Source organism: Marmota monax, unplaced genomic scaffold (genome assembly GCF_021218885.2).
Source record: "Marmota monax isolate L192 unplaced genomic scaffold, Marmota_monax_Labrador192_F-V1.1 WCK01_AAM20220418_F8-fsc00252, whole genome shotgun sequence".
NCBI classification, from domain to species: Eukaryota; Metazoa; Chordata; class Mammalia; order Rodentia; family Sciuridae; genus Marmota; species Marmota monax.
Window position 1 is genome coordinate 539,504 of NW_026692478.1, and position 72,089 is coordinate 611,592.

General features: G+C 40.4%; 2 protein-coding genes across 5 annotated transcripts; one reads left to right on the forward strand and one right to left on the reverse strand.

Moving 5' to 3' along the window:
* The first annotated feature begins 9,864 nt into the window (after positions 1–9,864).
* Positions 9,865–36,966, forward strand: Plat (plasminogen activator, tissue type). 2 transcript variants are annotated; one of them, XM_046443095.2, is made up of 14 exons: positions 9,865–10,053; positions 23,582–23,679; positions 24,576–24,654; positions 26,720–26,857; positions 27,229–27,339; positions 27,710–27,884; positions 28,516–28,607; positions 30,128–30,302; positions 30,843–30,928; positions 32,242–32,437; positions 32,545–32,681; positions 32,881–33,021; positions 34,373–34,539; positions 36,064–36,966. In XM_046443095.2, exons 2-14 carry the CDS (start codon positions 23,587–23,589, stop codon positions 36,220–36,222), a joined length of 1,749 nt encoding a protein of 582 aa, XP_046299051.1. In that variant the 5' UTR covers positions 9,865–10,053; positions 23,582–23,586; the 3' UTR covers positions 36,223–36,966. The 2 variants fall into 2 exon arrangements, with proteins under 2 accessions (XP_046299051.1, XP_046299053.1); XM_046443097.2 differs by having other exon boundaries at positions 9,866–10,053; positions 24,576–24,618.
* A 3,797-nt stretch (positions 36,967–40,763) lies between these two features.
* On the reverse strand, positions 40,764–60,526 carry Ap3m2 (adaptor related protein complex 3 subunit mu 2). 3 transcript variants are annotated; one of them, XM_046443098.1, is made up of 9 exons: positions 60,436–60,526; positions 57,991–58,335; positions 52,393–52,564; positions 49,704–49,841; positions 46,708–46,793; positions 46,294–46,427; positions 44,588–44,795; positions 44,142–44,286; positions 40,764–43,074 (listed from the first exon to the last, which is right to left on the reverse strand). In XM_046443098.1, exons 2-9 carry the CDS (start codon positions 58,261–58,263, stop codon positions 42,974–42,976), a joined length of 1,257 nt encoding a protein of 418 aa, XP_046299054.1. In that variant the 5' UTR covers positions 58,264–58,335; positions 60,436–60,526; the 3' UTR covers positions 40,764–42,973. The 3 variants fall into 3 exon arrangements, with proteins under 3 accessions (XP_046299054.1, XP_058434886.1, XP_058434885.1); XM_058578903.1 differs by lacking the exon at positions 60,436–60,526 and adding an exon at positions 60,293–60,349; XM_058578902.1 differs by lacking the exon at positions 60,436–60,526 and adding an exon at positions 59,852–59,980.
* Between the last annotated feature and the right edge of the window lie 11,563 nt (positions 60,527–72,089).

Sequence of the window (72,089 nt, forward strand, 5' to 3'; positions counted from 1 at the left end):
TGTTTTAATTATATCTATCTATCTATCTATCTATCTATCTATCTATTTGTTTATTTTACATGGCTAGGGTTTGAACCCAGGGCCTTGTGCATGCTAGGCAAAGGCCACATGCCCAACTAGGGAATAATAATTTGATGTATGCTTACATACCCATGTTATACAAATTATCATTTGATTCCTCAAAACCCCTCTGAAAATAGATTACATTCTCATTTTACAGATGAAGCTCTGAGAAGTTAGGTGGCTTGTTCAGTGGCCCTCAGCAAATGACCTCAGGAATGGTCTGACTTCTGGATCGTGTCTCTATTAATAGAGGAAGTCAGAACCTTTGGGAAGATGTGTCACAGAAGTGGGCCTGCTCCTCTTGCCGGCCTCCTCCTGCCTCTCTCAGCTGCAAAGCAGCTTCCTGCACCTGGCCCTGTAGCAGAAGGCAGGGCGGTTCTCCCAATGGAGCACAACTTCCTCCTTCTCTGACATCCTGACAGCTATATGCCAGCCAGCAGGACAGGCCACCACCACTGCAGGGCTCCAGGTACCTGCAGGGACAATTTTAAAGATTCTGATCACGGATGGCTTTTTGGCGTCTCTGGGGATAAAAAGAGTGATCTATCCCAGGCCCAAAAGGGTAGAGCCTTCCTAAAGGCTCTAACTTCCTCTGTTAATAGAGACATGATCCAGAAGTCAGACCATGCCTGAGTTCATTTGCTGAGGGCCACTGAGGTAAAGTGCCACTGCAGCTGCAGCTTCCCGTCGTCAGTGCCCTCTCCACAATAGGAGGCTGTGGCCACTGAGGCCAATGGACCCTGTGGCTAGATGGGGGTTCCTGATTGGGGTGGGTGTGGGAGCAGAGAGATAGGGGCAGGAGGAGGACTCAAGGAAGGAGCCTTCTATTCCATCAGTGAGTGAAGTAAGCAAGAGGAAATACTATTCAAAGTCTCAGGAACATTCTGCAGAGACAAGAACCCACTTGCCTGCTCTGCCTCAAGCATGTGAAGCTGTGGACAGCACAGAGGTGGCGTGAGCTCCAGGAAGCCACTTGGCCTGCAAATCTACCACAACAGAATCCCTTTAGGCCAACACACCATCAGTAGTTCTAATGTGGTGTGGGCCCTGTGGGAGCAAGACAGACAAAACCATAACAAACTCAATTATTGGAGTTGTCTCCTAGGAGAGGCCGATATTGGTCTTTCTATGTGCTCACTGATGGGAGACCAGCAGAAGTGGAGCTCCTTTGCAATATGGTGTCCCAGAAGGAGCCCAGATCTGATTTAGGTTGATCTTTTGGGTTTCCTTTATATCCTGACAAGTCTTAAGTACTTGGCCATTAACAAGTTAGCTGACCTCTCCAAGGCTCTGTTTCCTGTTCTGTAGATTGAGTATGACACTGTTAAAGCTTGGATGCTGAATGCCCCCAGAGATGCATGTGTTAAAGGTCTGATCCCCTGGATTGTGCTATTGGGATTCCTGTGGACCTATAGGAGGTGAGACCGAGTGGAAAGTTCTTAGGTCATTGAGGTCATACCCTTGGGGAAGGGGATTGTGGGACCTCAACACATCTTCTTTGCTCTTTGCTTCTTTGATCATGAGGTCAGTGGTTTGCTCTGTCACGTATTCCTGCTATAATATGCTACTTTATCAGCAGCCCAAAGCCATGGAGCCACTCAGTCTTGGACTGGAATCTCCAAAACTGAGAGCTACAATAAACCTTTTTTTTTAATTGTTGATGGACCTTTATTTTATTTATTAATTTATTTATATGTGGTGCTGAGAATCAAACCCAGTGCCTCATACTTGTTAAGCAAGCGCTCTACCACTAAGCCACAACCCCAGTCCTAAACCTTTTTTCTTTATAAGTTAGTTACCTTAGGTGCTTTGATATAGTTACAGAAAGTTGACTGATACAGACATGTTCTCTGTACCTCTCCCAGCATATGAGATGTGAAGAACAGATGTGATAGTGTATATGAAAGAGCCTTCTGAAAAACAAAGCACTATAGAGTTTGTCATTAGCAACAACTACATGGAGTCTGTAAAGCATTCAATGTGGGAAGGTTTTTGCTTCTCCTTGTTAGAAGTCTCCTTCTTGTCTCTTTCTTCTCTCCAAATAGTAATTAAAACCAAGCCTTTATGGATGGGTCACAATCATATACTGAGCATTTAATAAAGGAAGACCTTACAATATCTTTTACAGCTCAGAAGCCTCTCTCAAGGGCCTGAGAGCTATTCTCAAGAGTGTAATCATCAAAAGAAAAGGAAACCTGTCTCCAAGACTTCCTGGGAGGGTAGAAAGCTCACTTTGATAATTACCAGCCCACAAACACAGCTGGCCCAGTCTCATTCCCACTAGCCAGTCCTTTGTACTTTTCACTTCTCTGACTTTGAGCCTTTGTGCTCCCCCTTAGTTATTTGCTTTTAGTTGACTTTAAACATCTCTAATTCTGGAAGTCACACAGCTTGAGCTATATATTATTACTCTTCCACTAGCTTTAATGTAGGTAAAACCGCTGATGTGTGGGGTTATGATGATTACTGTTGCCTTGTTACCTTTCATGGACTTGAAGGCTATTTTTGTTAAATGTACTGACTCTTCATTTGGACCTGTGCAGGTGTCTGATGGGTGGCCTTTTGACATCAGGAGACTGAAAACTCCACTCTCAGCTCAGGCTGATGCTGCCATTTTCTGAATACACATCCCAAGAAGATCCATAAACATTAATGACCCGTGTACAGATAGATCACTGATTACTTCACCTCCAATCACCTTTCCCCATTCCTTAAATTGTCCACCTTCCTTACCCCATAGGTATCCTCAAACCCTATCCTTAGGGAGGTGGATTTGAGACTAGGGTCTTCCACCTCTAGGCTTGGCCACATTGCAAATATAGTCTCTCTTTTGCAAAACTCAACATTTCAGTAATCAGCATACCATAGTCCAGCAAAATTGGCTTGATTCAGTAATATCACCATCCTCTGGGTGTCATAGGGTGGTATAGTGACTTATAGGCCCACGTCATCAAGAATTAGGAAAGATTTTCATCTTCCTTGATAAACCCAGATACCTTTCACTTCCCCTCAGTTGCATCCTTTTCCATCTTCATGGTACCCAGCAGCCTTCCAAGTTCTCCTCTTCCTGTTTCTTGAATCTCCACTGATCTTCAAAGTACCTCCCACCTAATCCCTGTCATGAAGTCCTCTGTCCTCTGCCAACATTGACCCTTTACCACAGTGGCCATAAACATGCTAGAAACCTTGCCTTCCTAGTCTAACTCTAAGGCCCTATTGACACACTCCACTCAGGGCACTCACCTGCTCCCTTAGGTTCATATACTAATTCAGAGCAATCACCTTTCAAATCTTCAGCCATAGCTTCTATGTTGTTAACTTTTCAAGGTAGTATGAATTTTGTCGGGTTTTTGTTCTCGCGACTAAAAGGCTCAGAGGTCATTCCAGGTAAACTGGGCTGCGCAAAATAACCACACAAGAGACACAAATACCTTTTTCTTTGGGGTAGCTGTTACGGCTCCTCTGACCTTAAGGGTCCACAGAAAGAGAGAGAGCGTGCGCGCGCGCACACACATACACACCCACACACACATACACACACAAGTGCGCTGACCTCTTTTATTGAGGAGAAGCTATTCAAATGAGGCAAGGGGTCAGGTTTCAGGGGGCTGAGTCTATCTTCATGATGTCCACTCTCAGCAGGTTGACTGACATCTGAGTAGGCCACACCCAAGGGCACAGTAAGAGAAGGAGACACACACAAGGCACTTCCATGGAAGATTCTATCCTAAACAGGGCAAGGGGTTATATTACAAAGGAACAGGTGAGCAAAGCTTCACCCATGGGGCTGTAGCAAGACACACCCATGCACGAGACACCGTCCCTCCAACCCAGGAAGGGTGGGAAAAGCTCTTCCACATTTCTGTGACTGAGCACCTCAGCACCCAGCGGAGGAGTGTGACTCAGTCACGTGCAAGGCTGGTCTCCCACACATTTTTTAAGGATTGGCATGAAAGTGTTTTATAACTGACTTATCTTTTCACATTGCAAATGAGTTTCTATATCAGCCCCTGTTGCAGTTTGGATCTGGAATGTCTCCTAAAGCCTCATGTGTTGAAGGTTTGGCCCCCAGCTAGTAGACTATGGGCAGGTGGTGGAAACTTCAGGAGGTAGGCCCTACTAGGAAGAGGTGGGTCATGGGGGACATGCCCCAGAAGGGTATGTTGTCCCTAGACACTTTCTCTCTTGCTGTACTTCTGGGCTGCCATGAACTCAGCAACTCTGTTCTAATATGCCCCTCTGCCCTGATGTTCTTCCTCACCTCAGGCCCAAAGCAATGAAGTCAACCAACCATGGACTGAAACCTCTGAAACTGAACCAAAATAAATCTTTCCTCCTTCATGTTACTTTTCTCAGGTATTTTGTCACAATGATGAAAAGCTGATTAATACAGTCCCGATACTTAAGTGTGAGTGGGTTTTGTGATGGTCATGCCAGGTAAATGCTGACAAAACATCTTTTCTACATTATAGTTTAGGTAAGATTATTCAGATCCACAAGAGTTCATTCAGTGCTCTGAGCTCTAGTGGCTCCTTAATAATAATAATAATAATTATTATTATTATTGTTATTATTCTCCTCCTCCTCCTCCTTGTTCGTGCTAGGGATTAAACCCAGTGCATCACACATGTTAGGCAAGCACTCTACAACTGAGCTATATCCCCAGCCTACTTTCCCTAATTCCTAATAAAAGCTGTGAACTGGCCACTCCTACATACGTAGTGAGATAGATTAAAGAACATTTGACATGTCATCAATCCAGTCTGGACTAAGATCAGACAGGAAGTCCTGTGGCCCACAGATAAAAGAAGACTGGAAGGAAAAATGAGCTCAGGTTTTTTTGGATTAGTGCAAATCCTTCATAGGGGAAAAAGTATAATTTAGCTAGAATGAGGTTAAAAAAAAAAAAAAGCATCTCTACAAATCATGCATCACTTCCATGGGGTGGAGGAGAGGGAGGCTATGGAAAGGACACAAGCTGTATTCACAGGGCAAAAATGCTTGACTCAGGAAGAAGGGCAGAGCAGGGAGTTCTGTGATGCTGCACAGGGAAGGTGGATCCAGTGTAAACAGTAATGTTCCTGTCACCCTGAACATGTGCAGTCCCCAGGCTGGTGACCAGAACTGATGCAAGAGCCACCCCTGCATAAGTCACCACGGTCACTAGGACTCTGCCTTCCTCTGGAATGAGTTGGGGATGATCTCATGGCTGAGGTGAGAAGGGCTTCGGTAGTTCTCTCCATAGTGCCTGTCCCAGACACAGCAGCCACATGACACTTTGGGGTCACCATGGAGTCATGTGTTTGGGTTATCTGTGTCCACTTTGGTTTTGGTCGTTGCTATTGTCAATATTTAAAAGGAAGAAAGAGAAAAAAGAGAGAGGGAGGGAGGGAAAGAAAAAAGAAAAGAAGAAGCAAACCAGGAAGGAAACAAAGTACTCCACATCTCCACATTAGACTACAAGTTCTGGCGGCACTAAGCATAGGGCCTAGGTAAGCAGAGGAAACCAGCATCTGACAGTGACTCAAGGTGATCACTTCTCAGTTTCCTCAAATTTAAAATCAAGGATTAGGGCTGGGGGGGTAGCTTGGTAAAGCTCAGTGGTAGAGTGCTTGTCTACCATGCAAGAGGGCCTAGGCTACATACATACCCAGCACCAAAACAAAAACAAAAATAACTTGGTTAGAATACTTGATTTTCCTAAACTTATTGACCACAAACACCTTTAAAGTTATGAGGTAATGATAGAAAACCTATAAATATTCATTAGATACAATATGCTTGGAAATAAGTAGATGGTAGTAAATGGTCCCATTGACCAATTAATCTCAGCAAAATAATTAAATTCTACATATAATCTGTATACATAAATATGACCCTATAGGTACAAATTTATAATATCAGAAATGGTCATAGTTTGCATTTTCAAGTAAATTTTTTTAATTAATAGACATTTTTTAATAGAGCAGTTTTAGGCTTACAAAAAAAACCCTTGAGGGACTGGGGCTATAGCTCCATGGCAGCATGCTTTGTCCAGCATGTATTCAATATTTACCACCACATACAAATTAAAAAAAATAAGTTAAATGCATTCTGTTCATCTACAGCTACAAAAAAATTTTTTTAAAACCTGAGAAGGAAGTAGAGTTCTCATGTACCCTGCTCTTTCCCTCCACCCTCATACCTTGCATTGAGTGAGGTAATATTGCTTTTTGCATTTTTAAAAAATATTTTTTTAGTTATTGATAGACACGATAACTTTATTTATTTATTTTTTTATGTGGCACTGAGGATGGAATCCAGTGCCTCATACATACTAGGCAAGTGCTCTAGGGATTGGGGCTGTAATATATATTTTTTTAATATTATGAGTCCTGAATTTTTGTTCATGTGTGACACTAATAATGCTTAAAAGACAGTAGGAAGTAATTTGAGAGGCAGAAGCTCTTTAAATTCTCTTTCAGCATCTTTGAGAAATGAGTAAGGGGCTTTCCCTTGCAAAGGGCTTTCCACCTGAAGATAGATATAGGAAAGGGACAAAGGTGAAAAAAATTTCTTTCTTTCTTCCTTCCTTCCTCCCTCCCACTCTCCCACCCGCCCTCTCTCTCAGCACTGGGGATAGAACTCAGAGTCTCATGAATTCTAGGCAAACACTCACTACTGAGCTACACCTCCAGCCTCCCAAAAATGTTTATAAGACAATTTATTAAATAGGTGAAAGCATACATTTGTCTCAAAGCATTTTCTTTCCCATGGTATCCTATTGAGTCAAATAACAATCCTATGAGTGTATTGCTCTGATCTGAAACACAAGGAAGTGAAAGTTAAGCACAAGGCAAGCAGACTTTCCCATAGTCATGCAATTAATGACTGAGAAAAAAAGAGCAAACTTCCTGATATGCAGCTCCAATCTCTCTGGACCTCACAGCTTCACATGGGGGTTGTGTCCAGGTAGAAGAGTGCTTCTTTACTGAGTCTTAGAAGATAGAAACCAGCTCAAATGAGACTTAGGACTAGGGAAAGGAAGTTCTGTTCTAGAGATTCAAGAAAACAACCTAAGAAACTTAATTCCATCCACCAAGGAATTGATGGAAGAAGAGATATATTCAAGAAGAGTTTGATTAAATTTGTGGATAATTCCATAATAAATGATTAAGGAAAATTCCTATCGTGGCAAGCTCTCATAGCCAACTGTGCCATTTTAGTGCTTTGTGGGGGAAGACCACTGGGCTGGACCCACCAGGACTTGCCTAGACCCAGAATGGAGTCCAAAAGTCTCTTTATCAATAAAGCAATGGAAAAGTATCACTGAAGGAATTGAAAAAATTCACCAATAATTACAGCAGTCCAACACTTAATTTTATCTTTAAATTTTTATCTATACATCCATATAGGTCTTCCATTGTTTATATTACAGTTTGTATACAAATTTGTTTTTTACTTCTTGTGGGCAAAATAATTTTACATTGATTTTATCTGTCTATATAATTATGTTATTAATCATCATAATGGCTACACAGTATTGCACTATACTGACGTGTCGTTTTGTACTATTCCTCTGTTTTTGGACATTGAAATTATTTTTGGTTTTCAGATCATCAAAACAATGTTTTGGACATATCATTACCTTGTATTCCCATACAAGATAATTTTAAAAATTTTTATTTAATGGAGCTAAATAGTCAAAGGAATTATAGCTCTAAAAGGATAACCCAATTTTCAATAGTTTAGAATAATTTTTTCAAATTGTTGGGATAATTTCAAACTTACCAGAGAGTTACAAGAATAGTGCAAAGACCTTCCCTACAGCCTGGTGAACAATGTTTTGGGAGTGTGCTTGGGATTGAACCCAGGGTCTCTCACTTGCTAGGCCAGCCCTCTACTACTACCGAGCCACATTCCCAGCCCCATGGTGAGCACTTCTTAACAGGAATAACAATTCCTAAGTGCTCCTCTTATGCCTTCAGCTTGTCCTATTTGAAATTTCTCAGTATGTGTGTGGAATTCACACAACCGTTCTAGCGGCGTGTGTCTGGTTTAGATGAAGGCTACAACAACACTGATTTCAAATCCACTGTCACATTTATCCCATTCCTGAAAAACTAGATCACTTCCAAAATAAAAAACTCTTAGTTTAAGCAGAATTTCCATCTTTAGGTTCAGAACTACATTGTCATAAGCTCCCTGTCCACTTCTCTTTTCTCTGGGTTTCCGCAGACGTCACATCATTTCTTAATCAGCTTTTTTGGGGTCTCAATATGGTCTTTGTTCTGGTGCCCCATCCTGCCACCCACTGCTGTGATAAGGGGTCCAAGAAGCCCCTGTTCTCGGCCCCCGCAGGTGACGCACACATTCTGTGGGGGTGGTGCCCCACTGCACAAAGTAGTGCCTGCCTGGGAAAGGCTCTGGGGAATTCTTCCTTCAGTTTCTCTGTGCCACTTTGTCTTGGTGTTATCTGGGCCTAGATTTTATTTCTTTTTCTTGAAAGCAAAGGGCTTTGATGCAAGTTTCCCAGGATGTGATGTCACCAAGATTTATTTTCATTTTTCTCCCCCCCTACTCCCTGCAGCGATTTCTTGATTAAAATCAAAGTCCCCATTGTCACCATATCAGCCTCCCCACACCCACCTCCTCGAATTCTCAGGCTTCCCTGGAGCCTGCCAGAAGGAAAACAATCTCATTTATAGTGTGAACACAAAAGCCCCAGTTTTTAGATCTGCAGGTATTAGCTGGTCTGAATCATTGGGGTGTATTTCAGCAAAGCACAGGGGTCACTCTGCCCCACAAACTCTCAGCTACACATCAATCAAGAATAATAGACGCCAACGCTTGAACCCCTCTCATGTACTTAATACGCATGTTGTCCCCTTCTAAGCCTCACATGACCTACTGATGAAAAGTTCCAGTGCAGCACAGTTAAAAAGCCTGACTGAGATCATATCCCTAATGACTGGTGCAGTCATGTTCAAAACTAAGACTTTCTCCTGTACTAGGCTACATCTCTTTGTTAGTCATCTGAAAAGGCATCAACCCATCAAACAGGTTGTCTTTCTCCAGGAGAATTTCCATTTGCTTGCAAATTCTAGAACACTGAAAGTCTTCTTTCAGCTGCCCAAGGGATGGACGGCTCCTGATGAAACTTCAGACTTGGTTGCAAAGGAGGTTTTAGGTAGAGCACCTGCTCAAAGCCCTGCCTTTATTCCACAGCCCTGCTCAGGGACTGCTGGAGCTGAAAACACTTCGGAGACCACCTAGTCCTGATCCTTCACTTTACAAAGAAGTGAAATAATTTTCCAGAAAATTCTAGAGCTGGGGAGTGGTAGGGCAGAAACTCAAACCCAGGGACCTAAGGAAGCCAGATTCCAGGCTGGGGCACTTTCCACTGCAGGTAAGTGGGAGGGGATTGCCCTGCTCTTTCACTTTTATTGCTGAGTTTCCCGCCCTGGTGCTTCCTATGCCTTGAGACAGCTGGTCCATCTGTCCTTGAAACAGCAGATATTGTTTATATTCCAGAAGACACCCCCACTCTCAGCCCCCTGCTGATGTGTTTGTTTAGAATTGTAAATACTTCTTGTTGGGACACAGGAGCTGAGAGCCTGATCTTGAGGGTTTCTTTTAGGCCTTTGAGACCAAGATTCTAAAGGAAGATGATTCTTAAGGTCCTGTCCAACTCCCAAATTCCTGTGATTTGATGACATCAAGACTGTGAATAATCAGGCAGGCACCGAGCCAGGACTGACTGCTGCTTCCACAGCGAACTTCCTCCCCTGCCTTATAAACACAGTCCCGCCCGGTTTGGCTCCCGCACAGCCCTGTCCACTGGGCATCCTCCACCACGGAGAAATCCACCCACCCAGTCCACTGACCCCACCCACTACCCTGAACCTTAAAGGAGGCTGGAGCTGTTCATCGAGATTGGAGCTGAGATCCTGCAAGAGCCCAGAGCCAAAAAAGAAGGCCCGTGAAGGAGAAAAGTCGCAAGAAGTGGCGGTAAGTTGAACTGCTGTGCCCAGCTCCTCCTCTTCTGTCTCTCTGAAGTCTTTCAGGCAAACTGAGCCAGTGAAGGCATGCTTCATTGAAGGGGCTGACTTCTAATTCAGGCATAAAGAGAATCACTCCAAAGGGAAATCTTCTTTCTGCATCTGCAATTGCTCGAGAAAGGCTGGAGTGATTTGGAGGGAGGTGGGGGGTCACAGGAAGGGAGAGAATAGGCAAGATACATTTCTTGCAGAAATGTCTGCTTGCACAGTAAAGGAGAAAATGGAAAGAATTACATAGATATTCTTAGAATAGACAATGAGCCGACCACATGAGTAATGGGCAGTAAAAGTAAAATCAGCTGCACTCAGGACACGTGGCTGAGAGAGCCGGGAGGGCTGGGGAATGTCCAGAAGTTTGTCTGTCTGGCTGCCTCCCTCCCTCAAGGAGCCCATGAAGACACTGAGGTTGGGTTGCAGCAGACTCCTGAGCATGATTATTAGGTGAGAAGTGCTGGGAAAGAGAAGCAGGTGACTTCTAGGGATCTCTGACGTTTTCACTTGGGAGTTAGGGTAGAAAAAATGCCTTTGATCTCCTCTCTCCCATCACCCCGCTATAATCTCCACCAATTTTGTCCCCCGGCTTTTTTCCAAGTAAGCATTAATCAAATGTGCAGTCCTCTTAAAGGACCTTTCAATTACAGAGGGGGAAAATAACATCAATATTTTTTATTCCTAACACTCTCTTCAGGAAGCATAGTAAGTCTCTTTAGGTTCTTGCTGTTATTATCTTTATTTTCTTAACCTCAAAGCTGAGGGAGGGAGGGTGGGAAGGAGGGAAGTGGGAAGATATGCCGAGCTTCCAAGTAACTAAAGGCAAACTCAAGCACAAAGAAGTGCCGTAGCAATGACTTATTTGGTGGCCAACATGGAATAATATAAAGATCTCCTGCAGCTGATTGATGACAGGAGCCAGTGGGGTGGTGGGATATGTGTGTGCAATCCTGTGAAGAAATCCTGCAAATACGACTCTAAGTGGAATTTCCTGAAAGGTGACTTCTTAGCAATTCTGTGGGGGGGGCAGGAAGGCTCAAACTGGGATCTAAACCCTGGCTTATCCAGAATCAATATATGCTGACAGGCAGGAGTGCGGGGTACGTTCCTCCTGCCAGGATGAAGGAGTCAGACTGCGGGCACCAGCGGGGGCGCCGTAAATATTGAAACATAAATAGCTCCATCCTACCCATCAATTTATTCTGCCTAAAATGTTCTCAGAGATGCCAGCCTTGAGACTCTGAGTCTTGTCAGGATCGATGAGAGCTGTGCCTTTCCCCAAAGGGCTCAGTCTCTGCCCAGACTTCCCAGAACCATCTCAGTTTATTTTGTGATGCCACCTATCATATTCTCCCAGTGTCTGCACTGTTCTCTGCTGTTTCATCAAGGGCCCAGGAGAGTTCACCAGCCAGGGAGGAGCTTAGGAATAGCAATGACCCTGCGGTTCATCTGAAAGCTTATTAAGACAGGGCTTTGGCCTTTGTTTTCCCAGGGCCTAAAGAGTTGACAAGCAGAGCTGGAAAACCAGTGAATTTCCCACTCTTAGACTAGGCAACCCAGGCACACTTTTATACTTTAATTTGAAGTGACCATAGCCATCTATCAATTTTGGGGGTGAGTGAGTAGGAGGATCACAGCACAACTGGGAAAGTTTCCTGTTCAGAGGAGGCCTGTTATTCATCTGCCAACAGGAATTTTTTCAGTCATGGGGTTTTATAGCAGCTTACAGAGGTCTTGGCTGGATTCATCAATTTGGAAGGACTAATTCTAGTTTTAGGACTTCTAAAGCTTCTAGAGTGTGTGTAGATTATTTTCATTTTGACAGCTGAGGTAACAACCTGGGTCATAGGCAAGGGTAGCAGACTTAACTCCATTCAAAATACAAAATCAGCATGCTTTTCTGGAATACTGAGTATCTGGTAGTGAGGAAGATTTTTGAGTCTTTTGTGAAATTATTCAGTTGTCATTTGATTATTTGGCACTGCACATCTTCAGTCTTAGAATAAAATTTTTCTGGGGGTGATTTTCAGCTCTGTTTTGATAAGATGATTAAGATAGGCAATGAGGTACTGTAATATTCTGTTCATTCCATCTTTGGGACATTTGTTTTGTATATTCAGGAGAAAAGTTCTGTCCACAGTTTCAGACTATAAGCCTCAGCCTAATCAAGCAGCTCACAAAATTCATGTAGCAGGTCTCAAACAAAACCTGGTGTTTTAGTCAGCTTTTTGCTTCTGTGACTAAAAGACCTGACAAAAAACAATTTTAAGCAGGAAAAGTTTATCTGAGAGCTAATGGTTTCATGGCTCTCAATCCATAGACAGCCAGCTCCATCCCTCTGGGCTCAGGTGAGGCTGAACACCATGGCAGAAGAGTGTAGTGGAGGGAAGAGGCTCACTTGATGATCATAAAGCAGAGTGAGAGACTAAGCTCAGCTCACCAAATATATACCCCAAATATATACCTAATGACCCACCTCTTCCAGCCACATCCTACCCTTCAGTTACTACTCAGTTAATCCCTGATAGGGATTAATTCAATGATGGGGTTAAGGCTCTCATAATCCAATCATTTCACCTCTGAATGTTCTTATATTGTTTGACATATGAGCTTTTGGGGTATATCTCACATCCAAACCATATCACTCCACCCATGGCCCCCCAAAACTCATGACCAACTCACCATGCAAAATACACTTATTCCATTTCCAAGAGTCCTCCTAGTCTCAACAGTTCAAGATTGCCCAGAATTTCAAGTCCAAAGTCTCCTCTGAGACTCAGGGCAAGCTCACATTGTAAGCTCTTGTAAAAATCAAAAGCGATTTCCAAGTATTCAATATATAGAGGTACAGAGTAAACATTTCAATTCAGAAAAATAGGGACCAAAGCAAAACTGAAATCCAGCTAGGCAAACAAGTCCTGAAGCTCTATGTCCAGCATCTGGAGCACATGGCATGATGTTCTCTTCAAAGGGCCTGTGTAGCTCTGCCTCTCCGGCCTTGTTGGTGGCAGCGCAAGTGGCCTTTCTGTTAACTTGTCTCAGCTTTCCTGCAGCTTTCCTCGGCAGACCATGGTACTGGCATTTCTTAATCTTGGGGTTTTCCACTGCAGCTTCAGCTTCCCCCTCACATATATATTTATTGCCCTCTTAGGGGCTGCCCACAGGGATCCTTCCCGAGGGCACTTTGCCTGGCCTCCCAGACCTTCCTTTGAAATCTTGGTGGAAGCCTTCATGACTTTATTACTCCAGCATCCTGCAATCCTGCAAAATCAGCACCATGTGGTTGATGCCAAGATCTATCACCATCTTGAGCAGTAACCAAGTCTCCAGGGACCCTGGCTGCAGGAGCCTCTGAGTGCCTGGGTAGCTAGGGCCCCTTGTGCAAGAAGTATGCCCACTGGTCTCTTCTCAGAGAAAGTTTTATTTTCACTCCCTTGATCCTGAAATGGGTATGGTCTTGTCAACTCCTTGAGATGCATTCAAGCCATCTTTCTTTTTGTCTCTGGGCAAAGTCTTTAGCATTTCTTTTGTGGCAATTGAATCTTCCTTAGCCCTCATTTTACTCCCACCCTTCAAGTCCAAGTTTTTCAGATCTTTCTGCTCTGCTTTCTGTGCCTAATTATAACAATAAAATTGTCTAAAAGCCACCAGCAATATCCAGGCCACTGCCTGAATGCCATATTGCTAGAAATTTCTTCTACCAGATTAAGATCCCTGTGGGCACACTTAAGAGAGGGCAATGAGTATATATGTGAGGGGGAAGCTGAAGCTACAGTGGAAAACCCCAAGATTAAGAAATGCCAGTACCATGGAACATCTGCCATTGCTTTTAAAATTAGCCTCACAGAAGGTCTCAGGACGTGGGCAAAATGCAGACAATTTCGCAGCCAGACCATAACACAAATGGCCTCTAGTCCAATTTCTAATAAAATCCTCCTTCTCTGAACTCTCTTGAACCCTGACTTCATTGTCCATTGTCCTGTTGACATTCTGGACTTCTGAGCTCCCATCAGAATTACCCATTAATCTCCATTTACAACAATCTAAAGTTTGTACTACTAAGTATCTCAAAATTCCTCCCACCAATTCTAAAATGTTTCAAAGCTTATGAACCACATGGGCAGGTTAGTCACAGCAATGAACCCCCTTCTTGGTAACAATTTCTGTTTTAGTTAGCCTTTTCACTGCTGTAACTAAAAGACCTGATAAAGACAATTTTAAGCAGGAAAAGTTTATCTGAGGGTTAATGGTTTCAGAGGTCTCAGTCCATAGACAGCCAGCTCCATCCCTCTGGGCTCAGGTGAGGCTGAACACCATGGCAGAAGAGTGTGGTAGAGGGAAGAGGCTCACAAAATGATCAGAAAGCAGAGAAACTAAGCTCAGATCACCAAATATATACCCCAAAGGCACACCTTCAATGACCTACCTCTTCCAGCCACACTCTACCCACCTTCAGTTACTACTCAGTTAATTCCTGATAGGGATTAATCACTGATTGGGTTAAGGCTCTCGTAACCCAATCATTTCACCTCTGAATATTCTTGCATTGTTTCACACATGAGCTTTGGGGGACACCTCTCAGCCAAACCTGGTAAGAGTGAGGAGGACTTAGATTTATAGAAAATCAGCTCTAGGGGGATTTTAAGATAATCCACCCTGATCCAACCCCAATCAAGCCACATGGTCTTCTGATACCAGTTCCTACCTGAGAAACAGACTTCAGTAGAAGGATACAGAAGGAAAAATAAACTCAATTTTTGATTACCCAAAATAGCTCCAGGGTCCGAAGGGAAAATGAAACCAGTGCTGGGCACACAGCATGAATTTCACAAACATATCTGAAGGGACAGCTCAGGAGAACTCTGGTTCTGATCATGATTGCCCAGGGAATGCTAGCCTGCTGCACACCTCCTGCATGGTTGGAGCTCTATAGACATTTGATAGTGAATATATATTGTGAGTAAATCATCACCTGTGAATGCCAGGAAAGTGGAATCTTATCTGAGCTAGGGCTTGAGGTCTCAGTGTATGGTGAGGGGTCCCATAGGCACTGGGTAGATGGGACCCTGGGAGGTTCTTAGGCCCCTTTGTTCCAGCTCTTTAATAAGCAGTTTGATGTCAGCTGGGTTTCATGAAGGCTGAGGACAGAGGGCTGAGTGAGGAAGCTGAGTCCAATAACCCAGTGCACATAATCTAAAAGAAAGTCTACCCAGTCAACTCCATCTCCTCTGGCTATTCACATTGTATTATGCTCACAGCAAAGAGAAAATTGTTTTATTCTGCCCAGTTGTAGCAAGAGCCAGTCTATACCACAAGGGCTGTAAAGAGAAAGAAGGGAGTGTGTGTGTGTGTGTGTGTGTGTGTGCGTGTGTGTGTGTGTGTGTGTTTCTGGGAAGCTCCAGTGTCCTTATTTTTCCTCATAAAATACACCTGGCTTTCAGACATCCATACCCTCTACATCAGGCAGGAATTATCAATAGAGACACCTGATATCCCATATATCTCAGTTGCTAATTCTGACTTCCTTCAAAATTCCACAGAGTCCCTGGCATGTGTGATATAAATGGGCTTGGGAAAGACAAATAAAAAAAAAACAGATTAAAAATAGGATGTAAGACACCACCCTGTCTGTATTCAGGAAATAATGGTTCCCATTCAAACCTTTCTGTGACCATAAAAACAAAGCATGAAATTTTTTTTCAATTATAGAGAATTCAATCACAGATTATCAAGAGGTGTCCAGATGAGCTAGGAAACAGGATTTGTTATTAACACTTGAATACATTGAGGACCCCTAGAGCTTGGTATCTCTTCTACGTCTCTAGTTTCAAGCAGTTGTTCCAGGAAGACCCTGTTGATATTGGTGCTCCTATTGCTGAAGGGAGTATAGCTCATGATATTAAATACAGCTAACACCTGTGCATAAGGCATTGTGCAGGGCCTTCACCTGCTACTTCTCTAGTTATCAGAATAATTAAGCAAAATGAAAAATGAGGAGCCTATTGGAAAGACCCAGGAAACAGGCTCAGAGGACCTGTAAGTGGTAGTTGGGCTTCCTGGTTGAAAGTCTAGAGTCCTTCTCCATACCTGATGACATGCTGCTCTAATATCAACTTTGAACTCGTTAAGAATGTCACAAGATGGCAGTATAACTTAGCAGGAGAGCATTTACCTAGCATGATCAAGATCCTGTGTTCAAATCCCTAGCACCACCAAAAATAAAAAAGGAAGAAAAAAAATTTACAAGTGAGGGTGGGAGGAGTGTGGCTCAGTGGTAAAGCACATGGTTAGCATCCAAAAAACCCTGAGTTTGAATCCTAGCACCAAAAAGAAAGACTGTCACAAGTGAGTATCATGGAGACAAGTGAAAAGTGTCAGGTGTGGGCTAGAGAAACTCAGTATCCTGGGTTTGAAAGTCGATGCCACCTCTTACAAGGCTTGTCATCTTAGGGTAAATCCCTTATGCTTTCTTTGAAGTTCAGTTATCTTATTGGTAGAAATAAGTTAAAATTGCCTTAAGTGGTTTAGTAGATATAAAGGAGTTTTGTAAACTCAAATACCTGCTAAGCATTAATCCACACATATTTCTCAAACACTATAATGTTAGTTTCACAAAATGCCAGTAAAATTTGGATAAATTGATATAATGATACAATGAAAGCTTCTGGTCATTATTTTCTGATTCAAGTCTGATAAAATACGGAGATAGATGGAAGAACCACATTACTGCATCTCTAATTACTGTGTAGTGCCGTTTGCTTTAAGAAACAGAAGGAACATGAGAAAGCACCTTCATCGCTTACTTAACAACACCTTCTTTTTGCTTATCATTGAATTTCAGGGTTTGTTTAGATTCAGATTTGGGGGTTAATATTTTATTGCACTAATTGAGTTAGCCTTTGCCAGTTGAACCATGTCTTTATTACTTTTTTTTTTTTTTAATATGTGTGGTGCTGGGGATTGAACCCAGGCCCTTGTGCATGCAGGGCAAGCACTCTATAAGCTGAGCTATATCCCCGGCCCACAAGAAAGTATTGCTTTTGCTTTTATCATGGGAAGAGGCAAGGAGAGACATCTCTTTTCCTAGACCCACAACTTATACTTTCTTAGCTCCTGCAAATAACCATACTACTTGGCTGAGGGTAAAGGTAGAGGAGATGACACTCAAAGTAATGGTATAGATTTTTCTGAGGTTAATTTCATGTAGCTTAGGCATAGAACATACCTATATTTTGAAGATGCTTTGGAGAGAATTCTTCCCTGATGGGTTGGGGTGGGAGATGCCAGGAGAGAATTCTGCTCTACTCATCCCATTACAATTTATCAAATTATATTAAAAAGCAGACTCCTCTTCTCCCTTCTTGTAAAAGACTTCTTGTTCAAGAAGAGAGAAAAATGAATATTTGGCCTACGGAAAATTACCTATTTGAAAAGTTAAGAATCAATTATATGATGGTAGTTTCTAAAAATAGTTTATGTTCTGAGAGCATGGCCTCTAAAGTGAACAGGACTTGTAGAGGTAGAATTAGAACTGCCAGGCTAAAGGCCCCTGTCCTTTAGATAAGCTGTTGTGGGAAACTTCTACCATTTCTGAGGCCTAATTCTTCCTCCCAGCCTCTCACCACACCTCTCGTCTTTTGCTATTCCAACGAGTTCTGACCATTTCTTTTCTAATTTGTTGGCACCTGTTCTGGGCTGTAGCGGTTGGAGTGGGTAAAGAGTGTGTGTTGTTTTAAAACTAGGAATCATTTTAGGGCATTGGTATTCTTGAAGACTGACTCCCTCTCTCTCACTCAGATTTCCAGAGAAAACTTTTGCAAGGCAATAATAACATAAGGCCCTCCTTTACCAACGAAAAAATAGACCAAATATTGTACATGTTGCAAAACTTGATAGCAGTATCCACTCATTTTTATGTTCCCTAGCTATTTCCATCCTCCTTTAGCTTGCTCACATTTCTGCCTTCTCTTGATGGCAAGAGTACAAACTAGAAATCCTCCAGTTCAATATCATCTCAGGAAATTGCAATGTTTCTACCTAGACTTTGACTGACTGGTTGACTGCTGTTGTATAGTTCCTTTATTGCAAATCATTTTCCTATATAATTGCAGATAGCAGGTTGAGTGTTTAAATAAAAGTACTTATACCCATTTATAAGAGTTTCATTATTTACACAGCATGTGAACACTCACTTTCGATACAATGTAGAAACCACAGCTCTGGAGGAAGACTTAGAGCCTCCAGCTTGCTTGGTTTTATATTGCTAGGAGCACATTTTATGTTTCAAATTATAAAAGCTTCTTGGAGGGGCAGGACATTGATTTTAGTTAATGTTCAGTAATGTCCAGTAATTTCTAACTTGTGTGAGTGAGTCCATCAGTTCCTGAAATATTTTTATGAAGGAAGATGAAGAAGTAGGAGGAAAATAGAGGGGAGACAGGCAATGCAAAGTCACTGAGGACAACACTTGGCTTACTTCTTCTCAGGTCCCTCTGTTATCTAACTGCCATTTGGCGGTGGGTAAGCTATGCCATTAACATAGACCAAACATGTGTGTGCCTTTCCATAATGTCAGAATTTATTGAATAAAAATAAATTTGAGGATACACCACTTTCATCAATGGCAGTTCTTCAAATACTTGTGGATCACCTGATAGTCATAGGCTGAGCAAATATAAGTTCTTTTATTCCAATCTTAATTTCTAATATCTACAACACTCATGTCACATATCACACTTGACACAAAAATGTGTGTGTGTGTGTGTTATAGAAAGGTTAAGAAAGGGTTAAGGCAGCCACAGGAGTTCACCAGTTAATAATTGATTGATTCTGGATTGGCCAAAGTAATTGAAATATATGGAGAGGACATCATACCCTGATCAAGTTACTCCATAAACCTGAATTACTCTATTTTGTAACAGTAGTTTCTTAATTTCTAGTATCTACAACACTCCTGTCACATAACACACTTGACACAAAAATATGTGTGTGTGTGTGTGTGTGTGTTATAGAAAGGTTAAGAAAAGATTCAGGCAGCCACAGGAGTTCACCGTGTGCTTCTGATTAATTTGATAAGTCCACAGAAGTGATTTTTATTAGTATAAAAGAGAGCAAAGACAGAGAGCAGATAGAAAGCGGAGTCACTACAGGTGGTCAGATAAGATCAAGAACCAGTTGAAGGGAACAGAGCTGTCAAAGGCCAGGAACTTATTCTAGGCCAAAGTCCAGACAGTCAGTAGTTTCAGAGTGTCATCTTGGAGTGAGCCATGGGTACACGATCATCAAGGGCAGGAGAAACTGTACTCTGCTGAAGCCTGAGGCCAGAAATTCTAAAGTTTGTCACTGTGGTGATTTTCCTGGGCAAGCCTGGTGATAAGGAGTGACAAGGACGGGGTCAGGGTGCCACTGTGTCCAGTCTCAGGTGTTCTTTCTTTTATGAGTCTTGAATGAGGGGTAGCTTCATTTGGTGGTCTGGTATGTTCCATAAGCTCATGGGCCTGGTTTTCCCAATGAGTTTGATAACACCAATGCATCCATGTACTTCTGATCAATTGGATAAGTCCACAGAAGTGATTTTTATTAGTATGATTAATTGATTTCTCAATTTGTGCTTTATAGTTGTGCCTGGCAGATAGTGGCTGTTTACTTGTACAAAGAAGGTGTACAGTCATTCCACCTCAGCACTTAAACTCAAAATGGAGTAACTTACTACTGTTACAAAATACTGTTACAAAATAGAGTAACTCAGGTTTATGGAGTAACTCTGATCAGGGCAAATGTCCTCTCCATATATTTCAATGACTTTGGCCAATCCAGAATTAATCAATTATTAACTAGTGCCCATTAATCATTATTCTGCCATGTTACTACTGCACAAATGAATATGTTTCTGGCATTTCTCAAAATGGTACCCATCTTTGGACCTGGGAAACAGTACCTCTCCGAGGAGAATTAGCTTCTAGCCAGCTTTCCTGTCCCTGGTTACCAGACCATCATTCCCTTTCCCCTAGAGTGGTCATCATTTGCAAGTTACTCCAAGGGTCAAGTGAACAGTCACTGTTGCTGCAGCCAAGAGGATGGCATACAGCTTCCAGGCAGGAAGGTCAGAGTTGCTCTGGAGACACACATGCATGTGGGAAGCAGACAAGGCCAGTTGAATGCAGATGTGCCTGCTCACACATCAGTGAAATCTAGGCTGTGGTCTATTTGCTGCACCATGTGGCCCGCGTTTTCTAATTTACAGAGTGTTAACTTGCTTAACTCCTCCCACTAGAGAGGATGCCTCTTGCAAATGTGTAAAAATCAACTTTGTGTGTAGGTTAGGCCTGTTGGGTCTGGGGCTTTGCAGCCTTGGAGACCACAGGCCTTACAGCCATTCTACCACTTTTCTCATGCAGTACTCAAGGATTCCAGATTGACTAAAGTCAGGCGTCCTCCTGGTTGACCAGTCTGCCTTCCTCCTTCCCTCTCTTTTTCTCCTTTCCTCCTTTCCTGCAGTCCTTCTTCCTGTTACCTGCTTGCTTGCTTTTTTTCCTTTTAAGTTCATTAATAATACTGGGAAACTCTTAAATACAGCAAAAGGAAAAGAACCAGAAAAAAATAACAATTTTCTTTGAATTTGTAAAACGAGTTTCTGAAAGACTTCTTAGACTTCTTCATCTTGCACCCTGGCCTCCCTAGCACTACTTGTGACTCTCCCTTTGGTGGGAGCAGAGCCATAGTCTGGCCTGGCCTAACCTATTCCCATGGGTGCTGAGTAAGTCCACATTTCTGGTGTTCACTTTGTTCTTTGTTCAGGCACTGCGCCTCAGATCTCTACACCCACATCTGCACCAAAGGAGAAATAAGGACACATTTTTCTTCCCTCTCTCCTTTCTTCCTAGTCTTCAGACTGCACTTTTTTTCTGATGGCAGGATGACTAATTCCTTTGTCATCTTCTTATTCCATACAGCCCATCCAGCTGCTCTGATTGCCTCTGTGTAGTGTGAGGGAGCTGCTGTGTTGCTAATATGAGACATCTACACTGGGCCTGAGGCCAAGAAAGGCCAAAAGCAGCCAAAGAAGATAAGAAACAAGACTAATTTTCCCAAGAGCACAAGACACAAACATTCTCCTGTCCCCTTATGTTGATTCTCTAGTTGTTAAAGGGTTTAACATGATGCAGCTGTTGGAGTCTTCACAGCCAGTCAGGAGATGCTTTTCCCCCCTACTTGGTATTCCCACCCACCCCCACTTGTCCAAGAAGAGAGCAGATCCCTTAAGGAAGGGCAGGGAGTGCAAATATGTTGTTACTCCACTTTTGGTTTTGTAAGTGTTCAACATCTAGAATTGGGTTCCATTTAGAAGGATCTTAAATTCTTGAAATAAAACAGTACCTTGGTTGGCAGGGAAAATAAATAAATAGATAGATAGATAGATAGATAGATAGTCAGCCAATCTCCAAGGCTTAGTTGAATGAGTGAATTGAAATGGCTGGTTAGTTTATCTGCAAGATATAGAAAAGAGGTTTCTTCTGTTGGTGGTTCATTTACTCAGTCATCTAATTCTGGACTTCATTTAGGATTCTTTAAAAAGTTTTGAGTGTGTAGAGCTCTCCCTATCCTCTAGGCTAGTGTAGCATCATAAAAGATAGGACAACCCATAGAGGACCATCAGGAAGAAAGAAGGGGAATCAGTTTAGGAAGATCTGTTTTCCAAAGCCTATAAGTAATGGGATAAAAATTAAGAAACAAAATTTAAGTGAAATTTTGGGAAAAGATTGAGAAAGTGGAAATTCAAGGAAAAGAAAAGCTGAGAAAGATAATCTTGAAAAATTCAAGATTTCACCCTGCACTCCGTTTAGGATGGCCTCAACTGCATGGTTCCTTTCTTCTGGAACTGTCTGAAACCAATGAATTAGTAGCTCAGCTGAGCCCTCTGAATAAGAAAAGGGCCTCCAGAGTGCTCAGTCTACCTTGCCTAGAAGGAGGCTTTGGGTGTGCCAAAGGAGAACAAAGGCCCAGAGAGAGCCCTTCTGTTCCCTTACATTGGGGAATGGGCAGAGGAGGGGAAGCCAGAGACAAGATTCCTTGGGAACCTACATTTTCTCCTTGGAACCACTGTTGCTCGGCTCCTCCTGCCGGGCTTTCTCACCCTCTCCAGCAGCTCTGTGCTCCCTCCTCTGCCTGTTCCCAGCAGCCCAGGGAGAATCAGTCAGGCATGAAGAGACTCCCACCTTACCCTCCCTTTCTATTTTCATCCTGACCCTGTAGGGAACTTGTGGCCATGTGAGGAGGCTGGATGGCACTTTCAGAGAGGAGTTCTTTTCAAAGAAAGAAAGAGCCAGAGCCACAGCCAGGCAAAATGTAAATCCCAGAAGGCTCTGAATTAATAGACCTTGGGGCACTGAGGAAGGGGGGAAGGGTGGGAAGAAAAGTTGTTGTGACTGAAGGGAAATGAGTCAGGGGAACAAAGGTCGGTTTTAATTCTTGTGCATAAAGGAGAGGGCTTGCCAGACCACAAAATAACACCCCGACCAACTAACCTACTTTCAGTCACTAAGGGAAAGAAAGATCAGTGGGGAAAAACCTGGGAATTGGGGGTTCAGGAAGATCTGAGTCTAATGACCATAAACCAGATGCCTCTTCTATTTTTGCAAATCTGCATTTTGCCAGATCTGTCATAGTCTATAAAAAAGGAGACAGACATTCCAATGGAGCAGTGCGGCATAGAGGGGGCCTTCTTTTTGGTGAGCTAGACCATGGAACATGGAAGCAGCTCTGTCCATTTTAAGTGTAAGAGCAGAGGCAATCTGAGATGGGTAGACTGGCTCTGAGATGTGTCAGCAATAAAATCCCTACATATTCCTCTGGAAAAATCAGAGAGGAGGGCTGGGGATATAGCTGAATTGTTAGTGCTTTCCCAGCATTGTTTAAGACCCTGAGAGACCCTGAGTTTAATCCCTAGCACCAAAACAAAACAAAACAAAACAAAACAAAAACCCAGAGAGGACATTACTGTGGCTTCATTTAGTCAACCCCAGTCAGGAATTCCCCTCCAGGAAACCAAGTAGGGCACTATAGTCTCCTGGAGTCCACTGGCTACCAAGAAGTGCCAGAGATAGTTTTGCCCTTCAACCCTTGGAAATCTCTGGGCAAGATCATCTTCCAGCCACTGAAGTGTCTATCAAAGATGAATGGATAAATGAAATATAGTATATCCAACAATGGAACATCATTTGGCCTTAAAAAGAGAGAAAATTCTGACAGATGCTACAATATGGATAAACCTTTGTGATGTGTGCAAAGTAGTCAGATTCAGAGAGAGAGAGAGAGAGAGAGAGAGAGAGAGAGAGAGTGTGTGTGTGTGTATGTAATCATCTTCCAGACACTTGTCCATGGGAGCTGTAGCTCGAGGAAGAATCCAGCTATAATACTCAGGTTCTTGAACTTTACTGTACTTTGCCCTCCTGTATCACATGCTTAAGATCTTTTTCTTCTTCTTTTAGAATTTATGAGACACTCTGAAGAAATGATGAATACAATGAAAAAAGGGCTTCTGTGTGTACTGCTGCTTTGTGAAGTAGTCTTCACTTTGCCCCGCCAGGTGAGTGTCCAATCCATCTCGGCATGCCCCTCCTGGAGGCTGCTATACTTGCAGATGCTCCTCAGTACAATCAGGAGTCTGCATCCTCCCAAGGATCCCAGGAGTGAGAAAAATGCCCAAGAATAGGAAGGCTAAGGGACAAAATGTCAGTAAAGCCACAGACATGCATGTGCCCTTTCTTTCTGGATCAGATACTTGGGATTTAAGTCTCTGAAGTGGAACCTAGGCATTTATTCCAACTTGAGCCAAAAGTTCTTAATTTTGCTCCTGGCCTCCGCCTGCCTTCTTTGGAGTTACATTAAGGAATGTGTTTGAATTAATCCACAAAGTATTTATAGAAGACAACACAAGTTCTTTGAGCCATAGAATCAGGTAAATTGCCCTTATGCTGCTCATTACCTGATCAGGATGGAAACTAAACACATACTCTTTGAAAATGATTGGCAACAAAGAATAATAGTAATACTCTGCAGCAGGATCTCAAAGTACAGAGTGCCCCAGACAGCTACTTGGAGGACACAGGGAGCTATGACTCCACTGTTCAGTATTGTAACCACTAACTACATGGAGCAATTTATATTTAAAATTAAAATTAAATGAGATTGAAAATTCAGTTTATGAATCATGCTAGCCATATTTCAAGCTCTCCGTGGCTACAAGGGATCAGTGGCTACCATTTTGGACCACATAAATAGGAAACATTTCCATTGTACATAAAGTTCTTTTGGCTAGTATAAAAGGAGAGGAAGAATTAGACAAGGCAGCCAGAAATGGATATTCCACCTGGGCCAGTTACCCGAGGGAGACCTTCTGAGTAGATGCTTCTAATTGGCAGACTCATGTGTGGTCATCTCCCAACTTGTGCTGATCTTTACCTACTCATGGTCTCTTTGCAGGAAATCTATACCCGATTCAGAAGAGGAGCCAGATCCTACAGAGGTGAGAAGGAGCTGAGATGGAAGAGGGTCAGTGGAGGTAGGAGGCAGGGTCAGGGCTTAGGGTAGTAGGATATTAGGGTACCTTAGACTTGCTGGGAGATTCACTTCTACCCATGACCTGCTTACTATGTTAGGTGAATTTTTCAGGGGGATTCTAAAAGATGCTGCTAATTCACCCTTCACCCAATCTGCTGATGCCAGCCAGACAGATTCTGAGAGGAACAGAGTCAGGATATCAGGGGATCACAAAGCTAGTGAGAGCCTACCAGTTCAAATTCCTTGTTATACAGATGAGAGAACAGAGCCCTGGAGAGACTGAGTTTCTTGCCTAAGGACACCCAAATGCTAACAGCAGAACAAGGACAAGCCATTGCTGTCCAGGTCCTCTGGGGTCTTTCCTGGGCTGTGAACCTTCCAGAGTCCACTCAGCACCTTTGTTAGCATCTCTGTGTTTCCGTTTCTTCCTGTTAATCAGATCAGAATAATAACCTGGGCTATTTCACAGAGGTAGTGAGGAAAGAATTTTTTTTCATAAGTCCATGTCTAGAGTTGACTAGAAAGCAGAGAAACACTTCCATCAGGATTTCAAAAAAGAATAAAAAATGCTAACAGCCTCGTGTCTTTGATTTGAAGAACTCTAGGCCCGACTTCAGGTTGAGAACTACCAACCTAGAGCCCTCATCTTTCCTCCTTCATGACTTGGTTTTTTTCAATACTCCATTTTAAAGTGGAAGTCTCCTCAGACCAAATCACACTTAACTCTTAATAATTTTGTTGTTGGATAGCAAAGCATTTCCTACAAGGATATTCTAGCCTTGACAGAATTTTGAAAGAAGCAAGAACATTATCTTCAGTGAGCATAAGTTACTTCTTTAATTAACTAAAAATACAATAGGGATTTTGTTGCTTTTTTGTTTTTGTGGTGCTGGGGATGAAACTCGGTGCCTTGCACATGCTAGGCACATGCTCAGCTAAACTGAGCTGTAGCCTCAGCCCCATGTTTTCTTTTTTTATTTTTTAAAGTTGGCATTCTGGTTTGAAAACAGAAAAAGATGAAAAGAAAACATTAGTGGGAGTACTTCAACTATTTTAATTATATCAAAAATACTAATGGATCCAGGTGTGATGGAGTACACACATAATCCCAGCTACTCAGGAGGCTGATGCAGGAGGATCGCAAGTTTGAACGAGCCTAGGAAACTTAGTGAGACCCTGTCTTAAAATAAAATAAAAAGGGTTGGGAGTGTAGCTCATTGTTAGAGCTGCTTGTCTAGCCTAGCATGCTTGAGGCCCTTGGTTCAATCCCCAGAACCACACAGAAAGGAAGGTAGGGAGGGAGGGAAAAATTCATGGAAACAGCACTTTCCTGCGCCGCCTAAAATGCCAATTTTCTTTGTATTGGTCCAAAAGTGCATCATTTTCTGTATGGTAGTACTCATATAGATCAAAAACGGTAGGCAATTATACAATATATTTTTTTGGTGAATTAAAATGAAAAATTGAATATTACTTAATAAGTGTATTTTGATAGATAAATTATTTCAAAAAAAGAGGACTCATCAGAGGAAAAACAATAACAGGAATGTTATCTTTAGTGACAAAATATTAGGTATTTGTATTTGTTTTTCACTTGTATGCCTAAGGAATTTACAATAGATTATAGTCATCCCTCTGAGGGGCATTGATTTGTTCAAGTACCTCTCACAAGATACCAAAATCTACACATGCTCAAATACCTTATATAAAAATGACATATTTGTATAGAACCTATGAATGTCTTTAATATATACTTAAATAATCTCAGGATTCCCTATTATATGTAATAAAGCATTAATTATATATTCCATAACATTAATGTAAATACTTGTTATACAGTATTATTTAGGAAATAACAAGAAAGATCTGTACACGTTCAATACAGATACAAGCTTTGTAGGCCTAACTGTATTTTCAACCCTCAGTGAGTGAATCAGTGGATGTAGAACCAGCAGTTATAGTGGGATGATATTTCTCAGTAGGTCCACAGGTGATAAATCTTTTGTTGTTGTTGTTTTGTTTTACTTGAATCTTATTCTAAGAAGCCAGCCTGTCTTTTCTTATAGTGACGTGCAGGGATGAAAAAACACAGATGATTTACCAGCAACACGAGTCATGGCTGCGCCCCATGCTCAGAAGCAACCGAGTGGAATACTGCTGGTGCAATAGCGGCAGCCCACAGTGCCACTCGGTGCCCATCAAAAGTAAGTATGGACTTCATGTTGAGGCTTCAATTCAGAGGTTCAATTTCATGGGCCCAAACCCTGCCTTTAATGGTTCCCAGCATGTTCAAATCTTCAAAAGGAGATTTTAGGCATGTTCTGTGTTAGGAAAAGTAAAGATACACAACAAAAAGGAGCTACACTATGTAGCAAATGCCTTCACTTACTGATCCTTACTTTCCTCATATGTAAATTGGGAGAATACCAATATATACTTACTTTATGGTTGTGGGGTTTAGATTTTGCGAACCATGTAGAACAGCAGCTGGCATATAGGAACACTCTTGAATTTTTAATTCATGTTATTCTTGAAGCTGAAGGTAATTAGGGGTTTCCTTGTTTATGCTTGACAGGTTGCAGTGAGCCGAGGTGCTTCAATGGGGGTACATGTTGGCAGGCTATATATTTCTCAGATTTTGTCTGCCAGTGCCCTGAAGGATTTGCTGGGAAACGCTGTGAAATAGGTGAGTGTGTGTGTGTGTGTGTGTGTGTGTGTGTGTGTAAAAGAGAGAGGCACAAAAATCCAAGTTCCCAAATCAACCAGGAAAGGCAGGAAAGGAAAGGAAAAGTGTGGTGGAAGGATGAAGGTAGAATCCACTATCAGCTGAGGGTGGCTGAGGAAACCAAAGTGTTGGGTCCAATGGGCAGAGCCTTGAGTGTGAATCTGAGTCCAGCTCAGCCATCATCTGCTGGGTTACCTAGCTCCCAGCTTACTCTGGCAATTCCAGCAGTAGCCTGCCCCAGTGATGAAGGTGACTGCAGAAACCCATGTGAGAGTCCTTTGAACAAAGGGAGATTCACATGTGAAGGGTCACATATCCTGCTCTCAATCAGATTCCAGTGCCACATGCTACAAGGATCAGGGCATCACCTACAGGGGCACGTGGAGCACTGTGGAAAGCGGAGCTGAATGTGTCAACTGGAACAGCAGTGTGTTGGCCCTGAAGTCCTACAATGGGCGGAGACCAGATGCCATCAAGCTGGGCCTTGGGAATCACAACTACTGCAGGTGAGGCGGCCATCTTCCTCAGTAGGTTCTTCTCTGGTGAAAAGCACTACGGTTGGGGAAAAGAACCTACTAGGCCCTGGTACTATCTATACAGAAATAGAAATAAATTGATTTTAGGGAATTGGCTCACAGCTCTGGGGGCTAGTGAGTCTGAAATCTATAGGCAACTCATCAGGCTGGAACCTTAAGAGTTGATGTTGTAGTCTTCTCATATTTTGTTCTTGAGGCCTTCAACGGATTGGATGAGGCCCACCCACAACATCTAGGATAAGGTACTTAAGATCAAGTGATTGCAAGTGCTAATGACATACCTTTGCAGCAATGCCCGGATTAATATTTGATTAAATACCTGGGGACTTTAACCTAGCCATGTTGACACATTAAGACTAACAATTATTGCCCATCCCTTGTCAACTCGGCAACCATATGCATTTCCTTAAACTATACTTAATTTCCAAATAAAAACAATATTATTAAGTCATGTTTCTGCCTAACATAATACAACTATCCAGTATTCAACTATGCAAAAAATGCACTCACCCTTTCCCCAGAAGAGTATGCCAAGTCCTTGGGTATGAGAGGAAAGTTTTCACTTTTAACCTTCCCTGGTCCTCCCTGGATGATTTTTCAGGAACCCCGACCGAGACTCAAAGCCTTGGTGCTATGTCTTTAAGGCAGGGAAGTACACCTCAGAGTTCTGCAGCATACCAGTCTGCTCCAAGGGTAAGTGACAGTCACCATACCTTCTGAGTGTCACTAGGGGAGAAACATCTGAAAGAATAGGGCTGATAGTCCCACAACTGAGGAGAGAAAAGAGTGGGTTGGGAGTTAGTCATGGCCACAGAGGGAAGAATCCTGCCCAGACATTGCCTCCAGCTGTTTGACTATAAGTGGACTCCTTCTCCCCTCTGACCATCAGTCTCCCCATCTACAGAGGAAAGAATGGGGATGAATCAGTAGTTTCTAGTCCTTTTTGAGTGAATAGAAATTCTCCCTTTTTGAATTCATGGTCTCTCTTTCTCAAAACTTTTAATATAAAATAACTCCCCAGAGAGGAAAAAAAACTGTTACAAAAAGGCACTATGAATTCAGTGGTGTTTTCAAAAATAATTATATTAGTAACCACAATAGTATGAAAGATACTTTTAAAGTTCTAAATATATACATGGAAAAACAATGAGCATTTTGTTCACAGGTCTACAGGTAATGCTGGTTTACCTGTGAAAGTGAAAACTCCTTTTACAATAATTCTGAAGTTATCCTCTCTATCCCAAGGATTTTGTCTAAATTAATATTCACAAATATAAATGATCTTACAGATGCCTTCTAATTACAGTATTTATGTGAAGAAGTATACTTCATAAGTTTCAAATGGGGAGAAAAGAGGGTAGGGTGGGGCAAATTGATGAAAATAGGTAGCACTCTTGGGCTCATATGTTCTCTTCTAAGCCCAGCAAAGCCTTCAGAGAACTGGTGGACAAAGTAGGACCTAACATCACAACCCCCTGTTGAAGCACATTGGTTCAATGCAACCATTAAGTAGAAACAAGGAAATCCCTAATTACTTCAAAGCAGCCCTAAGAATAATCACACTAAGGGAATACAGCACTCTTTTTCATTAAACCTGAACAGACCCTCAGAATCAGCTTCCACTCAGCAATCTAGGAGATCGCATCCAGTTGACGAAAGTGGTACATGAGATGAAATCTGTGTTAGTCAGTTCCATATAACTATAATACCTGAGAAACTCAACTTATAAAGAAAAAGGTCCTTTTGGTTCACAGTTTGAGAGATTTCAGTCCAGATCTATTGGCCCTGTTGCTTTGGGCCTGTGGTGACACATGGTGGGAGCATGTGGAGGAACAAGACTGCTCACTGCATGGCCAGGAAGTGAAAGAGAAAGAGACTGGGTTCTCCCAATTCCCTTTGAGGTCATGCCCTCAAGGACCTGAAGACCTCCCACCAGGCCCCACCTGTTAAGGATTTCACCACTTCCAACAGTGTCATGCTACAGATCAAGCTTTTAACATATGGGCCCTTAGGAGACATTCCCAGTCTAAACTACAGTGAAACCCACTTGCCATTTCTATGTAAAAGGCCTTAAAGAAAAAATGAAAAGTTGGAGATACCACACTCTTCTCCATGCTAGACTAGCCCTCACCTCCACTTTAAACCCCAATTTGCCTGCCTCACCATTTAATTGGTTTTGTTTCAGCTTTGGATCTTTTTTGTTGTTGTTCCAGGAAAAAATGAGGACTGCTACTTTGGAAAAGGGTTAGCATACCGTGGCACCCAAAGCCTCACCACATCCGGTGCCTCCTGCCTTCCATGGAATTCCATGATCCTGATAGGCAAGAGTTATACAGCATGGAAGACCAACTCCCAGGCTCTCGGCCTGGGAAAACATAATTATTGCCGGTAAGTAGATCAGAACCCAAGGGATTCAGGTTTTGGCAGAGAAGAGTCAAGAGTGTGGGATGGGAGAAGAATTAATGCCGAAAGTTATATGAAAGATCCAAAGTGTGGGAAGGAACTCTGGATATGATCTAGTCCAACCTATTCACTTGATAGAACAACGCTTATTTCTGAAACTCAAGGTATAACAGTTTTCCAACCCAAAACCCAAGTTAGCGGTCTTGTCCCCTCACCTAATTTAAGCCTCATTCATTCCGTTCTCAATGCTCTTTTATTATAATACTTTTGTAAGAGTTTCTTCTCAAAACATCTCCCAGTTCCTTCCAACATCCCTGTGAGATTAGAATATTATATTACTGAGAGTAAAAAAAATTAAAGGGAAAATTTTCCACTATCATTGGGCCTGCCACTTCGGCAAGTTGAACTTGAGATCTTCCTTTCCAGCTCAGTGTTTTTACCACTGATTTACTTCTTTCCACTCTTATGTGGCCTTTGATATAATTGAAAATGTGACTTAAAATCTTAAACTCCCTTATCATTCAGGAATCCAGATGGAGATGCCAAGCCCTGGTGCCATGTGCTGAAGGACCGCAAGTTGACGTGGGAATACTGTGACATGCCCCAGTGCTGTAAGGACTGGCCCTCTACTACCTGCCTTTGCCTACTCTTACTTCCCCACTATTTCCTTTGCTTCCCTGTGTGTCCTCACAGCTGCTGGTTCAGACTTCTAGAAGGACTAGGCCTTGGTGGGTAGGAGGCTTCTGTAACTGAAGCAATGGTCTTGGCAGGTGTGCACTTCCCATGCATGGGGGTGATGGGGAGGAACCAAAAGAAAGCAAAGACCACTCTGGTTTCTCTTAGAATTCTAATTTTTCTCTCTGGATGCCTCTATTAATAGTGGTGTTGATAGTAGTGGTGAATATAAGGAAGAAGAGGGGAGCTCATGTTTGTGACTCCTCAGAAAGTAAGGTGCTTCCATTGTGCTCTCCCAACAGTGGTGTTGGGAGAGTCTTCCTCTTAGATGGAGTCTTCCTCTTCCCATTTACTGAGGAGGAAACACTCTCTCAGAAGTCCTATGGCCTGCCCTAATTCCCTGGGCTCCCAGTAGTAAAAATAGGGCTCGCTCCCATGTCCTCTGACTCTAAGGCTTATACTGTGAACTCTTCCACGTTACCCACAGAACCCATTTAACATGGGGAAACTGCATTAATGATAAGGGATGAGAGGCAGAGAAAATTCAAATTGGCACATGTTGCTAAGAAAATAAAACTTTATTTTGGAAATTGTCTGAGAATAGATTATAACTCGCCTCCTGTGAATACACAGTTGTACCAGAATGTTCTTCAAGTAATATAGAGTCTAACTAGGAAGGTAAGACATAAACTCTCAGTTAACTCATGACCAAGGACATTTATGGTGGGTCCTCTGTTAGCCACAGAGCCTTGTCAGCTGGGTGTTGACAAAAGCTCTGAGAGGTCAGCTTTCACTTACCTTGAAGAATGGCTATGGTTGAGTAAAGGAAAGAAATGGGTAGACAGTCCTCAGAAGGAAACTTACAATACATTACTTCTTAAGCCAGGAAATGGATACAATTAGAAGGAATGAAGCATAGCAGAAACATCCCCAGTTTTGGAGTCAAACAGATATGGGTTCTAATCTAGATACCATTGCGAACTTGGGCCAAAATTTTTTAGCCTCCCTGAAACAGGAAGGGATAAAGATAGTGTACACATAATATTTAGCATGTTGGTAATGCACTCAACAGAGGAAAGTTGTGGTTCTTATCACTGTGGGAAAAGTTACATCACCCTCGACCCATCTTTCAAAGAGCAGTCAGCCTATAGCAGTCAGAGATCCAAGAGAAGAAACCTAGATGGGTGCTCCCGGACCTTGCCCCAGCACCTCAGGTCTGATCTCCCTTCTCTCTCCTTTCTTCTCCCAGCCACCTGTGGCCTAAGACAGTACAAGAAGCCTCAGTTTCGCATTAAAGGAGGACTCTTCGCAGACATCACCTCTCATCCTTGGCAGGCTGCCATATTTGCCAAGAACAGGAGGTCACCAGGAGAGAGGTTTTTGTGTGGGGGAGTGCTTATCAGTTCCTGCTGGGTCCTATCTGCTGCTCACTGCTTCCTGGAGAGGTAGGGGCTTAGAAAACCAATAGATTTTTCTACTAAGGTCTTAAAACCAGAATCAATGGAGTAAATTTTACAGTAAAAATAGCATTCTAAAGCTGTTTTTCCATTAGGTTTCCTCCCCACCACCTTAAGGTGGTCTTGGGCAGAACATACCGGGTGGTCCCTGGTGAAGAGGAACAGAAATTTGAAGTAGAAAAATACATCGTCCATAAGGAATTTGATGATGACACTTATGACAATGATATTGGTAAGATGTTATTATTCTCTGCTACAGATGACAGTCTGGAACACACAGCATACCCCCATACATGTACACCCACACGAATATGTTTACACACACATACATACACACTTCCTCCTTCCTAAGCCTGGCTCCCTCCTGCTAGTTCCTCCCCTAAAACTGGAAGCGGCTCTCCTTCACACAGGTCTTATTCTCTCCCTTTCAGCATTGCTGCAGCTGAAATCAGACTCATTACAGTGTGCCCAGGACAGCAACTCTGTCCGCACCGTCTGCCTCCCTGACGCCGACCTGCAGCTGGCTGACTGGACGGAATGTGAACTGTCTGGCTATGGCAAGCACGAGGCATGTAAGTGGAAGGAAGTCTCAGCCCCATCCTGTCTGTCTGCAGGACAGCAGGGGATGTGGTAGTTGAGCAGATGGAGGAAAAAGTGGTCAGTAAAGCAGCAGGGTCTAGCCCCAGTTCTGGTACTGCTGCTGACTATATGTGAGAGAGGCCCCTGCCTCCCTGACTGGTGAGACCCATCATCTGATTTCCCTACTTCACAGGGTCACTGTACAGGTGAGGGAAAGTCTGAATAGTGCAAATACTTTGAAGAACTTAAGATTCTAAGAAGGTGCTATGTAGGAAGTCAACGAAGGAGGTAGGTTCTCAGATGCTGGAGTTGTGTAGGCCTGATTTAAAAATTTCAGATCTACATCTTGCTTAGCTTTAGGACCTTTGATGTCTTAGTCAGTTTTCCATTAACGTAGCAAATACTTGGAATAAGTCAACTTAAAAAGAGGAATGGTTTCTCTTGACTGACAATTTCAGAGGTTTTAGTCTATAGTGATGTGGCACATTGCCTGTAGTAAGTAGCACTTTGTGGTGGGACTCACAGCAAAGGCAGCTGCTTGCCTCACGGTGGCCAGGAAACAAAAGGAGAGGAGAGGCTGGGATCCCAATATCCCCTTCTAGGTCTTGCGCCTAATGGCCTAACTTCCTCCACTAGGCCCTACCTCTTAAACATTTTACCTCCCAATAGCACCACTGGCTGAGGACCAAGCCATGGGCCTTCTGGTGACAATTAAGATCTAATCTATAGCACTGGACATAATTTTTTGTTTTGTTTTGAGATGGGGTCTTACCAAATTGTCCAACCTGGCCTTGAACTCACAATAATCTTCCCTCAACCTCCCAGGTAGCTGGGATTACAGGCTTGTGCTACCATGTCTGGCTACTCCAAATCTGTTTCCTCATGTTAAAGTGGACCTAGATCTAATTCTCTAGTTGGATTAAAAATATTAAATATTATTCAAGTTAATCTTGATGGTTCTCAACTGGAGTGATTCTGCCACCCAGGAAACATTTTGCAATGTTTGGAGTCATTTCAAGGTCTCAAGCTGAAGGTTGATATTGACAGTGAGTAGAAAGAGAGATGCTACTAAACATGAGTAGAAAGAGAGATGCTACTAAACATCCGTAGTGCACAGGACAGTCCTGTTAGTAGGGTCACTATCAAGAAATCCTAGATCAAACCCTATAAAACTGCTGCTTTTGTAAGTCAAAATGATAAAATGTTAGTGATATTATAGAATTCAACCTAACATGTATTAATACTTGAGAGATGTTAATTATTGGAAAATTTGGCTTTCTCCTTCCAAAAGGCTTACAAATAAGTTTTCCTAGAATTACAAGACATTTCCTCCCTCTCTTTCAGCTTCTCCTTTCTATTCTGAACGGCTGAAGGAGGCTCATGTCAGATTGTACCCATCCAGCCGCTGTACATCACAATATATGTTTAATAAAACTGTCACAAACAACATGCTGTGTGCTGGAGATACTCGCAGTGGAGGGAACCAAGCAAACCTGCATGATGCTTGCCAGGTAAATATGAATATTGCTCCATTCTTGAGGCCCACCCAAGGACAAAAATGCTCCTTGGCCAACAAGTTCTTAACTAAGGGGAAAAGTTATAGCCAGAATGGAGTGGTTTCATCTCTGTGAGGCCCTAGGGATTCTAGATAGAGGCCTCCAGGAATAAAGCAATTGGAGAAAGATCAAAGTTACCTAAACTTAAGAAATCGAAAACTGTAGGAAATTTCCCCATGTTTTCACAGGAAACTCCACCTGGTACAGGATTTCCTGTAAGCCAAAGCAATTAATTGACTATTGAAGTGATGGGTAAAGCAACATAAGTAAGAAATCCTTAATTTCTATAGGTGCTAGAGAACCAGAATCTATTTTGTAGAAGGGCCAGGAGGAAAGGAAATAGGATGAATTGTGAGAAAGGAGTTTTAAAAACTCATATTCAGCCCTAATATCCTAGAATACAGGCTAATTTAGGTTCTGTGTTAGAATCCCTATCAGAATATTTATATTTCATGATTAACAAGATACTGGGGCATGGGGGACAGACAAACTGCTGGTATTAAGACTAAAATATAGCCAAGGAATTGTTATTGCTCAGACATTTCAGTTGTCTACAGTATACCAGGCTCTCCATTAGGGGATGGAAGTTAGGACACAAAGAAGTCAAATGAGGCTCTTGTGTTGAAGACTTTGCAGACATTGTTCTTATAATCATAAAAGCAGTTCCCCGGGCCTGGTTTCTTGAGCTTTTGGTCTCCTTCTGAATGGTTTCTTCAGAAAGCTCATATGTACCACCTAGTCACAGTCAAAACAAGGGTGTATACAAAGTGAAACTATGATCTATCTATATGCTTAAAAAACATTATTTTGATCCAATATGACAATAATTAGTACTGAGTTTTACTAAATGCCATATTGTTCTCAGCTGCTTTTTGTGTACCCTCCCAATCAATTTCCATAACAACCTCATGAGATACACAGCATCTTCTCTATTTTATAGTTAAGAAAACTAAAGGGGCCGGCGTTGTGGCTCAGTAGTAGAGTGCTTGCCTAGCATGCGTGAGGCACTGGGTTCAATCCCCAGCACCACATAAAAATAAAAACAAATAAAATAAAGGTATTGTGTCCATCTACATTAAAAAATTAAAAAGAAAAAAAAAAACAACTAAAGGACAATTATCCTGAATCCACAAAGCTAGTAAGTGGTTGAGTTCAAACCAGGTGTTTTTGGAGGCCTGAAATGGCTAAGCAATTATCTTTGTCTGTCTGTGTCTGTATGTTTGTGTGTGTGGTGTGGTGCTGAGGATAGAGGCCAGGCCTTGACAAGTGCTCCACCACTGAGCTACCATAATCCTGAGCAATTGTATCAATTCACTTTATCAGAATAGATACAACCTAATCATCTAGAGGATCAAGAAAATTGAGATAATTTGCCCTCTCTGAACTAAGTACTTTAAAGAATATATCATAATACTATAGTAATTCTAATTTTCTCCCAGAAATTGTGCCATGTTTGCAAACCTGTTCTGTCTTTTGCAGGGTGACTCAGGAGGCCCTTTGGTGTGTGTAAAGGACAAACGCATGACTTTGGTTGGCATCATCAGTTGGGGTCTTGGTTGTGGGCAGAAGGACGTTCCAGGTATATACACCAAGGTCACGAATTACCTAGACTGGATTCAAGAAAATATGCTACCATGACCAAGAAAACTCAGCTCCTTAAAATCAAAGGAGATCCTGACTTCTTCCTCTTCAGAAGACATACTGTCAAGTCCATGTGCTTCTCTATGCCGATTTCTCCATGAGCCACCACATGGTAGCAGGGGAGAAGAATCAGTAGGAGAGGACAAAGTGTTTTAGTTGGGTACTTTACATTTTGGACATTTTACAGGAGTTAAAGGCTGATTTCAGAATGTATTCTGTCAGATAAGAAGACAGCTAAATAAATGTCAACCCCTCCTGGAATTCTACTGTCTAGAGCAGAAGAGATGTAGAACGAAAGTTCAGACTCCTAATCACTGGTTGTGAGAAAATCTGGAAATGGGAACACAAAGATAAAAGTATGTCTCAATAACAAACAATAACTAGATCCTGAAAGAGAAAAGTATTGCATTAGAAAAAGAATGTGTATTTATAGTCACAAGAGCCCAACAGGGCCTCCAAATAAGGGATGGGCTGGCTGGACAGATCATTTTTCCCAAAACGATCCCTTAAATCAAGTATTCTTCTTCTGCCTTTCCACTCCACTTGGAAAATATTCCTTTTGTGTATAGTGTAAATCTTTTTTCTTTATAAACTTTTTAGTTAACTGAGAGATTATATCATTTTCGTAATAGATGAGCTAGGATTTAGACTATTTATATCAATCCACTGTAATTTTCATGTTCTGTTGCCATGACCCTGTATTATACTGTCTTTAAATAATAAATTCAGATATATTTTTCACATTTTTCTCCAGAGTAGAATGGTTTTGTTACATATGCAGTATCCCACAGCTTACTAAGTTATTCATAATTCACATTTTTTTGAATCATTTGAAATATTTCCTTTCATTCATTCAACATAAACAGTGCCCACAAATAAATATGCTAGGTGCTGTGGACAGTAAAAGGGGGAAGAAAGGACAGTTTGGTATGACAGGAACAGAAGATATTTAGAAATAAGGTAGAATGGAGATGGGCCATAGAAGGGCAGAAACTTTTATTGGAATTCAGCTGCAGGAGGGATTAGGGAACCTGAAGGAAAAAAAATTAGGGAGGGTTTTCTCAGATTGGGTGAGATCTGGATTGGTACACAGGTGCAGTAAAAGCAATCTTGAGATGAAAAAATTCAGTACCTGAAAATACGAAGATCTGGAGGTAAAAGAGAGAAGTATAAAAAGAAATTAGTAGTTTGTCTACGGTGAACTTTATGAAGGGGACTGTAGAATGGAATTCAGATTATGGGGGCTGTGAATGCCAAACTGAGTTTAGATTTAATTTAATAAGGAGCTATTTTGAGTATTTTGCTCAGGCAAGTGGGAGTATGTCAGGAAGATGAACTATGTGGTAATGGGAGAGTAACAAGACAGGTAGTGAGACTCTTTTGACAGTAACTACAGTTACATAAAAAACAAATGAACTAATCATGACTTTGCTAACATAGCAACATCTCAATTGTTGGTTCAGACTAGAAGCTAGTATTTAGGTCACTTTTTCCCAAACCATTTTGCTTTTCTGCTCATCAGAATTACCTCTAGATTAGTTCACAAAGTATGTTACTTGAATACTGCTGCTTTCTGCTTCTCTTAGACTACTTTCTTATCACTCTTGAGATGAGACCCATGTTCCTAGCTGCTGCCTCAGTTTTTATCATTGACACTCTAGTTTCAAGAATATATCCAATGAAGCTTACTTTTGGGCATATGCTGACAGTTTCTTAAGGGAAGAGAAAGGTCTTTATCTCTTGAGGGGTTGTCCAAATTACCCAGTTTGAGGTTCTTGGAAGAAAAGTAGTTTACACTCACAAAAGAAATTATCTGCAGTCCAAGAATTTGATTGGTTGGATGGGGGAGGGAGGTCAGGAGGAGGGACAGAGATGGGGGTCTCCCCTGAAACGCTAATGTCCCTGGGCCAGTTAAATCAATGCAAACCATGGACACTTAGGTTGCAGATTTGGTGACTTCACACAACTTGTTTATAAGTTCTAAGATTTTAGACAGATGTTCATCTGTTTGTGAACTGCAATGAGCAAGAATCCCTGGCTTCTGCATCTCTGGCTGAAACACAGCAGTTCCAACCCCTCCCCCTTGCATGACAAGCTTTTCTTTAGAGAGTGGGGTTAATGAAATGAAATGAAGCAGTACGGCCTCCTGGGATGGAAATACAAAGTCAAAAGGCTCCAGCATTCCTCTGAGTGGAGTCTTGGAAACCGCAGACCAAATGAAGACAATTGCTTAGAAGAGGCCACTGAGTTACAGGGTAGAGACCCAACCCAGCAATACAGATTCATTTGAGTTATACTAAAACATCAGAGCAACACATAATTACCCAGGATGGGTTAGGAAATTCAGGATAAAATGGCTGGATCTTGTCAGGTGATGGAAATGAGTACAATAGGAAATTCAATATTATTTCCTCAATATCCCTGGCTAATTAATAAAACAAATAGATGCTAACAGACCCAAAGAACAAGAAAGATTCCCAAGTAATTGTGAAGTTAGTTTTAGTGGGTATAAAGACATAGAGGAATTCAGATGGTTAAAACTATTGTCCTCCTAGAGTTCCATTTGTGCACATCAAAATGTTATCATCAACTTTTGGCTCAACATTTAACTTCAAAATCCAAGCTCATTCAATCCCCAGTACTTAGGATCTTGGAGAAAGTTTGAGTTTCAAATTAAATGCCCTTAAAAAAAAAAAAAAAAAACTAACAATTTGTATTGATGGCATTAAGTCACCACCTGCAGGCCATAGAGGAAAGTGCAAGTAGATAACAAAATTTCACATCACATCACAATGCTACCAAAACATCCTGAGGGAAGGGTTGAAGGTGTCCCTGATCCATGGGAGACACATTCTGAAATCCCCAGTGGGTGCTTGAAAGTATAGAACATTATATATCCAGTTTGCCTGTACATAAGTGCCTGTGATAAAATTTAATTTATAAAATTAGGCGCAGAGATAAACAATAACAATTATTATCAATGTACTATTGTACAAAAGATATGTAAATGTGTTCTCTTTCCCTTTTTTACCCTTTACTTGCAATAAATGGCTTGGTATCACCTGTTACAGGGGCTTCCTTGCTGAAGTCTCCACAAAGGCTCAATGCTTTTTGGTGCAATACACAATCAGCAATTGGAACATGTTTTTTGTTCATGTCTTCTGCCCATGAATTCAATACCTCTTGCATCTTAATTAAGCACTTATAAAATGCACTGTGGCAGTAACTTTGTGTTGCTACAGCAAAATGAGTAAAAATTTCTTTTACAACTTCAGATATAAATCTTAGCAACTTAGTGTAGGATTTTTTTTTCCTTTATTAAACAGAGAACTTTCACCTTTTCACTTTAGGCTTTTCTAAACACTTAATCCAAACTCCAAGTGTTCCTACTCTTGTGCTTTGAGGCCACTAGGTAAAATAAGGGTTACTTGAACCTAACCATTGAAATTCCTGAATGGTCAATCTGATAACCAAGATGGCCAGGCCATTAAGTGACTAACAGATAGTATACACAGTGTAGAAATGCTGGACAAGAAGATGATTCATATCCACGGCACTATGGTGCAGGACATATCAGTACAAGATAGAGTAGAATAACGCAGGAGAGAAAAAGATTTCATCAAGCTATTCAGAATTGTGCATAATTTAAGATATATGAGCTGTTTTTTTCCTGGAATTTTCCTTAATATTTTCAGCCTGTAGTTTATTCAGACATCTAAAACTTGGAAAAGCAAAACTGCAGATAAGGAACAGGGGGACTACTATACTAAAAAGTGGTGAAGAGAAGAAGCTGAATATTAACAAACCCTAAACACTGTGGCTATTAAATAGAAATTTTCAGAAGAATATGAGTACAGACAGGGAATATCAGCATCCACATTTTCCAGACTCCCAAGGTCTTAACCTTCCATAAAACCTTGACTACAATAAGGATGTCTAGTACCTTGCAGTCCTGCTCTGTGCCTAAATTAATCAACCTGAGAAGCAGGTCAAAAGGGAAAAATTAGGGAAAGAGCTGGGCACAGTAGCGCACTGCCTGTAATCCCAGCGGCTTAGGAGGCTGAGACAGGAGGATTGTGAGTTCAAAGGCAGTCTCAGCAATGGTAAGGCACTAAACAACTCAGTGAGACCTATCTCTAATAAAATATAAAAAAAGACTAGGGATGTGGTCCAGTGGTTGAGTGCCCCCGAGTTAAATCCCTGGTACCAAAAAGAAAAAAGAAAAAGAAAGAAAGGGATAGGGAAAGCACTAGAATAAACACCAGTAGCTTTAATGGTTTTGTCTCTTATACCCTGGGGGAAAATAGTTTGATTGATAGGGACCTTAGTTGTCATAACTTAAAAGTGACATTAACACTAACATCCCCTATTTCCCAGCAGTGACCAGAGAATCAAATATGGTTTTATAACATCTGGCTAAAGAGAACAAAAATTAGCAAGATCCTCCTGAAAAGATAAATTGCTTATTGCTTCTACTGACAAATGCATGGCATAGCATTATTATTAGTCCTAATAACAAAACACTTCAGCCACAGAGGACTGGTAAAATTCAACTTTATTAAGATTTAAACAGAGAAGCTACTTCTGCACATGTTAACCACACATGGAACTGAACAGCTCAACTAAGGCACCCTGAACTATTCATGCCACCTGACACATTGTGGGAAGCTGGCAGTGATGCTTGATTGTACTCCAGTGGTCTGCTACACCCATGTGTGATGGTTATTTCACATGCTTAGGCCCACAGGTCCCATAGTCTAGATTTTAATTCTTCTTAGTTATGTCCCTTGCAATAAGATGAGCTGCCCTAGAAGACATAAAACAGCTGCAAAATCTTCAGGGACCAAGATTAGTTGATTCCTGTGACTTAGGAACCTTTCAGAGCCCTCAGAAGAGGTGATTCTGAACATTCCTGGGATTCACAGGCAGAAAAGTTTCCTCTACCATGGTGGGTGTGTACAGGCTGCAGTGTGGAGTGATGGAGTATGAAGCACATCTGGTTGTATGTAGCAGTTTATCCCAGAGAAAAACCACAAAGCAACATTACTCTGCAGCACAATAAGTCCTGGAAGCAGCAAGATAAAACTAGCAAAAAGAAAAAAAAAAGTTGCACAAGTATTTGGAAACAGGACTTTAGAGAACTACAGTTGGAGATCGCAGGTTTCCTTTTTCTCCATGCACAATGCAGAGCACACTTTTGTTCTCTACCCTATACTTTGAAGATAGCAAAAACAAAAACAAAAACAAAACCTGTCTTTTACTTAGATATTTGAATAAGTAATGGACACATGAAAATAGAATAAAAATTACCCACTTGGAAAACCTTAAGTACTTCTTAAGTTGTTTCTTAAACTGGGTTGGTTACATATGACCAAATGGTCCAGCTTCCTACAACATTAATTTTATTCAAAGATTTAAGGGAAATTTTTGCCTATCTATTGTTAATAAATATATTATAGAGTACAAAACAAAAGACTGAAGAAATGACAACTTTACCAAGCAGCTTCAAGGATCTATCATGTCCTCAATGCTAGGCATTATTTTTACCAAGTTCTACCTATGGAAAAGTTTCATAGAGGAAGGCTCAGGATCCAGTACCAGTCTAGCACAGATAAATGTAGACAAGGGATCATTCAGTTATAACTGTGATCCACCTTAATGGGAAATGAGCTGCCATTGCTACTCCAATACTCTGACTCATAAAATCTGGCTGCACTGAAACTCCTGCTATTTAGAAAATCCTGTGGAAGGATCAGGTAACCAGAAAGGCAGTGAATTCTGTAAAAGAGCAGAATTATTTTGGGAAGAAAGTGGGTCACCTTCTCACAGACCAAATGCTAAAGGCAAGCAAAAGAATATGAAAGCTAGCTCAATATCATCGGTCTTCAAGGAAAATTCTGATTCTACTGGGTTTTCTGTGTCAATAGTGGACTTGAATTTAAGAAGTTTCCAGTTCATTTTTAGAAGTATAAACAATATTATATATCAGAGGGATCAGAAAGAAATCAACTCTTTTCTTTACAACCCTCCTTAATGTAAAGGTTGATCACTTTCCTTGCCAATCTTTCACTTTAATATATCTCCTCAAAACTCTTCTTTAGTACCATTTCCTCTTTCTTCTCAAAGATCAGACCTTTTTTCTTTGTTTAAAATTTTTGCAGTGTTGGGGATCAAACCCAGGGCCTCGTGCATGCTAGGCAAGCATTCTACCACTAAGATACATCCCCAGGCTTGGATCAGATCATTTTTCATGTTGTGTGTGGTGCTGGGGCTTGAACCCAGGGCCTTGCACACTGTTAAGCAAGATCGGAGATCTATAACTGGCTTTCTTCAACTAAGATTCATTTTTCTTCTAATTTCCCTTCTTTCTAATCTTTCTACTTTAAAGAAAAAATCTATAAAGTCTTTCAGTGGCTTTAGATAATTAAAGCCAAGCAAGCAACAAATGCTGGTCTTTTTCTGTGGTAATCATGTTAAGAATAGTTAAATAAGATGTCAAGTACTGCTACCCTCCATTACACATCTCTTCTTGAGAACTGAGTTGGTGCTGACTGTGTTTCAGTTCCATGTCGTTCTCCCTGGTGACTCTTTTCTCCCTTGATTAGTTCCATGGCGCTGAAGGCTAAGGAAAAAGGGAGCAGATGGGCCCTGGAGGGACTTACCTAAGAGACAGGCTGATATTTTTTACTTTTAGACAAGTAAGAAATGAAAAAGTGTTCATGAGTGTTCCAACTACAAAACTTTCCCTTCAGGTTCGAACTTGGAACTTTCCAGCTTTTGTCATGTATTTTATGCCTTTAAAGGGTTTGTACTTTTCTCCATACATATCCAGACGATTCACTTTGAGTCCTGGAAAGGAGGAAGGGAAGGAGGAGAGAAAATAAGATATGAGTATTCAAAAGATGCAGGTAGCACAATTGTTTGCATGAATTTTAGTTCAAAGAGATTAGCAGGATGGAGACTGCAGTGACAATGAATCACTTCTGTGAAGCTGATGGACTCTTCAGACACAGTACATACACTGACAGTAAAAAAAAAAATGCTTCATCAAAAAAATTATTCTATAAGAAGACCTCCTCATGTCGGAAAGATAGAAAGTTGCAGACTGCAATGATGGCTAGAGCAAAAAAGATCACTGTACTTTTTGTTCAAGTTATTGGACTGAGCAAATGAACAAATGATAACTAATGAATAATGAAAAATAATGAACTCATCAGTGACTGCTTTGTAAGTATTCCCACTGTAATAAAAATATATTATATACAGCTTGTAATTTATTAAGTGTTTTAAGGTGAAACAGCTTATAGCTTAACTGAATTCTAACCATTTAAATTAAATAAGGTCTTTTAGTAAAGAAAAACAGGAATATACATATAACACTAATGTCATTTTCTTTCCATCTCATAGGGTTGTTCTAAGGACATATATAAAAAGAGCTTACAAGAGCACCTAGCACATAATAAATACCCAATAGATGATAACTACTTATTACTATCTTCCTATGGTCGGTACAGACTGGACTGGCCTGGATAGGTCTAATGGTTCCAAAGTGACACTAAAAGCAAATATGAGTCTTTCGAAATTGGGAAAAAGGAGAGGAAATTATTCTTTTCCATTACCAGCTAAGAATGCAGAAGTATTCATATAATGAAAATCTTAGGAACCTCAAATTATAATTTCTTAACATTTGTGACTTAAACACTTTTATTAAGGTCATTTAGGCCAACTTCAAAGTAAGGATTGTAAACTCCCTCCAGAAATGTACTGGAAAAGATGTACCTAAAGATTATAAACCAGGTAACAAAACCAGATCTTATATAAATAGGGAGCCTTGGGAAGGCTTTTTGCTATGTGTACTTTTTAGAAGAAAGCAACTTATGTTTGTTTCAAAGCTGCCTGAGCTTTGGGTCACTTACCAGAAATGGCCAGCTGCTGGATTTTAAACTGCAGGTTGATTGTGGGGTTTTCATCTGGTTTGGAAGCTCCAGCCTGAAGACTCATGGTCCCCTTCAAACTTGGTAGCTTTTGAGGATTTATTTTTCCTACATCCCAAGACAACATCTTCAAAGAAAATTTAAAAAGAGAAGTGATCTTTACAATAAAGTAATTAAGTATAGTAGAACCCCACATTTGAGATGGTTAGACTCTAACCTCAGGGCATCGGTTCACAATATCACAAGTTGCCTCTGGAGTGTTTTTTCAATAGAGAATCCTATTTGTCACCATAAGTAAACTCAAAAAAGAAAACAAGATCCCTTTGGTTAATCTCATCTTCCAAACAAGGCATAACGTCTGCATGGAGAGCTCTTGAAGTTTACTTCTACTTAACATCAACAATTCAAAACGCCCTGTTTTCCCCTACCTTTGTCACTGGGTCAAATGTGTGTGTCCCTTGGGATGGAGTGAGGCTCATATTCAGCACTCCTTTGGGCATCTGACTGATGACAATCACTCCTTCTATAGTCTTCCCCATAGTCTGCTTGGGTCCCACTGTTATTTCAAAGCGTCCAAGTGAACTACTGTCCCGGAAACTGATATTATGTTTGACATACACTGGAATTGCAACGAGACTGGAAAAGAGAAATAAAGAGCTCATATTATTCATGTACTGGAAAATGGCATTATTTTTCATTTTACATTATGTTGTTTTTTGTTTTTTTTTTTTTTTTTTTTTTTGCCCCTTTGGCAGCCTTTTCCTCCCTCACTTATATTCCTTATTTTTAAAAATATAGAAAAAAAAACAATCATTGTTTTTTTCTTTTTGAAAAGCTAAGGTGTTGTCTAGTAAACTGTCTTCTGATGAATTCCTGAATAACATAAATAAAATCAAAGTGCACGGGGCTGGGGATGTGGCTCAAGTGGTAGCGCGCTCGCCTGGCATGCGTGCGGCCCGGGTTCGATCCTCAGCACCACATACAAACAAAGATGTTATGTCCGCCGACAACTAAAAATAAATAAATATTAAAAAAAAAAAAAAAAAAAAAAAACAAAGTGCACATTAAGCCTACCATGAGAAAAATATTGAACAATAATGAAGTCCCTATATTTCTGTTTTAATTAGTGACCTGTGACTATTATTTGTACTGGAGAGAGAGGCCTTTCATAATTTCTTGAGGGTTTTTTATTTTACCTCATCTGATCCTCAAAAAAACACTCAGAGGTAGAGTAGGCTATAATGATTTGACAGGACAGGAAGTTGACCCAGAGAAGTCACAGAATAATCCTATAGTAATAATGGTTCCTGTCACTGAGTACTTCCTGTGTACCAGTCACTATTCTCAATGCTTACCATTCATTTAATCCTTACCTTATTTCATCTTCCTAATAACAATTAAATATTACTGCCACTATGTGCTACTTCATAAGTGTAAAGTAGTTACTGATTTTAGAGATGAATACTGGTGTCCTTGAACTTAACTGAAATTAAGTAACTTGTAAAGGTCATATACTATAAGCACTGAAGGTGCTGGTTAAATCCAGGCAGTCAGATTCCAAAGCCTTTGACCTTAAGCATTCAGATGTTTCCCTAAACAACTGACTTCAAATCACACCTGAAGGTGTTGGTGGCTCTGGGGTCTCTTGGCTCTTGGGTCTGCACACCTTCTGCCATGCAATACTGCTTGTATCCAAAAGCCTGTAGGCTTCAAACTGAAGTGAACATTCAAGATCAAAAAAATCATTAAATTTTATGCTTTTTCATAGCACAATTTAATCTTTTTTGGCGGTCAAGTGGATTGAATATAGGCTTGCTCAGATTTTAATTTGAGAAAAAAAATGTTCTTGTTTAGACACATAACAAAAATGACAGTGATAAATTTGATGAGCACGTCCTCCACATTAAGCACTGTTTAGACTCACTCAATCCTGATAAAAAGGTACTTTTATTATTTTCAAATAAGAAAACACACAGCAGGGAAACAACTAACCTGAGAAGGCACACTTAGTAACTATAGGAGCTGGAACTTGATCCCAGGTAACTTTAGAGCCCAAGTTCTTAATCACTACAGATACTATCTCCACATACACAGACAGACACAGATTCCACTCTCAGTGGGAGGAGCCGCTTACTTCTGTGCACTGACATGATAAGAGAGCAGACGGAAGTTTCCATCAGGTGGGATGAAGGATAGAATACGCTCTGACTCCCAGCGCTTGAAACGAACACAAGGATGGAAGCTGACGTCATCCAACAGCCGGGGGTTCTACAGTTACCAGGCAAGGAAAAGCAAGTAGGAATTAAACACCTACTTTTCTTTCAGGAAAGTAATTCAGTTGCTATTTTTACTAAAAGACAGACAGACAGACACACACACACACACACACACACACACAAACTCTCTAATTACTTATAGAAAATTCAAGGCTGATATAAGCTTTGTGGCTGCCCTAATCATTTCTAGTTCTATTCTGTTCTTACCCTCTGGTTTTATAGAAACTTTTAATTTCCCACCCCAAGAACAGGAACTCTAGTCCAGGATTTACCATAAAGGAAAGTGTAAGGTCTGGCATTCCAGTGAGTTTTACACAGGCATCAACCACACCCTGGATCTCAGCAGTAACTGTGGAACCTGAGACAGAACAGACAAATAGAGTGTAAAGATTTACTGAACACCTCTCTGTCCTTCCCAGCTAACTTACTTCCTCCCTCTTGCTCCTCTCTCTTCTTCTTTGCCTTCCCTGCCTCCTTTCTTCCCTTCTTCTTTCCTTCTGTCCAGCTGTCCAATTCATTTATCCAACCCATTCACCCATCCTTCCAAACATGTATCAACTACATATCAAGGCTGAGACACTATGATGGGGATGAAAAGATTAATGAGATAGTTATTAGCCTAAAGGAGTTTTCAATCTAGTATCACAATCACACAGAGCATCATTATCTTAACCAATGGTTCAGAAAATTTCCTATTAGAAACTGCTCTCCCAAAGGTCACCAATGAGCTTTGCTGCTAAATAAGACACCCATGGTCTCTATCCTACAGGATCTCTGCAGCATTTGCCATTGTTGATCACTTCTTCCTTTTCAAAATGCTTTTCTGTCCTAACTTCTCCTAGTTTTCTCCTTTTATTCCCAGCTCTTCTTCTTCAGTGTCTTCTGCAGATTTCTTTACATGCCCTTAAATATCTAAGCTTTTCCACAGTTCTGAACTTCTTTTACTATATACTCTCTCCTTAGTAGTGTTACCTACTTCCCAAGATTTCCATTTTCATTTACAACCAACTATTTCCTACTGTTTTTAAGTTCAGCCTCACTTCTAATGGACATTCCACTGGAATGTCACTGTGGTGCTTCAAAGAGAATTTATCATCTTGCTCCCTGGACCACTCCTCTTGATTTCCACATTGCTATGATGATACCACCTATCCTACTGCATAAGTTAGAAACACAGATACATCTTTGACTATTTCTACCTCCTTAGTCCCCATATCCAGTCAATTACCAATTCTTCTCTTTTCTAAGACTTAACAGCTCTCAAATTTATTCATTCCTCTCCATCCTGACTACCATTATATACAGTGATATTTTGTGTGTGAACTTCAGCAACAACTTCCTGCTTTCAATGCTTACAGTCTTACCCCACTTCAACTCATTATTCCACAATAAGCCTGATGAAATTATTCCCCAACTTAAAACTCTCCAAATGCTCTCAACTATCTTCCTTAAAATGGCATACAAGGTTCTTCATGATCTGGCCATCATTTTTTTTTTAAGTTTTCACTGATATTCTATAGTAAAATACAAAAACCATACAGTTCAGTAAATATCGTTACATCTCTGCAAGTACCATGCACATCAAAATGTAGAGCCTTTTCAGCAACCTGGTATGCTCCCTCTTATCCATTCCAGTTAAAGACATCCCCCAAATTCTGACTTCTATTACCTTCGATTGTGCTTATTTTCAAATTTCACATAAATGTAACCACATTATTTATACAATCTTATGCACCTGACTTTTCTGTTCAATGTTGTTAGGATTTACTTATATTGCTGGGTGTATCAGTGGTTCATTGTTTTTCTCTACCACACAGTGTTCTGCTGTATGGCCATATTAAAGTTTATTTATCCTTTCTATTGCTGAATATTTGGGTTATCTCCCATTTAAACTAATACAAAAAGTTGCTTTGGCCTTAGTTTTTTTTAATTAATTTTTTTGTTTATATTGGATAGCGGAATGTATTACAATTCTTATTACACATATAGAGCACATTTTTTCATATCTCTGGTTGTATACAAAGTATATTCACAGCAATTTATATCTTCATACATGTACTTTGGATAATAATGACCATCTCATTCCACCATTCTAACCCCATGCCCCCTCCCTTCCCCTCCAACCCCTCTGCTCTATCTAGAGTTCGTCTATCCCTCCCATGCTCCCCTTCCCTACCCGACTGTGCATCAGTCTCCTTATGTCAGAGAAAACATTTGGCATTTGGTTTTTTGGATTGGTTAACTTCACTTAGCATTATCTTCTCTAACTCCATCCATTTACATGCAAATGCTATGATTTTATTCTCTTTTATTGCTGAGTAATATTCCATTGTGTGTGTGTGTGTGTATGTGTGTGTATGCCACATTGCCTTAGTTTTAAGGCCTCATCAGTTCTTTTTCATGCTTCTCAATCCAGTCATACTGAACTACTTTATTTTCCAATAATATTTTGGGAGACACTGTTGGAGTGGTTGCTCCAAAATGAATGCAAATCTTAACAACTTCTATTTATTTTGCTGCTGAAGCAAAAACTATCTTCTCTACATACTTTTCTGGATGGGTATGGTCCCATTCATGCTCCACCTTTTTTACTTTCTCTCACTAGACTTTAATTAAGCCTTCCAGACACAGACTATGTCTTCAGAAATGACCACCAAACACCCACTATACAGCACTGTGCTATAATACAAGTTTTCAATAAACATGTGTTGAATGGATAAGTTCACTAATGTGAAGAGAACTTTCTGTAGACCTCTAAGCTTTAGAACTTTTAGTTATATTTATCTAATTTAGAATAGGTAGACAGGAAGGCTTCCTGAATCAGTAATTACAATTTTAGTTCCACCATCACAAATGGGAATTAAATACTTTCATAAAGGAAATCTAATCAATAAAATATTAGTTTGTTACTTCTTTTTTATTATTATTGAAGAGGATAACACCTACAAAACAATTAATCCACATCAAAATAAAATCCACTGTGGCTCAGTGGTAGAGAACTTGTCTAGCAGGTGTGAGGCACTGGGTTCAATTCTCACCACCACATATGAATAAATGAATAAAATAAAGATCCATCAACAACCAAAAAAGATATTGAAAAGAAAAAAGTCCATTCCTTAACCAGCACAGTGCCTGACAGAGTGGGTACAAAATTAAAATGAATGTTTCTGAATAAGGAATAATTCTGATACTAACACGTATTATATAAAAGGGGCCTCCTAATTTCAAATCTCAGATGGTTCAAAACATCTTAAGAGCAAGCACCTACCTGATTTGTCAATAATGGCATCAATCTCTTCAATCACATCAAAATAGGCTTCATTGTTGGTATATTTTACCCCAGTCCGTCGCCAAGGCACCACTGACAGCTGCCCAGTTGGAAGTTGGTCACCCACATTGGTACTTCCTAGATAATTAATATTGATACTTTTAGAATCAAACAGGTACTTTAATGTCAATTTGATTCTAACAGTATACATTTCCCCAGAAGTTTCTATGCTCCCACTATTCATGCATTATCAAACAGAAGATGAGTGTTTCCAAACTTCTATATAGGGCAACCCAGTCTATTTTTAAAACTCATTGTCTCCATCTGGTCTGTCTCCTTGATCAGAATAAAGGTTTTTTTAAAAAGTTACCTGAGAGACAGATATCATATTTTGGATTTGAAAGTAACTTGAACTTAGTGTCTCAAATTCCACAATAGCTTGCAGCCTAAATAATGTATTGGGTTTCAGAACGTGTTGGTAATCTACATAATGACATAAAATTTTCATGGGTAAAAAAAGTATTGTAGCATAATGTAGGTTCTTAGGTACATTAGTGGTAGTATTAAAATGTACACATCAACATGGGCTGTTTCATACTAATGTTAAAACTTAAAAACACAAATTAGATTCTTTCCTGTCATTAAGAGCTCTAGATGAATTCTACATTTTTGCCTCAAAAAGTTTTTTAATTCGAAGATTTTTTACTGAAATAACAAAATGCTATAAATATTTTAAATTGTTTCCTACTTCATTTCCTGGATAGTTTTACTCTAAAGAAAGAAACACTATATACACTATATATTCAGCATGTTTATTAAATATTTCAGCTTTTATTCTTTTCTTCAGATTGAAGTGAGATACAGGCTTAAATAACTTCATAATATCCATAAATGATTCAAGCACTAACAAAGCTTTTAAGGCTTAAAATGAACTCAGAATATTGAAAAAAACGCCATACTTATTACCATATTATTAAAGTTGTTAAAACTTCATACTATATTCCATACTTGGTGAGGCAAACTTTCTTTTATTTTTTAAAAATTTATTTGCAAAACTGTCTTGGATCTTCTAGTATTATTACTCGAAGAATTTTGGTCTGCATGACTTAATCCACCTTGACATATTTAACAGGCCAAATTCTTATAATTCTTTTTCAAAATGCCATACCTACTTTTTATATTTACACTTTTTAAAATGCATTTTTTCCACTAGTTTTCAAATTCCATGAAATCCTTGTTTATTCATTAAACAAGTCCCAAAATACAGAACATTAATGAAGCACAATCATCAATCTGACTAAATCAAAACATTTTATTTTATTTATTTAGTTAGTTATGCTGGAGCTGAACCCAGGGTTGCCCTATTACTGAGCTACATCCCCATCCCTTTTTACTTTTTAAGACAGAGTCTCTCTAAGTTGCCTAGGGCCTTGCTGGGTTGCTGAGGTTGGTCTCAAACTTGGGATCCCCCTGCCTCAACCTCCTGAGTCACTGGGATTACAGGCACATATTACTACACCCAGTAAATCAACATTCAATATGTGTCTAAACAAACACCATGAACGATGTTAAATGACAAGCGACAGATTGTGAGAAAATATCTGCAATGCAGTATTCAAAATATATAAAGAACTCCTACAAAGTACCCTTATATTAGAAATATATCCCTAAATAAAAGAAATTCTTTTAAATCAGTATGAGAAAAGAAAAACATTTCAACAACAAAAAATTGGGCAAAGAACATGAAAAGGTAATTCTCAACAGAGGAAAAGCAATCAAGAAACTTGAGCAGGTTTTAATCTCACTAGCAACAAAAAAAATAAACAAAAACTGAGTTCATAACTAACAAGATGCCAATAAACCATCTATCAAATTGCCAAAGTCTCAGAAAAAAATAATACTAGGGTTGACTAGCTTCCACAGAAATTGCTACTGAAAACACAAATTCATGTTTAATTTTCTAGAGGGAAACTTGGCACAGCACAAAAGTCCTGAAAATATACACACCCCTTGACCTAGCGCTTCCATTTCTAGTATTGAAAATAAATCATCCCTGATGTACACAAAGATTTAAGAATATTAATCCCTCATTATTTAAAAGAAATATCAGAAATATCATAAACAGGGATTCAGTAAATAACTTGCATCTATTTAATATGAAAAAATTACAAAATCATTAATAATGATATAGAAACAAGGTGTGTTCATAAAATGTTGATAAAAGTGAAGCTTAAAAAAATATACAAGAATTTTTGCTTTAAAAAGTTTCATTTACCATTTACCTATTTAGAAATATATACCCCAGTATGTTAAGTGTGGTGGTGGGATTAAGAGGAATTTTCATGTTCCTCCTTGTGCTTTTCTATATTTCTGAAGTTTCTATAACCATCATGTGTTTTCTTCAGACCTTTTTTTTTGAGAGGCTAGGGATGGAACCAAGAGCCCTGCACATGCTAGGCAAGTGCTTACCACTGAGCTATATCCCCAGCCCATAAAATACTTCATTTTGTCATTGAAATCAGGGTATTTTCTATATAACAAAAATATTATTTCAGATTAGATTCAAAGACCATAAAGAGCAACATTAAAGTATCTGAACACTCAAGATTCCCAAACATTCAAAAATAATTCACACACCAGACTAAGCTACACCCAGGATGATAGCAACTTTTTGTCAGAACTCCCATACCTGTTATGGTGTTGACAACTGTCCGAAGGATAGTGGGAGGCTTTATCAGTTCTTTGAGAATGTTCGACTCAGTAGCCAAGGGAAACCCATTATCAAGCATCTCTTCCAAAACCTCATAAACCACAACCACATTGTCTTTGATCACTGGCTCTGAACAGACTCCAAAATAATCCTGATGAAGATATAACATGCACATTTATTGTCCAGAGACTGTAAAAATGTAAATAAATAAAAGAAGGTTTTCAAAGAGCAAGAATTTGGTTTATACACATGTGTTTTACACAGTGTTTCTGTGGTACTCTTCTACAATGCTGGAATGGGGCACAGCCACAGTTCTCTTAGGCAGCCTGGTTGGACAGAGGTAATACTAGCATATGGTACTATTGTCATTAGTAGCTGCTTCTATAAATTAGAAGAAGTCAATTTAACTCTTTGGGTTAGTTTCTTCCACTTACTAAAATATGCAGAATACAAAATTGAATCCAGATTATTTTATGTGCTTAAGAATAAGAATTTGAATTATGCAAAATTATGCTATGACAGAATTATACATGAAAATCTTTTTAACCTTAACTGTGCTATTTCTTTACATTTGTGCATTGAATAAGAGTTGAGAAACAACAACAAAAAAAAATTAGAATGAGGTGGATGAGCTAGCACAGTAGAAAATCTCTTAGGCAGCCCTAATGTTAGAATTCTAAGAATTCTTTTTTCCTTTTATTAAAAAGACTAAACCTGATGGTGGAATGTGATGGACATTATTATCCAAAGTACATGTATGAAGACATGAATGGGTGTGAATATACTTTGTATACAATCAGGGATATGGGAAAAAAAAAAAAAAAGGCTAAACTAGTTGGGCAAGGGTGGCATGTGCCCCTAGTCCCCAGTTACCTGGGAGGCTGAGGCAAAACAACTGCTTAAGCCCAGGAGTTTGAGGCAAGTCAGGAAACACTGAAAAATCCTGTCTCAATGACAACAACAAAGTTAAATATTGTATCGTCTGGGGTCTAGAAAAATCACTGGAAGACCTGGATTATAATCTTGTCACTTATTATGATCAAACTGTTCTCTGTGTTCATCAGCTTTCCAACACTGTGAAAAAAAAATACCTGATAAGAACAACTTAGAGGAAGAAAAGTTTATTCTGGCTCACAGTTTCAGAGGTCCTAGTGCACAGAAAGCCAACCCCACTGATTTGGGCCCAAGGTGAGGGAGAACATCATGGTGGAAGGGTGTAGCAGATGAGTACTGCTTAGCTCACAGCAGCCAGGAAGCACACAGAAAGGGGAAGGATCTTGAAGGGAAGAAGAACCCTTCCAGGGAATGAACCCATCCAGGACATGTCCCCAGTGACCCATTTCTTCCAGGTACAACCTACCTGCCTGATGTTACCACCCAATCCATTCAAACTAGGATAGATTTATTAGATTATAGCTCTCATAATTCAATCATTTCACCTCTGAATATCTCTACATTAAAAAAGGAACTTTGGAAGGATACCTCATATCCAAACCATAAACATGTTAACTAAGTTAGGTCTTGATTTCTGTTGTGGTAATAATCAGGATAATACCATTTGAATATACAAGAATATTGAAAGTACTAAGAATAAATGATTAAATGATAAGGTCCATGAAAGTACTTTATACATATAAAGTACTATGTGAAATGGAATAAATGTCTATAGTCATTTAGTGTATCCTTCTAAAATTGTTGTCTCATCTTTTACAGGGCCTCTGAGACAGGCATGCAACCCTTCTTGAATTCATCCACCAAAGGGAAATTTACCCCTTCTAAGAATCATACTAGCACCTTTGCACAGTTCTATTCATGGACAGCTCTGGTTATTAAGAATTCTTTCTTTTGCTAAATTCAAATCTGCCTCTTCCTAGCTGCCTTACACAGCAAGCTTACATAATAGCACTGCCATTATCTGAAGACAACAACAAACTTTCACTCATTTTCACAGAACCAAATTTCTAAGATCACTCTACTGTTCATGCTATGATATGATTTCCAGATTGTTTCACCATCTTGCCATATCTTTGACATCCAATATTGAATGCATTACACTAGATGAAGGCTAAATTACAATAGATAATCTCCATTGTCAGATCCCAAGATTTAAGGGGGAAAACTGTCACAAATTTCCTTCCCAAAGTGATTATATTTTTAAAAATTAAATTAAATTTTAAAAAAACTACTTCACTTGATTTTATAAACCAAATAATGTGATATGAACACTTGGAAAGGAGACTTGACATGACAAAGTACCATAGCAAAAGTGCAGTACAGCTGGAACTCTATCATCATATTTTAGTACTAGAAAAGTTATGGTGTCAAGAAAGGATAAACATTCAAAAAAAAAAAAAAAAGGCATTGAGCTGGGTATGATTGTGCACACCTGGAATCCCAGCTATTCCAGAGGCTGAGGCAGGAATATTACAACTACAAAGTCAGCCTTGGCACCATAGCAAGGCCCAAAGCAACTTAGCAAGACCCAGTCTCAAAAAAGAAAAAGGGCCAGGGATGTAGCTCTGTAATTAAATGTTCCTGGGTTAAATCCCTGGTAACAAAACAACAACAACAAATAACCACTGAAATCAGGATATGTATTTACTTTTAACAACTGCTTAAAAAATGACAAACTCACCAGGCACAGTGGTGCATGCCTGTAATCCTAGCGGTTCAAGAGGCTGAGACTGGAAGATCTTGAGTTCAAAGCCAGTCTCAGCAATGGCAAGATGCTAAGCAGCTCAGTGAGACCTCATCTCTAAATAAAATACAAAATAGGGCTGGGATGTGGCTCAGAGGTTAAGTGCCCCTGAGTTCAATCTCCAGTAAATAGCCCCCCTCAAAAAAATTACAAGATCTGAAGTTCTACAAAAAATTAGACAATAAGATAACAAACAACCCAATCAACAAATGGGCCAAGGACCTGAACAGACACTTCTCAGAGGACATACAGTCAATCAACAAGTACATGAAAAAATGCTCACCATCTCTAGCAGTCAGAGAAATGCAAATCAAAACCACCCTAAGATACCATCTCACTCCAGTAAGATTGGCAGCCATTATGAAGTCAAACAACAAGTGCTGGCGAGGATGTGGGGAAAAGGGTACACTTGTACATTGCTGGTGGGACTGCAAATTGGTGCAGCCAATTTGGAAAGCAGTATGGAGATTTCTTGGAAAGCTGGGAATGGAGCCACCATTTGACCCAGCTATTCCCCTTCTTGGTCTATTCCCTAAAGACCTAAAAAGAGCATGCTACAGGGACACTGCTACATCGATGTTCATAGCAGCACAATTCACAATAGCAAGACTGTGGAATCAACCTAAATGCCCTTCAATAGACGAATGGATAAAAAAAGTGTGGCATTTATACACAATGGAGTATTACTCTGCATTAAAAAATGACAAAATCATAGAATTTGCAGGGAAATGGATGGCATTAGAGCAGATTATGCTAAGTGAAGCTAGCCAATCCCTAAAAAACAAATGCCAAATGTCTTCTTTGATATAAGGAGAGTAACTAAGAACAGAGTAGGGACGAAGAGCAGGAGAAGAAGATTAACATTAAACAGGGATGAGAGGTGGGAGGGAAAGGGAGAGAGAAGGGAAATTGCATGGAAATGGAAGGAGACCCTCAGGGTTATACAAAAGTACATACAAGAGGAAGTGAGGGGAAAGGGAAAAATAATACAAGGGGGAGAAATGAATGACAGTAGAGGGGGTAGAGAGAGGAGAGGAGAGGGGAGGGGAGGGGAGGGGAGGGGAGATAATAGAGGATAGGAAAGGCAGCAGAACACAACAGACACTAGTATGGCAATATGTAAATCAATGGATGTGTAACTGATGTGATTCTGCAATCTGTATATGGGGTAAAAATGGGAGTTCATAACCCACTTGAATCAAAGTGTGAAATATGATATGTCAAGAACTATGTAATGTTTTGAACAACCAACAATAAAAAATAAAAAAATTAAAAAAAAGATCTGAAGTTCTAGACTTCTAAATCAGCAATTTTACCGTGCTTTCTCAAATTCCTCTGTGATTTCAAAGAGATTACACAACTTTCCCACTACCTGTCTTGCAATGAGTTACATAATAATTGTATATGGCAATAGCAACAACTGTTGAGTTTCACTAATTGGACTGTTAATCTTAGAAAGAGTGAAGTATCATATGTGGAAATCATAGCAAGGCACAGTTAGAAAGGTTTAAGATCATAACTATTGGAATTACTTCTAGTCCTTTCACACACTGGGGCTTATAATTCTTAGGGGTTTGTTGTTGTTGTTGTTTTGCAGTGCTGGGAGCTGAATCTAGAATCTCACACAAACTACACAGTTGCTCTATTACTGAGTTACATCCCCAAACCTATTAATTCTTAGGTTTTCACTGTGCAAAGGAGCTAGTATGCTGAATAATTGGAATCCCAGATTAACAGTACTATCAGAGGGCTTGGATTGTGGCTCAGTGGCAGAGCACTTGCCCCCACATGTGAGATACTGGGTTCAATCCTCAGCACCACATAAAAATAAATAAACAAAATAAAGATATTGTGTCCATAAATATTAAAAAAATATTTATAAAAATAGTACTATCAGAGAGTATTTGGAGAAAAAAATCTTATAAAATATATTTTAATTTTCTTGGGAATAAGAACAGCTCTAGATATAGAATATAGATATGAGTGCAAATGAATGGACTTTTTGATTTGCTTTTTAATTTTTATCATAATGTCTGGATTCTCATTCTCTTCTCCAACTCCACAATTCCCATATTCATGAGACTAATTCCAGACCTCACATGACACAAAAGTTAAACCAAAGGACCTTTGCTTCTAATTTATCATCTAAATTATACAAATAACTACAACAGTTAGAAGTTAAGTGATTTTGTTAGGAAGAGGATTCCACTGTATAAATCTAAAGCCTGGATACTCTAAAATCACATGCTATAAATTATGCTCTCATACCCTGGTAAACTTACCTCCCTTACCCTGCATTCCAGGACCCCCAAGATCTTCAAATCAAAATGATAACTGTATCTTGTAAAATGGGTTACAAATTCTTACAGATACAGAAGACTTCCCAACCTTATGTTTGTAACAAGAGTTTATCACTCAGCAGTCATATGCTATAAATAACCACCTCAAACCAAAAATGAAGCATGGGTTCACAAATTACCTTTGCCAGGGACAATTAAGATAAGCATTACTTGGCTTTTTCTGTATTTTCTTTTATAAAAGTTTACACATTTATCACTTTCTGAAGCAACTCAAAGCAACACTGTAACAATGGTTAGCATCAAATCCACTATATTTAAAAAAAAAATCTAAACTCTACTTTGTAAACAAAATGTAGGATGGGAACTAAACACACCACACACAAGTTCAAAAGTATTCAATTTGTCATTTTAAATGCAGCCAATGCAATAATTAGGAAAAAGAATCTTAATTAGATAAAAGTGAGTAATAGCAGAGTTTTGATTTCTCAGACTTCTTTTAACTGAAGCTGAATACAATGGAAACAGGACTGTAAAGACACTTTATAACTTACATATATGAATCCTCTCACATTCACTAACCTGAAATGTGTCCACTACTCGGTGAAGGAACTCAATGACAAACAGAGGTGGGACCTCAGTCTGAATCACGGCCACAAAAAAGATCTTGTGGCGGTAAACACTTAAGAGATAATGGTGAGGGGTAGGGATAACTGGAGGCACATTTTCTGCCTCAGTTGCTCTCTCCTGTGCCTCAAAAAAGTAATCGCAAACAGAACGACTGACCACACTTTTCCAATGTTTCTCCAGGAAAATATCTCCAGAGGAGTTGATCAAGAAAAGACTATGAATCATGGTGGGAAATTGTCAGTGAAGAGGAAAGCCTTTTTCAGTGGGAAAGCCTCAGGATTCTGCAAACTTTCAAACCTAAAAACAAAAGAAGCTATATTCAGTGCCATTCTCTCCCCATCTTTTCCAGCAGTCCAAGACTTACCAATTTTTTCAAGATCAGGCTCAAGTCTTCCTTTACTGCATGAGCTTGAAGTATCCTTCTCTTGAATTCCTAAGAATAATTATCAGCCATCTCTTTTGTCAATCATATACTCCTAGTTATCTCTCCCACTTACTCTTTCTCTGGTGCTGAGGACTGAACCTAGAGCCTCTCAAATGCTAAGCACATGCTCTATCATTAAGCTACAGTCCCAGCCCTTACTCCCAGTTACCTTTACTATTGCCTGAAATATACCCACTTAAAATACTACTTAATCTTTGGGTATCTATTTTCTCTTCAACTAAGCTCTTTAAAGGAGTTTTGAGGTTTTTGTTGTTGTTGTTGTTGCCTTATTGCACAGTACCACTTTGCATACAGGAGAAATGGAAGGTTTCAAAGAACATTAGTGACTTTGATAGGAGGTTTTGGTCACAATGCACACATACACGTTGCTCAGTTTGATCTGGTAGCCACCAGGAACTGAGTTGAGGGTGTAGCTCAGTATGTGAGACCCTGAGTTCGATCCCCAGGACCTTCCAAAATAAATAAATATGGTAGGGCCAATGAGCATTTGAAATGTGGCTGGTTAGAACTGAGATATGCTGGCCACCTCTGGTGCATACCTGTAATCCCAGTTGCTTGGGAGGCCAAGGCAGGTGGATCACGGTTTAAAGCCAGCCTCTGCAAATTAGGGAGGCCCTCTCGCTAAATAAAATACAAAAAAGAGCTGGGGATGTGGCTCAGTGTTTAAGTGCCCTTGAGTTCAATCCCTGGTACCAAAAGAAAAAAGAAAAGAACTGAGACATGCTGAAAGATCTAAAACAGATTTGGAAGATTTTGTACAAAAAAAAAAAAAAAGATTTCAAATGTTACCATTAATTTACTGATTATATGCTATACTGTTTTGTATATATTAGGTAATAGAAAATATATTTAAATTAGTTCAACCTGTTTTATTACTTTAATACAGTTACTAGAAAAATGTAAAAATTACATTTTAATTTGCTCAGATTTCTATTAGAGTTGTGCTGGGAGCTAATCCAGAATGGAAAGCTGCCATTGTGGTCTTTTTTTTTTTTTTTTTTAATTTTTTATTGTTGGCTGTTCAAAACATTACATAGTTCTTGATATATCATATTTCACAATTTGATTCAAGTGGGTTATGAGCTCCCATTTTTACCCCATATACAGATTGCAGAATCACATCAGTTACACATCCATTGATTTACATATTGCCATACTAGTGTCTGTTGTATTCTGCTGCCTTTCCTATCCTCTACTATCCCCCCTCCCCTCCCCTCCCCTCCCCTCCCCTCCCCTCTTCTCTCTCTGCTCCCTCTACTGACATTCGTTTGTCTTTATTCATTCAATGAGACCCATTCTCTGAGCACTTCTTATACACAGGCTCTTCGTTGGGTGCCTTTAAAAATCATCTCTCCGGGGAACAGGTACCTCTGACGGCGGAATCTCCACGGCTCCAGTCGCCAGAATGAGGCAGCCGCGAGGGACCCCAACTGTGGCTATTGGCCCAGGTGATAGCACCGCAAAGGCCTGCTGTACCGAGTACGCCAGGGCAAGCTTAATCCCTCTGCCGGCGGACTCGACTGCAGGAGGGAGGGAGGGAGGGACAGAGGGTGGAGAATGGGGAGACCGCGGAGAAGGAGGCCAAAGTGGGTTATTTCTAGGATGGTCCCAGCCTAGGACCCCGCGAGCCACGGTGAGGAAGGCACGGGGTAGATTTAAGGTAAACGCACATTCCGGGGGTAAACAAGGTTCAGGAGCCAGGGCCTTCCACTTTGCACCCATGTGTTGCCATGGTAACAGGATCCCCTCCTCCCTCCACCATCCGGCCAGAGCGGACCACCTCCCGGAGCCCGCTACTCTGTCTCTCACCTCACCCCATTGCTTGCCGAAGCTCTAAGGGTCAGTCCGATCGGCGCCACCCCGCGCCTCTGCCGGCCCCCCGCGCGCCCCCTCTCTGACCCTCGCGCGCCCCAGCCCCCTCCCCGCCGGTGCCTGAGGCCGCCGACTCTCACCCAGCCTCGCTCTTCGCAGCGCCGACCACTCCGCTGTGCCAACAAGCTCCACCCCCACGCGCGCACTGGCCGCCGCTCGCACGCTGATTGGTCGGCCCCCGGGGCTCGCGCCGGCACCGCCCGCCACTGAGGCCTGAAGGCCGCTGATTGGGCGCCAATGCATCGCTCTTCTCTGATTGATCGCTGTCCGCGGCCTCCCCAGTTCTCGGGCTCGAACCCCTAATTGGCCCTCTTTTTAGGGCCGGGTAATCTCTGATTGGTGCAGCTCAGTGGTTCTGAGCCCAGATTGGAAGGCAAGGACAGTCTGAGGGCCGTTTAGTCTGCAGTCGTCCAGTCACAAAGGGCCCAAGAGGCCGCTGCTGCAACCTGCATAATTGCGGATGTGCCTTGAAAGGGATGCTTAAAGTATGTGTTGGGCAGGGGAGGAGGTGATTTCCAGGGCACAATTTATCTAATAGTACACCATGGATAAGAAGTCATGAATAGCTATAACTACCCTTCGCTATTAAGTGCATTTAAAAAGAGTCAAACCTTTTCATTTATGTGCTATGTCTTGGGTAAAATAAACGTGATTGGTTGTACAGCTTATTATCCAGAGTTCTGGAAAAGAATTCCAGAAGCCTCTTCCAAGCCCAGCAAGGCCACCACCTGCTTGACTTTGTATGATTTTTGGCACTTCACTTTCCAAAATCTCGATTCCCATATTTGAAAATGAAGGGGTTGGGTAGTTCTCCTTACAAATTGCTTTTGAACACTAATAACTTTGACACTACTTTAGGTGGTTTCAGTCATTGTGATCCATAGAAATGTATAGTAAAAGTCAGAAGACAAGGTTCAACAGCACATTAAAACTAAGAATAAGGCATTAAATAAGATGAGGCATGCAAAGAGTGTGCCTGGGTGCCTGGCACATGGTAAGTGTTTGGCAGATGAAATGGTAAATTATGGTGGTGATGGTAATAACGTCAACCTAAATGATAAGGGTTTCACTCACCCTGGGTTTTAATTTTCATTTGGTAAAATGGAGCATAGGTGGCATCTCCTCCATATAAGTGACCTTTGTTGAAGATGGTATGAATTGCTCTTTGCCACACATGTGAAGTATAAGTGGTTGATTAATTTTGAAGTAAAAGAGAAAACTGAAATGCAAAATGACTGAATAATGTAGTATTGTGTAAGTGTTGGCGTTCTGGTGTCAGAGTGCCTAGGTTTGAACCCTGTTCCAACACATTCCACTGACGTAACCTTGAGAAAGTACCTTCTATTCTCCAAATATCACTTTTTCACTTCTCAAGTATGGTCACTAATCGCACCTACTTCAATAGACTTGAGAAGATTGCATTGGAAAGATGTTAGCAATTGTTATTACCTAAGAGACAAGATACAATAAAGTGGTTACTAAGAAACATGTGCCTAACGCCCAGAAACAAATCACTGCTGTGGGCAGTTCTTGTTCAGGCATAGAATTAACATTAACTGAGGTCCTCCCATGTATCAAGCCTTATATTGGGTGCTGAAGATGCTGCAGTGATTACTATCACAGGCACAACCCTGTGCTCATATAATCTAGCTAGGAAAACATTTGTTGAATTGAATTAAATAACAGAACTTGGAAATCTAACAGTCTTATGATCTTGAGAACAGGAAATTATTAACAAATATCTATTTATAAAACTCTCTAGAAAAAACATTTTAAAGCTGCCAATGATAAATTATTCTAGTGTTTTATAAATTATCCTAGTGTTTAGCTCTCACAGCTAAGAAATTTTTCTGTCATGGGGCTGGGGTTGTGGCTCAGTGATAAAGTGCTTGCCTAGCACGTGTGAGCCACTGGGTTTGATCCTCAGCACCATATAAAAATAAAATAAAGGCATTGTGTCGGTTTACAACTATAAAAATATTTTTTAAAAGATTTTTTTTCTATCATAAAAAGCCAGTCACTGGGAAAATTTGTTTATAATTTCTTAAATTTAAATTTATCTATGTATTTATTTACTGGAGCTGGAGATTGAAACCAGGACCTTATGCAGTCTAGACAAACACTACCAGTGAACTACACCCCCAGCCCTTGTTCATATTTAAAAATTTTGTCTGGGACAAGAGAGGCCTCACCCACTGAGAAATAAATTTTTCAGGACTCTACAGCTGGGTGCCAGTACACTTCTCTGGCTTTGATGCTTCCTGGTTCTCTCCATGTGTGCTATCCCTGGGCAAGGGCTGTGGAGGCAGGGGGTGCTCACTAATCTCACTAATGGGCATCTCCCTTCCTTGACTTTGCTTTCAGAGTTCCTTTTCCCTGGCAGGTATTCCTTTCTTGCATTTTCTTTTTTTCTTCTTGTGCTGGGGGATTGAACCCAGGGCTTTGTGCATGCTAAGTACATGCTTTACCACTGAGCTACACTCCCAGGCTACAGTTTTTCCTTATTTGTGGAAATTCTCTTCTAGCTGTAGAGGCCCAGCCTTCTGTTTCCTTCTCCATGAAGTACATCCCAAGCTTGGTGCCTCCATACTGGAAGTAATTTCTCCTTCCTCAATGATTAAATAACATTTCAAAGCCCTTTCTTGCAACCTCCAGTGCTTCTGACACTCTGCTATGCATTCATGTATGCATCTGATCACTATGTGACTAGATGATAAAGTCTTTATGGAACACAACAATGTCTAGTACACATTTAGTCATCTCCTAAACTAGCAATTATGGAATTCCCACTATCTCCTCGACACTGAGGGCACAAAGACAAAAACCTTATTTCAAGGAGTATACAATCAAATGGGGTGGGGGTGCTGTAAAGAAAAGATCAGTTCCATTTAAAAAATATAACCATGGGCTGGGATTGTGGCTCAGTGGCACAGTGCTTGCCTAGCATGTGTGAGGCACTGGGTTCAATTCGCAGCACCAGATATAAATAAATAAAATAAAGGTCCATGAACAACTAAAAAAATATATATTTTTTAAAAATAAATAAATAAAACCACCTTCTTCAGAGCTGGCCACAGAAGGAAATTGTTCATGTAGAAAGTAGAGACTGAATTGATGCTGCAGCTATCTTAGGAGCCTCTTAGCACTGGCTGCTGTTCCCACCATGCTGCACTTGGCAGACTCAGTATTTCTTTAAACTTTCAATGCCAGTGTAGTCATACTTTGCTGTTATTGTCATTGTGTACCATCACAGAGCAGACATAAATGTGCACAATTCTGCAAAAATTATCTAAAAACTTGAAGATATTAAAAGGGAAATGAACAGAGAGTAATATGCAACTAATAATGTAGCTCACAAAATATGACATAATCAGAGTAACTTGGATATCTCTAAGGCAAAGGTATTCTGTGACTCCTTTTACCCAGGACCCATATCCTTTCTGAAAGGGAGACAGCAGCATCTCTACTGACAGTCTCCTGAATAAATAGTTGATATATCAAATGGCCCCTTCCCGAGATGATTAACCACAGGAACCTCCAACAGTGAGGCCCGACTCTCACCTCAGTGGCATTGCAACTTATTACCAGATGCTCTTTCATCCATCTCTACCCTCTTGGCCTAGATGATCCTGTGAGTGCGATTACTGTTGACGATGCCTCTTGATTTTATATATCCACTTAGATGCCTCATAGAATCTTAATACATCCCAAAGAAACTTGAGTTTCCTTCTCAAAACTTCTTCCCACCCCACCTCACCTCTAGTTTTCTGTGTCTTATTGCCAACACCATCATCCATCCAGTTACTCAAACCAGTAACTATCATCCTTAAGTCCTCCATTACTCTCAACACAGAAGCAAACCTGTTGACTCCACTTCTGACACCTGTCATGAATCCAACTTCTCTCCAACTCCATTGTCATCACAAAATGAAGGCCACCATCACCTCTGGCCTAAAAAACTATAACCATCTCTTTTTCCTCCTGTGGTCCTGGGGATCTAACCAATGGTGCTCTACCACTGAGCTACAACTTAGCTACAGCTAAGTTGCTGAGGCTGGCCTCAATTTGCCTCACCTTCCCAAGTTGTGGGGATTACAGGTGTGTGCCGCCACTCCCAGCTTAACACATTTTCTTTTGTTTTGTTTTGTAATTTTTTATGGTTTATTTATTTTATTATTTTTAAATATATGACAGCAGTGGAATGTGTTACAATTCTTATTACACATATAGAGCACCATTTTTTGTATCTCTGTATATAAAGTATGTTCACGCCTATTTATGCCTTTATACATGTACTTTTTTTTGCATTACAATTCTTTTTTAAAAATAAATTCCATGTATTATTTAATCTAGAATGAGTCAGGTTTTTTTAAATATTTATTTTTTTTTAGTTTTAGATGGACACAATATCTTTATTTTTATGTGGTGCTGAGAATCAAACCCAGTGCCTCACACATGCTAGGCGAGTGCACTACCACTTGAGCCACATCCCCAGCCCCATACAATTCTTAATACACATATATACCACAATTTTTCATCTCTGTTTGTATATAAAGTATGTTGACACCCAATTCAAATCTTCATACATGCACTTTGTATAATGATGTCCAGCACATTCCACCATCCTTGCTAATCCCCTGCCCCCTCCTTTTCCCTCCCACCCATTTTCCCTATCTAGAATTAATCTAATCCTCCCATACTCTCCCTCCCTAGGACACAGCCACATCAATGTTTATAGCAGCACAATTCACAATAGCTAAACTGTGGAGCCAACCTAGATGTCCTTCAGTGGATGAATGGATAAAAAAAAATGTGGCATATATATACAATGGAATTTTACTCAGCATTAAAAAAGAACAAAATCATGGCATTTGCAGGTAAATGGATGGCGTTGGAGAAGATAATGCTAAGTGAAGTTATCCAATCCCAAAAAAGCAAATGTTGAATGTTTTCTATGATATAAGGAGGTTGACTCATAGTAGGGTAGGGAGGGAGAGCATGGGAGGATTAGATTAATTCAACCCATTTTCTATATGGCAGCAAAAGTGAGCTTTTAAAACTGGAATCAGTTATCTGTGGCTTGGAGCCCTCCCATGTATTTCCATGGCATTATCATCTTCTTTATCTGTCCTTTCCTATTTGTCCAATCATATCTTCTGCCATCACCCTGAACCTGAACCCCCAGCCTCTGGACCTAGAAAATGTTCTTTCCTCTGTTTGGAAGGTTCTCTCTGCAGTCTCCATACTGCTAGCTCCAGTACTTCTTTTAGGTCTTCTTTATTTTACTGCTATAGTTATAATTGGATTTTTATTGCAAAAGCCCATATGTTAAAAGCCTGGTCCCCAGCTTGGCACTCTTGGGAGGTGGTGGAAACTTTAAGGGTAGTGCCTAGTGACAGATCTCAAGTCAATGGGGTCATTTCCTCAAAGGTGATGGTAGGACCCCAGTCTCTTCCCTTTTCTCTTGATTTTTACTTTCTGTCCAGGAGGTAAATGGTTTTGCTTTGTCTCACACTTTTGTCATGATATGTAGCCTCATCATAGTCCCAAAGCAATGGGGACAACTGACCATGGACTAAAAACATAAGGAAAAAAATCCTTCCTCCTTATAAGTTGATTATCTCAGGTGTTTGTTATAGTAATGGAAAGTGACTGTTACCTTCTCAGTGAATCTTATATAAATCTACCAGTATCTCTTCCTCTTCCTCTTCCACCTTAGACATTTTCCTGTTTTTCACAATATTCATTATAGCCTATAATTACTATGCTTACTTCGCTGTTGTCTTTTGATTCCTTGTCAGTTTTCCGCCTACTATGTGTATCTTAGGGCAGATACTGTATCTTCCTTGCTTACCCTTGTAGCTCTTGCATGGCACACATGTAAAATTCAAGAGACTCAGTAGATGTATGTTGAATAAATTGACTGTTCTTATCACCTCCTATTCACCTGTTGGTGAAAGAGGGACCCTTACCCTAAAAAGTATGAGATGTTTAAACACATGACACCCAACACTGGACAATGAGTTTATTAGCAACTCCTGGAGGAGGAGGGCACTTCCTGCCACCCAGGGTAACCGGTGGTTTGCATCTGGAGTAGAGAAAACCATCAGGGTTGTGGGAGGCAGGCTGTATAGTGACTGGAGGCTAGATTGGTCCTTGGTGCCCCCTAGAGCATATGATAGGCTTGTTGAAATAATTTCACAGGCTGACAGGAAGGTGAAACCCATTAGGTTGAGAACTGTGTGGAGTGAGCTTGTCCAGCTGATAGGGTTCTGCAGTGAGCCTTCCTGCCGGTGGGGTCATATCTGGTGAAAGTAGGGGAACTCATGCCTTTGGACCCTGTGATGCTCAAAGATGTCAAAGCAGCACTTGAACTTTTGGGCCTCGTACTACATGAATCTAACATCTGGACAAGAGATATGTACATTAGTAGTCAATGGTAGAGGGCAGGAGAGGAGACTGTTTCATTACATAGTAAGTGAATGAAATAGTATAATATTGTTAAGTCCTCTATAGTCTACGATCAGCTGGTGAGGGTTCAAAAATAATCATTCAATAAAAATCCTAACCTGTTTTGTTCTTATTCTAAATGAGAACAAATGGGGATTATGTTCAGCAGTGCATATCAGAAAAGCCAAATTACATTATTAGAAGTCAGGAGGCAGAAAATCTATAGCTGGAATGGCATTTTCCATCAAGAAGAGAGGTCTCTCTCTCTCTCTCTCTCTCTCTCTCTCTCTCTCTCTCTCTCTCTCTTCTTAGTTGTAGTTGGACATAATACCTTTATTTTATTTGTTTATTTTTATGTGATGCTGAGGATCGAATCCAGCACCTTGCACATACTAGGAGAGGACTCTACCGCTGAGCCCCAGCCTCAGCCCAAGAAGAGAGGTTTCTTTTAGCTAGTTATTCCACCGTTCCTAGGATAGACCTTTCACCCTCATGCTCACAACATAGTTGCTATGGCTCTAGTCATCAAGCTATATTCCAGGCAGAAAGGAAAATAGACAAAAATCAAATGGGTATGAGCCAACGGAGTCAGCTCCCTTTAGTGAATTTCTCCTGAAGTCCCACTCATGATCTGTTGTGCAAAATTGATCTAAAAGGTGCTGGGTATGTTTTTAACTGGGGAAATTACTATATCCATCCCCACCCCTCAAATGGGACTCTGTTAAGAAGGAAGATAGGAGAATGAATATTGGATAGCAAGAGGATCCATCAGGTTATCTGCAACCAGTGGGAGTGAACAATCCAACTACAATTAGTGAAAAGATTGGATATTTTAAATAAGATCTAGGAACTGAAAGACTTAGGGAGAGCAGACTGGGAAACAGGAAAGTTCCCCAGAATAGCTTTTATTTCATCTTATTAAAGGAAGAGACAAAAACATGTCCTTAGTAAAAAGAATATCCAGTAAGTAATGGCCAGGAAGAGGGTAATGACAAGCAGTCACCAGTACATGGTCACAAACTGACCACATGAGCTTCAGCAGGTTGTGTAGGATCTTAATGGCTTTATTTATAAAATGAGAGGATTGGACTAAATTACCGCTAAGATTTTTTCCAACTCTAAAATTCTGTTATAGCATTGGTCTTAATTTTTTAAAAAACTAAGTGAAATCTTTTAGACAAATGAAAACTTACATTGAAAATACATGGAGCAGAGATTAGAATGCTTGAGTTCTGTATACTGGCCTCAGTCTTTGTGTTGGTCCCTGAGTACGCTTCTACACAATTCCATGTGTAACTTTAATAAAATAATATGATGTATTCACTGGTAAAAATCAAACTATAGGGGCTGGGGTTGTGGCCCAGCAGTGGAGCACTCACCTGGCACACGTGGGGCACTGGGTTCAATCCTCAGCACCACATAAAAAAATGAAGGTTATTGTGTCCACCTACAACTAAAAGAAATATTTAAAAAAATCAAACTATAGCTATCACCATGAGTATTACTGACAGAAGTGTAAAAGTTTTTACTTGGCAATAACAATCTGAAAGACTTATTCAAACCATCAAATTAAATAACTAGAGAGTTTCAACTGTGACACTGCTTTGTAAACTCCCCTTTGAAATTTCTGGAGAACTGTTCATTATATAAAAGAATTTTGTCTAAAATTTGCTGAGGGAAGAAAAGAGGCTGAATTGTAAAAAAGCTTTCAAAGTAACATAATATTTACTAGATAGTTATGTAGATAAAATTTGTTTTGAGGGGTAAAAAAAAACAAAAAACCTTTGCTTTATAAATGCTTGTTTCCTGTGTGTCAAACTGAGCTGCTTCCTGTTTATCAAATGCAATTGTTAGTAATTGGAAGCAAAGCCCAGAAAAACTTACCTCTTGTCAGTCAACCTGCTGAACTTCCTTTTCTTTACTTGGCATACTTTTAGCATTTCCAAAGTTTTTAAAACATCCTTCTTATCATTTAATAATTAAGCTTTAAAAATAAAATAGCTATAGAAATATTCAATGAGATCTAAAGCAGTTGTCCTCAAATTTCTTCCTTTAGCATCTCTCCGTAGGAATATTAGATAAAATGTTCTGAATAGCGATTATTTTCCCCACCCATACATCTTATTTACATAACTCAATTTATCTAGCTTTTTTCTCTCCACATTAGTAACACAAACTTTTACATTTTCCTCCAGCTTCCTTTTTACATGATCCCACTTTTTCTCACCACTATAACCTTTTATTTTTTTTTTTCCAGATAAGTCTGAAAACACCATCTGTTCCAATTTTAAGATCCCTGGGGCAGATTATAGGTGTAGGAGTTTCTCTTCTTTGATCCAGAACACCCTCAACACATGGCAAAGATTTTTTTTCTGCTATTTTAAAATTTATTTTTTTATAAAGTTTCTCTACAGACAAAAAAAAAAGGTAAATCATATTTAGGAATTCATCCAAAGCAATACACAACTTTAGTATAATACATTTTAAATGAGAAGCATCTGAGAAAAAATACTGGTCATCATCGTTTGCATAACTGTGCTCTTTTCTTAAACCAAAAAGTGTTTAACTGACCGAGTGTGAGAGCCCCTGAAATAAAGTTAGACAATAGTAGCGGGGAAAGAGAACTGGTCCTTATGGTACAGACTTTTCAACTTCCTGGCCAAGAGCTCTGGCGCTACAGGGACAGACTTGGTAATAAGCTCTTGGTTACAGAAGATGGTGCTGTTGGGTCTGAGGGGAGAAGTGGCTTGCACGACAGCTCGAAAGAACAAGAGTTTTAAATAAGAAACTGTGGTTCCTAAAGCCAGTTCCCCTAGTGTGGACACTTTTCTCGAGAGTGAGACTTTTAGTGACACAAAGAGCTCGGGGTAAAGGCAGAAACACTTTGACAAGAGTGACTCGGGGAGAAAATTAATACCGAAATCACGGTGGCCTGCTCTGGGCTGCGCCTTAGCCTCCAGGGGCACCTTCTGGGGACGGGGCGCAGGGCGCGAAGAAGAGTTGTCGGGCGGAGAGAAAGGGTGGCGATGAAAACCAAATGTCTTTCATCCCCTGGAGACAAAGAGGTGCCTTCTTTTGACAACAGCTGCCAGTGCCACACACACCATACGGCGGGCCGGCAGGGGGAGGGGAGCCCGGAGGAGCGCGTCTCCGGCAGGGACCGGCTCTGACTTTCAATAATGGGGTGGTTGCCATGGCGACGAGCCATACATCTAAAGGGGTGGCTGAAAGGACCCATTGTTCTGGAGTCGGGCTGCCCGGGTTGCGCCTGTTTCCAAGAGACACCTTTAAACACCTCCCTTCGTGAAGGGAAGACTGGGGACGGTAGCTGGGAGAGTCTCCTCCGGAGTTTCACACCAGGACCGCATACTACAGACCGCGACGCCACCTCGGTTCAACACACTCTGCGGAGGGACAAGCAGCCACTTGCACTCGGCATTCACCAGGAATCAGTGTCCACGTGCGTTCACCGACGCTCACACTGAAGTACTGTCACACCACGGTCAATAGCCGTCCTTGCTGCCTCCAGGGCCCCAGTAGGCAAAGGAACCCGAGCCTGAGAACAATGCTAGAGGAAAACCAGTAACTCCACAAATTCTTGCTAAGGTTTGGAGAGAGGGAACTCAGCAAAGTCCTAGAGTCACTTTTTAGGTGGTGCTGAAGAAAAACAGAAAAAAAAAAAATCACAGTGTAAAGGAGGTTAAAAGTTAACAAGGCAGAGTTGCAATTTTGCTTGTAAGAGCAAGCAGCTGGAAGCAGACTAAAAGCCAGTCCCTGGGGGCTGGTTAAATAATGTGGGGGAGCATCCCTCTAATGGATACTAAGCTGCCATTAAAGAGCGCAAGGCAGCTCTGTGTGCAGAGAAGGGAAATTTACCCGTATATCTTAAATAATAAGTAAGGTGTAAAAGAGTGTAATGTGTGTGTGAGTATCTAAGAAAGCAGTTGCTTCTTAGGAGGGCAACTGTGAGACTGGAGTAGGGAGTTAAGGAGAGGAAAACTTCTTTCCTTTTCACGCTATAATCTTTTGTACCTTTGAATTTTACTATACATACCATGTATTCGTTGTTTTAAAACGAACTTAAAAAGAGCTTTAAGGTAAAACTGCATTTTTATGAACCCTAATGAAAATTGGAACTTTCCATAAACTATCTGAACTTCTTTAAAATGCTTTAATATTAATTTTTAAACATACATGCACAAACAGATGTAATAACCATAGTTATATATGGTAGTCACAGTAGCAAGTCAAACATAAAATATAGCTTCTTTGCTACCTCATGGTGCTGAGATAGGAGGAGGCCACTGTCATTTGAGGAACCCCATTGCATAATCAATCTGGGTTAGCTTTCCATTGCTGTGGCAAAACATATAAGGAAGAAAGGTTTACTTTGGCTCACAGCTTCAGAAATTTCACCATGATTGCTTGGCCCTTTGGCCTTTGGGCTTGTGGCAGCACAGTACATCATGGCAGGAGTGCATGGCAGGAGGAACTGCTCACTTTGTGATAGCTGGGAACCAAAAAAAAAAAAAAAGACAGGAAGGCGGGGGTCTAGGTCCAAATATATACTTCAAGGGCATGTCCCCAGTGACCTAACTCCCTTCTACTAGGCCCCACCTCATAAAGGTTCCACTACCTCCCAATGATCCTTTAACACATGGTCCTTTGTGGGGCACTCCACATCAAACTATAGCATCATCTATTAAAAATCAAATTAATTACCAAACCCCTAAATTAAGTAAATATGACCTTACATTAGGGCAGTTTTCCAGGTTACCAAATGGTATATAACTAGTTAAATAATGAACTTTGAATTTTAATGTCATGGATGATCTTTTTGCAAAGATAAAAATAAAGATTATTTACTTAGCAATGACTCACTGAAGAGTGATAATGAGTTAACATCTATTGAATATCATGTGCCTCATTGAACAGTATTGAGTTTGATATCCATTATTTCCTTTAATCTTCAAAATAAAATGTTTTTGTTTTACAAATAAAAAAATGTAGAAATGTTCTTCAAGTACCTAATGTCACACAGCTGAGAAAGCTGCAAAATCTGGATTTAAATTCACATTGACTAACTCTAAAACCTGTTTTTAACTTCTACATACTACTTTTTATTTTATTTATTCACTATAATCCCTTATGGTGAAAATCCAGGCTCCATATGATTCACACTAATCCTATATTTACACAACTTGAATTAAACATATTTAAAGATTGAAAACTAGATAATGTTTGAGAAAACAATTGTAAAGAGTGTGAAGAATCTGCAGACTTT

What these genes read in the sequence shown, in the direction of transcription:
- Plat (XM_046443095.2), top strand. Translation starts at nt 23,587, where the DNA reads ATGAGACACTCTGAAGAAATGATGAATACAATGAAAAAAGGGCTTCTG. An exon ending in CCACTCGGTGCCCATCAAAA is followed by an intron (nt 26,858 to 27,228) that starts GTAAGTATGGAC and finishes TATGCTTGACAG; the next exon opens with GTTGCAGTGAGCCGAGGTGC. An exon ending in TGGGAAACGCTGTGAAATAG is followed by an intron (nt 27,340 to 27,709) that starts GTGAGTGTGTGT and finishes GCTCTCAATCAG; the next exon opens with ATTCCAGTGCCACATGCTAC.
- Ap3m2 (XM_046443098.1), bottom strand. Translation starts at nt 58,263, where the DNA reads ATGATTCATAGTCTTTTCTTGATCAACTCCTCTGGAGATATTTTCCTG. An exon ending in TGCCATTATTGACAAATCAG is followed by an intron (nt 46,794 to 49,703) that starts GTAGGTGCTTGC and finishes GTTCTGTCTCAG; the next exon opens with GTTCCACAGTTACTGCTGAG. An exon ending in ACCTTACACTTTCCTTTATG is followed by an intron (nt 46,428 to 46,707) that starts GTAAATCCTGGA and finishes TGGTAACTGTAG; the next exon opens with AACCCCCGGCTGTTGGATGA.